The sequence below is a fragment of the Chanos chanos genome, chromosome 6, assembly GCF_902362185.1.
Source record: "Chanos chanos chromosome 6, fChaCha1.1, whole genome shotgun sequence".
Taxonomy (NCBI): domain Eukaryota; kingdom Metazoa; phylum Chordata; class Actinopteri; order Gonorynchiformes; family Chanidae; genus Chanos; species Chanos chanos.
In genome coordinates this window covers 4705254-4773995 of record NC_044500.1, presented here as the reverse complement: position 1 = coordinate 4773995, position 68742 = coordinate 4705254, and the positions used below count along the sequence as shown (strand labels likewise).

General features: G+C 38.7%; 5 protein-coding genes and 2 pseudogenes across 8 annotated transcripts; all 7 read left to right on the top strand.

Moving 5' to 3' along the window:
• Positions 1-7378: 7378 nt before the first annotated feature.
• Positions 7379-11338, top strand: LOC115815815 (E3 ubiquitin-protein ligase TRIM39-like). Its single transcript, XM_030778831.1, has 7 exons — positions 7379-7951; positions 8168-8263; positions 8429-8662; positions 8759-8895; positions 9322-9348; positions 10479-10492; positions 10800-11338. Exons 1-7 carry the CDS (start codon positions 7379-7381, stop codon positions 11336-11338), a joined length of 1620 nt encoding a protein of 539 aa, XP_030634691.1.
• Positions 11339-15130: 3792 nt separating this feature from the next.
• Positions 15131-19441, top strand: LOC115814063 (E3 ubiquitin-protein ligase TRIM41-like; annotated as a pseudogene).
• A 4650-nt stretch (positions 19442-24091) lies between these two features.
• On the top strand, positions 24092-29455 carry LOC115815810 (E3 ubiquitin-protein ligase TRIM39-like). The gene is made up of 6 exons (XM_030778827.1): positions 24092-24679; positions 24825-24920; positions 25090-25323; positions 25420-25567; positions 25681-25683; positions 28893-29455. Exons 1-6 carry the CDS (start codon positions 24092-24094, stop codon positions 29453-29455), a joined length of 1632 nt encoding a protein of 543 aa, XP_030634687.1.
• A 4008-nt stretch (positions 29456-33463) lies between these two features.
• LOC115815813 (E3 ubiquitin-protein ligase TRIM39-like) lies at positions 33464-37426 on the top strand. The gene is made up of 6 exons (XM_030778829.1): positions 33464-34036; positions 34253-34348; positions 34514-34747; positions 34844-34991; positions 36547-36576; positions 36888-37426. Exons 1-6 carry the CDS (start codon positions 33464-33466, stop codon positions 37424-37426), a joined length of 1620 nt encoding a protein of 539 aa, XP_030634689.1.
• Positions 37427-41231: 3805 nt separating this feature from the next.
• LOC115814061 (E3 ubiquitin-protein ligase TRIM39-like) lies at positions 41232-45533 on the top strand (annotated as a pseudogene).
• A 1350-nt stretch (positions 45534-46883) lies between these two features.
• On the top strand, positions 46884-52247 carry LOC115815807 (E3 ubiquitin-protein ligase TRIM39-like). Of its 4 annotated transcripts, none has more exons than XM_030778822.1 (6): positions 46884-47471; positions 47617-47712; positions 47882-48115; positions 48212-48348; positions 49995-50011; positions 51685-52247. In XM_030778822.1, the coding sequence occupies exons 1-6, from the start codon at positions 46884-46886 to the stop codon at positions 52245-52247; spliced, it is 1635 nt and encodes a 544-aa protein (XP_030634682.1). The 4 variants fall into 4 exon arrangements, with proteins under 4 accessions (XP_030634682.1, XP_030634684.1, XP_030634683.1 ...); XM_030778824.1 differs by lacking the exon at positions 49995-50011 and adding an exon at positions 50732-50743 and having other exon boundaries at positions 48212-48350; XM_030778823.1 differs by lacking the exon at positions 49995-50011 and adding an exon at positions 48473-48475 and having other exon boundaries at positions 48212-48359.
• Positions 52248-56278: 4031 nt separating this feature from the next.
• LOC115815814 (zinc-binding protein A33-like) lies at positions 56279-60536 on the top strand. The gene is made up of 5 exons (XM_030778830.1): positions 56279-56848; positions 57068-57177; positions 57342-57561; positions 57658-57805; positions 59977-60536. Exons 1-5 carry the CDS (start codon positions 56279-56281, stop codon positions 60534-60536), a joined length of 1608 nt encoding a protein of 535 aa, XP_030634690.1.
• Positions 60537-68742: the final 8206 nt, after the last annotated feature.

The following is a 68742-nucleotide window of genomic DNA, read 5'->3' as shown; positions in this document are numbered from 1 at the left end:
TGAGAAAATTATGCCATTGGTTAAGATCAGCCAATGAGGGGACGTGTGAGAGGTGAGGGAGGGGGGAAGGAGGAAGTGAGAGAGAGAGAGAGAAAAGTCTAGAAAAAGAACAACTCGGGTTGTAACAGAATGGAGGAGAGTTCAACTGACTAGTAGGAGTATTTCATTGGTTGTAGTAGTTTCCTGAGTATATTAACTAGCTAATACAGTTAGTTACGAATTCCGCCGAGCTTTCATAGTGGGAAGTCAGCACGACGAGACCGTAAGACCGGCGAACGAGCTGTAACGAACACGGAGGGATATACTCTACTCCAGAGATTCAACGATCCACAAGCTGGGGACTGCGACAGTTTGGGTGTTACGGAAAGCCACCAACGGACTGCGCACAGAGGGTGTTTGGGGGAGAGACCACGTCGAAAGTATTTAAGAGACTAAGTTTCAAGTATCGACAAGACGGAGGTAACCGGTTGTGTTTTTTCCTTCATCCTGGGATAATTGCATTGAAAGGACAGTTCCGCCAAGCGCGCCAACGTTCAACAGGCCTGCAACAGTCCTCTTTGATGTACATATGCAAATTAGATCATTTGCCGGCTAGAATTATAGTTAAGCAAAAGTGTTAGTGTGTACTGCACAGAGGGAGTGAACTGTTTGTTCGTCTGTTGTTCTCCCCTTGTTACTTCTTCTATGTAACTGCAACAGAAAAGGAAAGCTGCACAGTACGTTATAAGGGGTACATTTTATTTTGTTTGTTTTGGGGGAAAGGTTGAATAGAGTGTTATCGGTGTGTATGTGATATGCTGTAATATTTACATTTTATTTGATATTTCAGGGAAAAAGGGTGCAGTTGGGGTGTTGGTTTGTTAAATTCACTAGTTCCTAAGAGAGGGAGAAGAAAAAAAAGGGGACGTGGGGGAAGCAAGTTGGAGTTGGAGGTCATCTTATTTGTGAATGTCGTGTGCTTTATGGGACAAGTAAACAAGATTGATAATAAACACTAATGGTGGTCCTTCTTGGAATTTAAGCTACGGGACTTATTAAAGAGATAAGGACTCAGGGCCCAACCTTTGACTACCTGAGGGTATAGGGCGTTACAAATGTGTAAGAGATATAAATATTACACTGTCTTATTCTGTATGAGGGGAGCAAAACAGGATGATTTACACACCACACATTTCACTAATTAGTCAATTCATTATTTAGAAAAAGAGGAAGAAAACACATGTCTGGAATAGAACTACTAACAGGTTTCTGTTAGCCAAAGCAACATATTTAAAGCCAGTGGAGTTATGCTAGGCCTAAAAAAATTCTTTATATACTCACAAACACAAAGGATAAAAATATTATGTATTTATTTCTTAATCGTTTACATGTTATCTTATCCATTGTTTGGGATTCTGGATGTATACTGAATACAATCTTGTTTGTAATAGTATTACTTTTCTGTCATTCCGAAAAGCCCAGATGAGAAAATAAAGAGATATATGTCTGTTGTTATTATTACTTTCTCAGATTTTTAGAAACGAAATGTCATGTCCTTGAATAAAGTTAAAAATAGTGGAATGTTTTCATCACCTTATTCCTATGAAACCAGAAACAGAAGTATTCAATGGTATTCTCCTTTTGACTGAGTCAAAGCCAATGAACTGACATCAGGTTAAACGGTGCTGATTCCTAGACACTGGTGAAACTAGTATTTTTCTCCTGAGTGACAGTATGACTGTACTGGACACAGTCATGACCATCAGTGTACTACCTAGTTCAGTTTTACCTAAATTCATGTAACGTCAATCTGGTTTTTTTTTTGTTGTTGTTATTGTTGTTGTTATTGTTGTTTTGTTTTGTCGAACAATGGAGGTTTTTGTGTGATGAAATTATGGTCAAATTGTCCACCAGGTCTGATTGAAATTCATGACAATATTGGTCAAATGTATATAATTCTATTCAAGCCATTTTAACTGTCACAAATTGGATTAGCGACTGGATGCTTGTGCAGAATCAGCATTTATTTAACAAAGACTGTGGGTCTATTCCAGAAAGTGAGTTTAGTTTGTTAACTCAGAACAAGTAATAGACATCCTAATAGGAGAGCCCTATGGCTTTGTATTGCTTGGAGAATGAATCCATAGGGCTCTTCTATTAGGAGGTTTACTACTTACTCTGAGTTTACTAACTCTGAGTTTTCACTAAACCCTCTTTCTGGAATAGCCCCCAGACCAGAGAACAGAGGCTCAGGAACAAGAACATGAAGAAGAACAAGAATAATGGAGGATTCACACAGAATTCAATATAACTCTTAGACTTATTTAGATCCATCACGGTAAAGTCAGATTAGACAAGACAAAGGCCATGGAAAACCAGTGATATTCATGCCCAGAGAACACCAGGCTAGATTAATAAAAACAAGTGTGTGTGCAACAACTGAATAATTAACTGAATGAACCAGGAAAACAAGCAAGTAATAAAACAAAGGAAATCTGACTCAAAGCAGTCAATAGAGGGGGAGAGTGAGAACCAACAACAAAATTATTAACACAAAAATATTAACCCAAGTTATAAAATTCTGTATCTTTACTCTTAATCTTGTCTGTGTGTTTTCAGAGATTGAGAGCAGAAGGAGACTCCATGCAGGTGAGTGTACAGTATCCAGTACTGAGGATCACTGGATCACTTTTCATCACACTGTCATGTTTTTACTGATCTGCTGATGACAGATGTGGAGTGTAAATGTGTGTGTGAGACAGACATGGAGTCACAAACAGCTCTGTACAGTTCACTCAGAGTCATCAGAGCTGTAGTGTTTTAGTGAAGACAATAACAGACATTAATGTTTCTCCTGGACACACAGTGTATGATTCACACAGAATATGAACCAGTGACCTCAGCTATCATAGACACACACACACACACACACACACAGACTCAAAAACACACAAAACTAAATGAGAATTCTCTAAATTATTGACAGTGGATGTGACTCTGGATCCTGATACAGCAAATCCCCATCTCATCCTGTCTGATGATGGAAAACAAGTGACATGTGGAGACACACGACAGAATCTCCCTGACAATCCAGAGAGGTTTGATCTATTTGTCTTTGTACTGGGAAAGGAGGGGTTCTCCTCAGGGAGATTTTACTATGAGGTGGAGGTCAGGGGGAAAACTAAGTGGACTTTAGGAGTGGTCAGAGAGTCCATTAACAGGAAGGGAGATATAACAGTGAGCCCTGAGGATGGATACTGGACTATACGTCTGAGGAATGGGGATGAGTATAAGGCTTGTGAATCTCCCTCTGTCCTCCTCTCTCTGAGACAGAAACCCCAGAGGGTGGGGCTGTTTGTGGATTATGAGGAGGGTCTGGTCTCCTTTTATGATGCGGAGGCCAGTTCTCATATCTACTCTTTCACTGCTCAGTCTTTCACTGAGAAACTCTATCCACTTTTTAATCCTTGTTTTAATGATGAAGGTAAAAACTCATCTTCACTGGTCATCACTCCTGTCAGATAAATGTCTTTTCATGTGTCATTTTTTTCTGTATTTTTGTGTTGTGTTTCTGTATTGTAGTATTTTTGGAGTATTGTACAAGAACATTCAGAATATGAATGACTGTGTTCACCTGATGTATATATTACATACTGATGTCTCTTATGATTAAGTTATAACTGATGATAATTTACCAATATAAATAATGTTTTTCTTTATTCTTAGTCATTCTTCTACATCTTTGTCAGATGACAGAGGGGAAAAAAAGGAAAACAATCAGTCTCTGTTTCCCCCAAATTCATTTTGTTCATCTTTTTTTTTTTATATTATAAAATTTGGTGAGTCTAGACAAACGTTTAAGATAAACAGAACTCTTTTTCTCACAGTTTTATTCTTGAATCATTGATACACTTGGGTGTTTCATGTAGTAGTAATCTAGCTGACAGGGTTTTGTTGTTTGTTTGCTCTTTTCCTTACTTACTGTGCTGTTACACATTGTGGCACAGTGGGTAGTGCTGTCGCCTGACAGTAAGGACATCTCAGATTTGATTCCTGGCTGGGTGGCCAGGGTCCTTTCTGTGTGGAGTTATCCCTGTGTCTGTGTGGGTTTCCTCCATCCTTGTAATATGTTGGTGCCCTCTTGTGGGTTTTTTTTTTTTTTTGGTTACTGCATAGATCTTCAGCAGCCATGCAGCCATTGAAGGCCCTGGTATAAAAAGCTGATAATATTTAAAATGCTCTTGACTGAAAACAACTGAACTTTGACAGCTTCATGTTTCTTAAATTAAAGGCAGATATTACCATCGAATTGTTTGCATTTTCATTTTTTGTTAGTCAGTGCTGATTTAATACTGATTTTGCTCATTGTATTGTCAGTCTATTCACCATGGAAGAGTCAACCTTGTCTAATACTGAATCAGTGTTTCAGCGCTTAAACACCACACTGTTAAGTAATCTTTGATATAATGTTGAAGGTGTTTTTTTTTTTATTGTATATTGAAGCAATTTTGAATCAGTGGTTGTGCAGTAATTCAGATAATGTTGAAAGCATCCCAACACAGAAAGCAAATGTACTTGAAAAAAATATTGATTAGATTTCCTGTTAATCTTCTTTTCACCCTTCATAATTTTAACGTGTATGAGGAGAGTGGTTTGACGCTTAGAAAATGAAAAAGAGAAAGTTAGATAGATTTCTTAGGTGGTGTAATGTGAGTAAAACAGGATCATTTCACACCATACACTCTGTTGATTAATTAATTAACTAAAAACCAATTAAGAAAGCACATGCCTGGGATAACTATGATTCACACAGAATATGAACCAGCGACCTCAGTTATCATGAACCAAAGCCTGCTACACACACACACACACACACATGCCAGTCTCATCCTGTCTGATGATGGAAAACAAGTGAAACACGGAGACAGACGACACAATCTCCCTGACAACCCAGAGAGGTTTTCAAGATATTTCATTGTCCTGGGAAAGGAGGGGTTCTCCTCAGGGAGATTTTACTATGAGGTGGAGGTCAGGGGGAAGAGTAAGTGGGATTTAGGAATGGCCAGAGAGTCCATTAACAGGAAGGGAGATATAACACTGGGTCCTGAGAATGGATACTGGACTGTGGTTCTGAGAAATGGGGATAAGTACCAGGCTTGTGACTCTCCACGTGTCCTCCTCTCTCTGAGACAGAAGCCCCAGAAGGTGGGGGTGTTTGTGGATTATGTAAAGGGTCTGGTCTCCTTCTATGATGTGGAGGCCAGTTCTCATATCTACTCTTTCACTGGTCAGTCTTTCACTGAGAAACTCTATCCATTCTTTAGCCCTGGTCTTAAACATAAAGGTAAAAATACTAGCCCACTGTGAGTTAAATGTCTTTTCATATGGCTTTGTTCCTGAAATATTGGAAGAGAAAATTCAGAACAGTAAAGTATATGGCTGATCTATATAATAAATATTGATCATGTATTTAAACTTTTCATCATTGTTTATGATTTATGATGTAAGATAGATCATGACTCTTGTTTACTGAGTATTATATGAAATATGCAGTACATTTTTGCTTTTTCTTTTTTTCATTTGTTCAGTTTTATCTGATAAGGATTACAGACTCTCATTGCTCTGAAAACAGTCACTGACACAAACTTTTCTTTTTATTTTAGTTATATTTGAAGTGTCCTCCTAACTTTGCATTGTCAACCATTTTGAGACAATGCTTTAAAAAGAACTGTAGATCCATAGCTCCAACTATCCCAGTCGAATATATGGCACATGTATCTCCCTTCTTTACTGTTACACCTTTGTCATATAAGAAGACAATCCTATTTTCCAAATTAAGAACACACACAGTAAACTCCACCCAGTCAGGTGCTGTTTTAAACCTGCAGAATCAGAAAAAGAAAGTATCACAATCTCTTTCAGAGACAGGAGACACATCAACACAAGGTAAGTATTTTAGTACAAGATTTTAATTTAGAGACAGAGAAGCCTTTTCATTTACAGTATCAGTGTATTCAGGCTTTTATTACAGCACTGAACAAGAACATCTGATTCAGTAAATCAAAGTCCTGATGAGTGTCTAATTACAGAATCAGTTGTTTTACGTCCAGACTGGAATAAAAGCCAGTTAGAGTGAACTGCTTCACAAAGAGAAATAGTTTAAACAGGCTTTGTCTGACAAGTCACTAGAAGTGGGAATATTTTCATTAAATACTCTGACTATGTGTTTTAAATACTACCTGAGCAGTTTTTATTTGGTTAGGTATGAAGATTCCTGTAAACCAAAGACACTTGTCTAACCAGTTTGTTCTGAAATGTTGAGTTTCACATTCATTTTATACTGTCTATGCTATGAGCCCTTTTAATCAGTCATTTTCTTGTCCTACTATTGCATTATGATTCCTGCTTCCTTACAGTTGGGAGAACTTTTCTTACCATGATTTTATGACTTTTTTGACCATCACTTTTATTTAATTTTTGGGCACAGACTCCAGCACAGTGAGTGAAAAAAACATTTGACTGAGTAAATTTGTTGGAGCTTGATGTCATACAGAGAGTCAAACTGAGGATGAGCCAACGACAAAGTCAGCAACTCAGTTTAAAAGGACATCAGAATTACAGAGGTACAGAGGTATTATAACACCTGAGTCTCATAGTTGATTTTCCTAAAAAAAATAGAATAAAATAAGATCTTTGTGCACTGGTAACAGAACAAATTCTTACGCAGTAAAATTTTAAACAGTAGCCCTGTGCTCCTGAACTAACAGGGTCATAGTGACTCTTTTCATAGTCATTTCTAGATTTAAAACTAGTGAGGATTTTCAACAGTAATCTCCTGAAATTTGGATTACCTTAGATCATAAATTAGTTTCTCCCATCACTGTAAATTTCATTCTGGCTTGTATGTTGATTGTCCACAACTTGTTTTATTTTACTTTGTTTTGTTTGGTGTCAAGGCCACAGTCAAAGCTGTGTAGCCATTGTCAGTTAGACCTAAAAAGTGAAAGAATAGTGATGAGGTACTGTAGTTAGTTGTGACTGTAGGCTAATGATTTGAGTCTGTCTTAGGGCTTACAGTGACATCTTTGCACAAAGATTGAAGTATAGGTCAGTGGTCATATAATTCCTATTTAACGTACGATGTTGAGGAGGGAGGGACTTAATTATGTCACTTTGCTGAAGAGAAAGTAAAACTGTAGAACAGAAACCTAAGCTTTAGAAAAGCCTCCTGGGTTGGGGGGGGAGGGGGGGGGCACTGTAAAATTATTTTGTTTATGAAACATATCGGTCTGAGAATACTGTCAATGTTTTATGTAAAAAGCCTTAATTACAGAGCTAATTTTCTTCAGTGCATAGATGAACTGACATCATAAAAACTTTTTGTGATGTTGTTGTGATTATGTACACAGACATGGCTTCCTCCAGCAGTCTCCTGTCTGAAGATCAGATCCTGTGTTCTGTCTGTCTGGATGTGTTCACTGATCCTGTTACCACTCCATGTGGTCACAACTTCTGCATGACCTGTCTCAAAGAATTCTGGGACAACATCCAGCACTGCCAGTGTCCACTCTGTAAGGAGCAGTTTAATATGAGACCTGAACTGAAAATTAATAGAGCATTTAGAGAACTTGTAGATCATTTTAAAAGGAGGGGAGACCTTGTTGCTAAACCTGGAGAAGTGTCCTGTGATGTCTGTACTGGTGAGAAACTGAAGGCTGTGAAGTCCTGTCTGGACTGTGGGTTGAGTTACTGTGAAACTCACCTGGAGCCTCATAAAACTGCTACCAGATTGAAAAAACACAAACTAATGGATCCTGTGGAGAAACTGAAGGACTATATATGTCAGAAACATGACAGACCCCTGGAGCTGTTCTGTAGAGATGACCAGACACGTGTGTGTCAGTTCTGTACTGAAACAGACCACAAGACTCACAACACTGTTCCTCTAGAGGAGGAGAGTGAGGAGAGGAAGGTGACAAATATTACAAGCATAGAGATTTGAATCATTAGATTTTTAGATTGTTAGACAATATTGCATTATACTATAAACATTTTGGCAATTGGACAGCTGTTTTAAATGTCTATTTTTTATCTTTTAGAGGAGGAGACGGTATTTGCCTTAACATGTAATATTTCAAATCAGTGTGAATCAATATTAATGTGTCAGTGTTTCTGTCTCTGTCCACAGTCTCAGCTGGGGAAAACACAGACAGAAGTGCAGCAGATGATCCAGGACAAACAGAAGAAGATTAAAGAGTTGAGACACTCAGTACAGCTCAGCAAAGTCAGTTCTGAACAGTTTACTATAAGTGCACAAAAGTTAAATGTCTTTTCTTAAGAGACATGCTTTACTCAATATGTTAATTCAGTGAGTTATTTTGTTGTTCATTTTAACATCAAAGTATAAATGTAATGATATTTATGAATGTATATTGTTGTGTTCTATTAGACAAACACAGAGCGACTGATAGCAGACAGTGTGGAGGTGTTCAGTTCTCTGATTGGCTGTATTGAGAGAAGTCTGGCTGAGCTGATTGAGCTGATGGAGGAGAAACAGAAAGCAGCAGAGAGGCAGGCTGAAGGTCTCATTAAAGAGCTGGAACAGGAGATCACTGAGCTGAAGAGGAGAGACACTGAACTGGAGCACCTCTCCCACTCTGAAGATCACCTCCACCTCCTACAGGTCAGTGTCCCTCTCTCTGTTCAATGACACTGCTGTACATGACAGGACAAGACTCCCCATGCTGAGAGATTTCTCCTCTCTCCTGCTGGACTGTAGGATTACCCCAAAATGAGCAGACCTCCACACACCACATACTCCACTGACATCAGTATTGACCCTCATCTGCGTGTGGACACTCTGAGGAAAACTCTGGAACAGCTGGAGAAAAAATTCCATGAGGAAAAGAAGAAAGTGTGTGAGAAAGGTCAGTGCTTTATGGTCCATAATCATCACAATGTCTTATTTTAATGTGTAAGAGATATAAATATTACGCTGTCTTATTCTGTATGAGGGGAGCAAAAGGAGTAAAACAGGGTGATTTACACACCACACATTTCACTAATTAGTCAATTTATTATTTAGAAAAAGAGGAAGAAAACACATGTCTGGAATAGAACTACTAACAGGTTTCTGGTAGCCATAGCAACATATTTAAAGCCAGTGGAGTTATGCTAGACCGAAAAAAAATTCTTTATATACTCACAAACACAAAGGATAAAAATATTATGTATTTATTTCTTAATCGTTTACATGTTATCTCATCCATGGTTTGGCATTCTGGATGTGTACTAAATACATCCTTGTTAGTAATACTATTAATTCTCTGTCATTCCAAAAAGCCCAGATGAGAAAATAAAGAGAGATATGTCTGGTTTTTTTTTATTACTATCTCAGATTTTTAGAAATGAAATGTCATGTCCTTGAATAAAGTTAGAAATAATGGAATGTTTTCATCACCTTATTCATATAAAACCAGAAACAGAAATATTCAATGGTATCGCCCTTTTGACTGAGTCAAAGCCAATGTACTGAAATCAGGTTAAATGGTGCTGCTTCTTAGAAAGTGGTGAAACTGGTATTTTTGAGTGGCAGTATGACTGTACTGGACGCAGTCATGACCATCAGTGTACAACCTATTTCAGTTTCACCTAAATTCATGTAACATCAATCTGGTTTTTTTTTGTTGTTGTTATTGTTGTAGTCGTTGTTATTGTTGTTTTGTTTTGTCTAACAATGAAGTTTTTTGTGTGGTGAAATTATGATCAAATTGTCCACCAGGTCTGATTCAAATTCACGACAATATTGGTCAAATGTATATAATTCTACTCAAGCTACTTTAACTGTCACAAATTGGATAAATGACTGGATGTGTGTGGAGAATCAGCATTTATTTAACAAAGACTGTGGGTCTGTTCCAGAAAGCGGGTTTAGTTTGTTAATTCAGAACAAGTAATAGACCACCTAATAGAAGAGCCTTATGGCTTTGTATTGCTGGAGAATGTAGCCATAGGGCTCTTCTATTAGGAGGTTTACTACTTACTCTGAGTTTACTAACTCTGAGTTTTCACTAAACCCTCTTTCTGGAATAGCCCCCAGACCAGAGAACAGAGGCTTAGGAACAAGAACATGAAGAAGAACAAGAACAATGGAGGTTTCACACAGATCATAATATAACTCTTAGACTTATTTAGATCCATCAGGGTAAGGTCAGATTAGACAAGACAAAGACCATGGAAAACCAGTGATATTCATGCCCACAGAACACCAGGCTAGATTAACAAAAACAAGTGTGTGCAACAACTGAATAATTAACTGAATGAACCAGGAAAACAAGGAAGTAACAAAACAAAGGAAATATGACTCAAAACAGTCAATAGAGGGGGAGAGTGAGAACCAACAACAAAATTATTAACACAAAAATATTAACCCAAGTTATAAAATTCTGTATCTTTACTCTAAATCTTGTCTGTGTGTTTTCAGAGATTGAGAGCAGAAGGAGACTGTATGCAGGTGAGTGTACAGTATCCAGTACTGAGGATCACTGGATCACTTTTCATCACACTGTCATGTTTTTACTGATCTGCTCATGAGAGATGTGGAGTGTAAATGTGTGTGTGAGTCAGACATGGAGTCACCAACAGCTCTGTACAGTTCACTCAGAGTCATCAGAGCTGTAGTGTTTTACTAAAGAGAATAACAGACATTAATGTTTCTCCTGGACACACAGTGTATGATTCACACACACACACACACACACACACACACACATACACAAAAACACACAAAACTAAATGAGAATTCTCTACATTGTCTACAGTGGATGTGACCCTGGATCCTGATACAGCCCATCGAAAACTCATCCTGTCTGATGATGGAAAACAAGTCAAAACTGGAGACACACGACAGAATCTCCGTGACAACCCAAAGAGGTTTTGTAGATGTCCCTGTGTCCTGGGAAAGGTGGGGTTCTCCTCAGGGAGATTTTACTATGAGGTGGAGGTCAGGGGGAAGAGTAAGTGGGATTTAGGAGTGGCCAGAGAGTCCATTAACAGGAAGGGAAATATAACACTAAGCCCTGAGGATGGATACTGGACTATATGGCTGAGGAATGGGGATGAGTATAAGGCTCTAGACTCTCCCCGTGTCCTCCTCTCTCTGAGACAGAAGCCCCAGAAGGTGGGGGTGTTTGTGGATTATGAGGAGGGTCTGGTCTCCTTTTATGATGTGGAGGCCAGTTCTCATATCTACTCTTTTACTGCTCAGTCTTTCACTGAGAAACTCTATCCATACTTCAGCCCTGATCTTAATGACAGAGGTAAAAACTCTGCCCCACTGGTCATCACTGCTGCTAGCTAAATGTGTTAAATGTGTCACTTTTGCTGAACTACTGGAAGAGAAAATTCGGAATAATAATTAATGTCCACCACTGATGTCCATATATATAAAACACTGTATATATTAAGCACTGATCATGTGAATACAGTGTGGGAGAGAATTCTCAGCCTGGGCCAGATATGGCTAAAATTCTAACCGGACAGGTCAAAGTCCTCAGAGTCTGATGCAATATACATATATTACATGAACTCAAAGCAGCATACAACAAACAGAGCAGGTCCCAGGAGTGGCTGAAGAAACATTCACAAAGCACCAACTTTTATACAAAATCTTGTCACCTCTAGAATGGGATACACATTAGTCATGCCTTTCACACTCCTTGTCCATTTCGTAATACACCATTATCTCTGTTGTGTCCATCTGAATCTGTCACCAATCCTTAATTCTCTTCTTATTACTAGAATAGAAACAAAAAAGAAAAACTACCATGTAACCTTGAATGCCATCTACATTCTCTGCACAGAGAAGAACTTAAAGTACCTTCTCTTTTCCACCAATCACAGATCTCATCTTTTTTGTAGTAAAGAACTTGAATATTTATTTTATTACAAATGACTGTATAACTATGAACTCTTAATCATACAAATGATTACATTGATTAACTCACGTTAAAATGGCTACATAATTGTTATAGTGATTTTCATAAAACAAAGAAACATTTTTTTTCTCCAACAATAGCTTTTGTGATTGTTAGGTCATGATTCTTGTTTGTAGAGCATTATATAAAAATGTGTAATGCATTTTTTTCATCTTTTTTTTCATTTGTTCAGTTTTATTTGATAGGGATTACAGACTCTCATTGCTCTTTTTTTTTTTTTTTACTTTATTTGAAGTGTAATTCTAATGAGTAAAACTTTGGACTTTGGACTGTTTTGAGACAATGTTTAAAAGATATATTGTAGATCCATAGCTCCAGTTTTCATCTAAAACAACACAGAAAACCTGTAAGAAAATTGGGTGTGTGCTTGACAACTTTTTTTTTTTCCTTTTGTCATGTTTTTTCTTTGTCAAAGTGTCTTCCCGAAAATAAACGAATAAATTAAACAAAATAAACGTCCAAATTCAATCAACATATTAACAGTATTTTTATTTTCTAATGAGTTTTGGTCTTTGCCCTCTCAATCTTGTCCTCTTCAACTGCCGTCATTAACGTCCCCTGCTGGACTGGCCTACATGCTGCAGCTGAACCTGTGGTCTCTACTGATAGCCCGCTGTTCTTCATATTACACCACGTACAATGCTCAACAGGGGGATGAGGGATCCTTTGTTATTAAAATGACCAAAATGCATCCACCTTGTTAACCTGCCATCCCCTATATACTCTGTAGAGTAGTGTCAGTGACCATTAGGCCACCCCCACCCCCACCCCCCCATTAAAAAATTATAAATCACCTACTGAACACTAGACGGGCTGAAAGCATTGTTCAGAATTCTTCAAACTATGGTAATTCATAAAGGAATTAAATTAAAAAAGCATCATTTGCTTATGATATTACAGATCAATTTAAATGTCTACTCCCAAATATTATATTAATGAGGAATATCTCTTGATTAATTGTAAAATGTAAATTTCAATGTATATAAATATATGTTCATATTTTTTTCCCTTTTAAAACTGAAATTCAGTCTTACTTCCAATAACACCAGATGTGGTGAGAGTGTAATAGTGATATTTTCATTTCAAACAGGAATTCTCTGGTTATTACAAACTCTGTTTTAAATATGTATCATTATAATGTTTGACTGGTTCATACCAGGCCCTGTTCCTCATTTATAAGAGTCCTGACAGTGGATATGTGCAGCAGACACACCCACAGTCTGGACTGTCTCCCTTCTCTTATACACAGACACACCCACAGTCTGGACTGTCTCCCTTCTCTTATACACAACAGACACACCCACAGTCTGGACTGTCTCTCTTCTCTTAAACACAGACACACCCACAGTCTGGACTGTCTCTCTTCTCTTAAACACAACAGACACACCCACAGTCTGGACTGTCTACCTTCTCTTAAACGCAACAGACACACCCACAGTCTGGACTGTCTCTCTTCTCTTATACACAACAGACACACCCACAGTCTGGACTGTCTCCCTTCTCTTATACACAACAGACACACCCACAGTCTGGACTGTCTCCCTTCTCTTATACACAACAGACACACCCACAGTCTGGACTGTCTCCCTTCTCTTATACACAACAGACACACCCACAGTCTGGACTGTCTCCCTTCTCTTATACACAACAGACACACCCACAGTCTGGACTGTCTCCCTTCTCTTATACACAACAGACACACCCACAGTCTGGACTGTCTCCCTTCTCTTAAACACAACAGACACACCCACAGTCTGGACTGTCTCCCTTCTCTTAAACACAACAGACACACCCACAGTCTGGACTGTCTCCCTTCTCTTATACACAACAGACACACCCACAGTCTGGACTGTCTCCCTTCTCTTATACACAACAGACACACCCACAGTCTGGACTGTCTCCCTTCTCTTAAACACAGCAGGTATTTTCTCACATGGTCATATCCCTGCAAAAAACAACATAATCAGTCATATTCATCATTATTCTTTTGAAATAAAGCAGTGGAAGAAAATTTTCCACAGGTCTGGCCTCAGGATCGAGTCACTTCAAGTATTTTAGGTAACTGCAGTTCAGTCTTGATCAAGACACTTCTGATATGTTAGTGCCCTTTTGTGTTGTTTTTGGGTACTGACAACATCTTTGGCAACCACTTTAGGGTCCTATGAAGAACTGATAATATTTTAAATGCTTTTGACTGAAAGTAGTCAAACCTCTACAGTTCATCCATCCATCCATCCATCCATCCATCCATCCAGAAATGTGTTGTGTTGTGTTTATATTGTTTTGTGTTGTTTAATAAAACAATTAGAGAAACCATCTGGAATGACCTAGATGTCCCTTGTCCTCATTTTTTTACCTGCTTAATCCAGGTATCATTTTTTGTTACTGCAGTACCCATCTCTGGGACCCATAACACCCACAACTTGTTAATTCTACTTTGTTTTGTTTAGAGTCTAGGCCACAGTTAAAGCTGTGCAGTCATTATCAGTTAGACCTAAAAAGTGAAAGGATAGTGACAATGTTATGTAGTGACTGTGACAATCTGAATCTGTTTTTGGGCTTACAGTGACATCTTGTGCACAAAGATTGAATTACAGGTCAGTGGTGACATAAATCCTATTACTGTACAGTACTGAGGAGGGAGGGGCTTATTGATAACACTCTGTTGAAGAGAAAGTAAAACTGTTGAACAGAAACTTTTTCCCATTTCTTCCCAGTGAATTTATTTAGAAAGGTCGTCTCTTTTACAGTGATCAACGTGGACGACCACTTATTTATTCAGAGACAACACAGGGGAAAACCAAAACAGAGAGTAAGTTTTGTCTGTGTGTGTGTGTGTGTGTGTGTGTCTGTGTGTGTGTGTGTGTGTGTGTGCGTGTGTGTGTGTGTGTGTGTGTGTGTGTGAGGTTTGAGAGAGCAAGCGAGAAAGAGAGACAGAAAGAAAGAGAAAAGAAAAGATAGAACAAGAGAAAATGCATGTGTGAGATGAGTGTGAAATTAATTTCTTTTATGGAGCATGTTTCTGTTGATCTGAGAAGGTTGCTAAAAAGTTTTATGTACGTGGTCTTTGTAAATACAGAGCTGATTTCCCAAAGTCCAAAGATTATCTGATTTCATAAACTTTTTATGATGTCCTTGTATTTGTTTAGACAGACATGACTTCCTCCAGCAGTCTCCTGTCTGAAGATCAGTTCCTGTGTTCTGTCTGTCTGGATGTGTTCACTGACCCTGTCTCTACTCCATGTGGTCACAACTTCTGTGTGACCTGTCTCAATAAACACTGGGACAGCACCCAGCACTGCCAGTGTCCACTCTGTAAGGAGCAGTTTAATATAAGACCTGAGCTCAAAATTAATACAATACTTAGAGAAGTTGTAGATCATTTTAAGAAAAAGGGAGACCTTGTCAAACCTGGAGAAGTGTCCTGTGATGTCTGTACTGCTCAGAAACTGAAGGCTGTGAAGTCCTGTCTGGACTGTGGGTTGAGTTACTGTGAAACTCACCTGGAGCCTCATAAAAATTAAAGCAAAACTAAAAAAACACAAACTGATGGATCCTGTGGAGAACCTGGAGGACTATATATGCCAGAAACATGAGAGACCCCTGGAGCTGTTCTGCAGAGATGACCAGACATGTGTGTGTCAGTTCTGTACTGAGGGAGACCACAAGACTCACAACACTGTTCCCCTAGAGGAGGAGAATGAGGAGAGAAAGGTGACAAACATGATAAACGCTGAGATTTGAACGATTAGATTTTCATATTCTTAGACAATATTACATTATACACTATGAACATTTTGCACTTACACAGCTGTTTAAATGTTTATTTTACTTTGTGGAGGAGACGGTATTTCTTTTAACATATGTACTGTTTCAGTCAATGTGAACAGTACACATCTATATTAGCTTGTGAAATTTTTGAGTGTTTCTCTCTCTGTCCGCAGTCTCAGCTGGGGAAAACACAGACAGAAGTGCAGCACATGATCCAGGACAAACTGAAGAAGATTAAAGAGATCAAACACTCAGTAGAGCTCAGCAAAGTTGGTTCAGAACAATTTATTTAAGTGTAAAAAGTCAAAGGTTGTTTTTTTTAGTGACATACTTTACCCAGGATGTTAATTCAGTGAGTTATTTTGTTGTTCATTTGTACATTTAAGTAAAAATATAGTAATAGTTATGAATGTATATTGTTGTGTTCTATTAGACAAACACGGAGAGACAGATAGCAGACAGTGTGAAGGTGTTCAGTTCTCTGATTGGCTGTATTGAGAGAAGTCGGGCTGAGCTGATTGGGCTGATGAAGGAGAAACAGAAAGCAGCAGAGAGGCAGGCTGAAGGTCTCATTAAAGAGCTGGAGCAGGAGATCACTGAGCTGAAGAGGAGAGGCACTGAGCTGGAGCAGCTCTCCCACTTTGAAGATCACCTCCACCTCCTACAGGTCAGTGTCCCTCTCTCTGTTCAGTGACAATGCAGCACATGACAGGACAAGACTCCCCATGCTGAGAGATTTCTCCTCTCTCCTGCTGGACTGTAGGTTTACCCAACACTGTGCAGCCGTCCACACACCACACACTCCACTGACATCAGTATTGACCCTCATCTGCGTGTGGACACTCTGAGGAAAACTCTGGAACAGCTGGAGAAAAAATTCCGTGAGGAAGTCGGGCGAGAGTGTGAGAAAGGTCAGTGCTTTATAGTCCATAATCATCTTTTGATCTTTAATGTGTGTGAGATATAAACATTATGCTGTTTTATTTTAATCTGCACATGGAGAGTGGTGTGATAGCTAATGAAAAAGAAAAAGTCCCATAGATCTCTTAGATGGTCTAACAGGAGTAAAACAGGGTCATTTCACACCACACACTCCAATCATTAATAATTATTTATCATATTTACAAATATAAACATATTAAAAGCCAGTGGAGTTAATGCTAGAAAAAAACCCTTCAAATACTTTCAAAGAAAAAGGATAAAAAATATTATCTACTTATTTCTTGATTGTTTAAATATTATTTTATACACTGCTTAGGATTCTGTATGTATACTTAATACAACTTTGTTTGTAATACTATTAATTCTGTGTCATTCAGACCTTTACAGATAAGGTTTCGTCTGAGATATTTGAAAATGAAACATCTTGTCCCTGAATAATGAAAGCAATAATTGAATGTCTTCATCATCTCATTCAAATGAAATCAGAAATGGGAGTGTTTAGTGCTGTCACCCTTTGACTAACGTGAAAGCAATATACTGACATCAGGTTAAACAGAGCTGATTCTTAGAAAGTGGTGAAACTAGTATTTTACTGTGAGTGACAATATGACTGTGCAGTGAACAGTTATGATCATCACTGAATCATCAGTTTCAGTTTACACTAAATGCATTTAACAACTGTCTTCTCTTTGTCTAAAGTGTTTATGTCATGAAATTTTAACCCAATTGTCTATCTGTGCTGATTTAAATTCACCGCAATATTACTGAAATGTATACTATTCTACTCAGGTTATTTTAAACTGTCACAAATTGAATAAGAGACTGGATGTGTGTGCAGAACCAGCGTTTATTTAACAAAGGTCAGGCCAAAGAACAGAGACCCAGGAACAAGTACAGGAGCAAGGGAGTATTCAGACAGAATTCAAGATGACTCTTATTTAGATCCATTAAGGCAAGGTCAGGTTAGACAAGACAAAGACCATGGAAAACCAGCGACATTTATCCAAAGAACACAAGGGAGTGACTAAATAAAGATCTGACTCAAAATGGCCAGTAGAGGTGGAGAGTCAGAACCAGGGTGTGACACTAAACTTCTTTATCAGGCTGTCTGCTCTTTGTCCAAAGTAACAGACTAACAACAAAAATATTAATCAAAGTCATGAAATGCTATGTCTTTACTCTTAATCTTGTCTGTGTGTTTTCAGAGATTGAGAGCAGAAGGAGACTACATGCAGGTGAGTGTACAGTATCCAGTACTGAGGATCACTGGATCACTTTTGATCACACTGTCATGTTTTTACTGATCTGCTCATGACAGATGTGGAGTGTAAATGTGTGTGTGAGTCAGACATGGAGTCACCAACAGCTCTGTACAGTTCACTCAGAGTCATCTGAGCTGTAGTGTTTTACTGAAGAGAATAACAGACATTAATGTTTCTCCTGGACACACAGTGTATGATTCACACAGAATATGAACCAGTGACCTCAGTTATCATAGACACACACACACACACAGACTCAAAAACACACAAAACTAAATGAGAATTCTCTACATTGTCTACAGTGGATGTGACTCTGGATCCTGATACAGCACATCCCAAACTCATCCTGTCTGATGATGGAAAACAAGTGGAACATGGAAACACACGACAGAATTTCCCTGACAACCCAGAGAGGTTTGATAGATGTCCCTGTGTCCTGGGGAAAGAGGGGTTCTCCTCAGGGAGATTTTACTATGAGGTGGAGGTCAGGGGGAAGACTAAGTGGACTTTAGGAGTGGCCAGAGAGTCAATTAACAGGAAGGGAAAGATTACATTAAGCCCTGAGGATGGATACTGGACCATATGGCTGAGGAATGGGGATGAGTATGAGGCTCTAGACTCTCCCTTTGCCATTTTGTTTGTTTGTTTACTCTTTTGTCTATTTACTGTGCTGTATATTGGTGAATTGGAAATTCAACTCTGTGTGTGTGTGTGTGTGTGTGTGTGTGTGTATGTGTGTGTGTGTTACACATTTCCTACTCCAGAACATGTTAAAGCAAACCTGTATCTGTATATTCTAGACACTTCAAATATGTTGGTGCCCTCTTGTGATGGTTTGGGAGAACTGCATACATCTTCAGCATTTAAGGCCCTGGCAGAAAACGCTGATAATATTTCAAATCTTTTCGACAGAAACAGTTAAACTGTGATATGTTTGTGTTTCTTAAATTAAAGACAGATATTGTCATTGAATTGTTTGCATTTTCGTTTTTGTTTGCACCTCCTCTTGCTTCTCAGACAGTAAAGTGTTTTTGAAACAATGTTGATTAGTTATCAGGCAAAAGTATTGTATCAACGTCTGACGGATCTCAAGTGCTCATTTAGCATTGATCTTGTTTGTTATATTGGAGATTTATTTATTTAACATGGAAAACCAAACAATGTCCAACACTGAATCAGTGTCATTTCAACACTTAAGTATTACAGTCACTCACGGCTGTTGAAATAACTGTGAATCAGTAGTTGTGCCATAACTGATATCATTTGAAAGCAAGCCAGCACAGACAGCAAATGTAGAAGACAACACTGATTAGATTTGACTTTGATCTTCTGTTCACTCCATTTAGTGGGGCCCAGTTCCCTCATGCTTGTGTTCCCCTGTTGTGCCTCTACTGTTCCTGCACGAATTCACGAGACCTGCTGCTGCAACGGCAAGACAGCCATCTTCCCACCCGTACCAGACAACTGGACACCAGTAAACGATGTGAATAGGGGGTGAAAGGCAAATCCAGTCAATAGTGTTTCAGCTACATCGTGCTGTCAGTGTTGGGAACCTTATATCACTGAATCAAGGCTGTTTTAATACACAATACAAAACAAATCTCAGCATTAGAACAATGATTATTCAGCCCTGGGTGAGTGCAGTATTTAAGTGTTGAATCAGAGCTGACATCAGTGTTGGACATGGTTTATTCTATCATGTTGAATAGATGGTAAATACAGGGAGTGAGATCAGTGCTAGATCCACACTGGACATCGATCAAATATAAATAATGATTCAATGGTTTTGCCTGATGTTTAATCAGTGTTCACTGCGTGAAAAGTGGTGTATTCGGAAATATCCGGACAAAGTAAACTTCCGCTAAACCTGCTGTTTTCCGGAGGTATTCGGATGCCCGCAGAACTTTGTCATACGGACCTGAAAACTCCCGCAAATGTCCGAATACAGCTGTTAGACGGCAGTTTTCAGGCATCCGCGTGACCACAGTCATTAGCTGATGGCTTGGCCTTTCAAATGCTAATAACAGTCAGTGGTCTAGGTGGGACTGGGTATAGAAGCCTGCCCCCCTTCCTCACTGTAACTTTCTATCAGTTAGCCTATATGTAATATTTAGCTGATATTTTGATAACCACACAAACTTCTTAGGTGTTGCATGGTGTATAATATAGCAGTGTTAGGCCCATGTAGCCTTTAATGTCATTGCTCTGTCGTGCAGCTAAATTACAATGGACTCTTCAAATGGAGCATACAAAAACACACTGACAACATAATTTAAAAAAAGTCTAAATGAGAGGTTCATTAATTACATATTTGATGGTTATGCAACTGTCCCTTACTTGGGGTCAAAGGTACAGGGTGACCAGATGCAAACAGACCAAATGGGGGACAAGTAGTAAGGGGACATGGGATATGGGACATGTTACTAATGCTGAGAAATGATGTAAAACTTAGATATAATGTCAGTCTAACTGAATAAGAAACACTTGTATACACTTGTATTGATAAACATCCAACATGCATTGGCCATTACAGGCCCATCAAAGGCAACTGTACTTAAGCAAAGCAGCAGGCATCATACAGCTCAAGTCTTTCAAGTTAAAGCCCTGACCAAATCCAACTATAAGAATAAATAAGGCTCAAAATAAAATATTACATAAAATAAAACAATTTCAATGCAAATCTTTATATCAAGCCAAAATCTCTATTGGATGAGTAGCATGGTCAGAAGGGATAAAAGAACTTTTTCCTTTCTTTTTGACCATGACATCGGCTGACAGCGTTTATCTTCTTATCAGTAAAGTTTTACTAAGTTTGGTTTTTGTGACGTAGCAAAGAAATTCGTCGGCCCCACAGCTGCACAGTTTGATTGACGGCGGCCACAGACTCTTGATGACCGCCCTCAATGCTCTCCTCTCAGCCATTTGGTGAAAGCAAGGCTTTTAAAAAAAACTCGCCTATGTTGCATTTTTACTGCTTTTGACATAGCGTTATTAAATAGATTAGAAACTATGCTCATGTGCGGGCGGGTAAAATAATGGATCCATGTATTTTTTATTTCTGACAGTTAAAAACCAGACGACCAGCGAAAATGCGGGACATTATCTCAGTATGAGGGATGCGGGACAAAGGATACAGGACTTTAAAAAAAAAAAGTTTACAGGGCATAGGAGTTTTTGTTGTTGATTCTCGCTTGTTTGTTCGGAATGTTTCTCCTCAGTACGAGGACGCGCCCCGTTTTCAAACCACCCACTTAGAATCTAAGGTTGAGTCCTGTCCAATCAGTTTTCTGTGCGTGCATGGCGTAGGGTGACAGTAACCAATAGCATTGTGTGCAACTGCAGCGCGAAATTTGCTTTGGGAAAGGGGTTACCTGTAGTAAGGTAAGGAGAAGCGAGTCACTGAAGGATTACAGAAGTTGTGCTCCGTATTCTGTCGATCGTGTGCATTTTGAAGATGGCTTGCAAAAGAACACTTAAGTTTTCGAACGGACAGCGGAGTGGAGAGGCTACTCGTGCGCCGGGAATATCCAATTTTTCCAACGCCGAGTCCGAACGAAAACAAACAACTGGTGTCCCCGTTAAATGCATTTTTAAGAAGATGTCTGAACAGCAGTAAACGTTCATGGAGAATGTTATTCGGCGGTTGGACAGGATGGAGTCCCATCAAAGAGGCGCAAGAGGAGTCTGCCCGAGAGAAGAAGACGAGCGGGGAATAACTCTGTTTCGGTAAGTTTATTTCTGTAGCCTTCTGGCTTTCGTCTGTGACTGCCGCCCATTCTGATAAGTTCACATTTCTTTATCTGCTTTATCCCTTAATGTGGTTGAATTTAACTCTTGTATTAATTTTGCTTCTACAGGAAGCTGTGCGGAGAATGCATAATGCTGAAAACAACACGCACAGATATGATCCACGGACAAGGTAGGACAGCGTGTTTTGTTGGTAGACTATATCGTCGCGATTGTTTCATAGCAGTGCTTGGAATTCTAAACGAACTTTTAATCAATCTTCCTTTCTTCTCCGCTTTTTTTCTCTTTAGCATCCTGAAAGACCGATTGAGACTATTCGAAAGAGTTACCGGGTGAATCCAGAGAACAAAGAGGAGGGCAGGATCGCCACTCGAACGAGGCAAAGGAGGAGAAGAGTAAGTCAAAATATCATTTCCCTAGTAGTTCTTTGACTTTTTCTCCATTTGCTATTTTCAGTGATCTAATTTCTATTTTCACTGTGTTTTGCATCTGCTCAAGGCCAGAGCTAGTGTTCTTTAAACTGAGGAAGAGGCTGCCATATGGAGGACCGCATCAGTAGACATAATTTCTGAAGGGGACGCCGCCATCTTGGATGGAAGGCCAGCGTGGGTCCTCCCGCCTAGCACAGAGCTGTCTGCACTGTGTGGGGTGCTACAGAATAGAGACCACGGAAGCTGGGTTGTTCTTGGGAATGCTCAACATTTAGAGTTTCATTTATGCTCCCAAAAGCATTTGTATTATATACAATGATATTACAGTATATTCTGTTCTAATGTATTCTATTCTGTTATATATTGTACATTGATATATATATATATATATATATATATATATATATATATAATTGTAATTGTAAATTTATATGCCTTATATTATACTGTATTTGCTTTATTTATAATAAAATGTGTGTAATTCATTTTTGTTTGCCAGACTATCTATACAATCTACCTATGAACATAAAACAACACCACCACCAATAATAATAATATTAATAATAATAATAATAATAATAATTATTATTATATAAACCATATGAATTCATGTCTGGGGGCCCACAATGGACCAATGGGGAAGGGTTTTAGAGGAGGGGCAAGACATTGCTCCACCAATCCAAAGAAAGACTTTTGACCAATTGCAGGATACCTGGTGGCCCAAGGTGTAAAGTGCAAATGTTCCCTTCCAAGCACCCCCAAGGGATTATTCACCATGGCAACTAAGGGCTCTAGGCAGACCCCAAAACACGGTACATATTCAGGAGTATTCCATGCCGCGTAACAGAGCTGCAAACTGCCGGATACAGCCGATAATCTGTGGAGTATCCGGGGATATACAGGAGTATTCCAGGCCGAATACACCTCTTTACACGCAGTGGTTGTTTCTACTAGATTTAGCCATCACTAAGGTAGAGCATCAAACCTTTATTAATATCTTCTCAATGTAGAAAACCTCCCTTTACATTAATATTGATAAGTGGTCTTTAGACATGTATCCTTTCAATGCTGAAACCTTTACCAGACATCAAAGTAGACCCAATATTGCCTTCGCAATGTGGAAACACTCACCAAATATCATTTTAGAATAAATATTAATCAACATCACATTTGCCATGTAGAAAAGCGAAGCAATTATCATTCTTGCTCCAGTGTTTGCTTTTCAACAATGACCATAAATCAGCGCTTTTGACCATACATCAAAGTCAAATCAATACCACCTTGCTACCTAGAATGTCTTTCTTGTATGATTGAACATGAGTGAGTAAAAGCTATGTTATCAATAGATACTCTTAATGTTTACTCACTAATGATTACTGACACTTTGTGTGAGTGAAGAGGGACACCCTGAGTGTGAGTACGGAATTACAGTTGAGTGACGTCATAAACCAACCAATCACAAAGTTCTCATGGCCACAGACTTATGTAAGCTGCAGGAGTGAGGAGGGAGGAGCTTAAAGCTTAGCTTCTCGCTGTGCTGAAGTGAAAGTTAAACTGGAGATCAGGAACTTGTTCCTACTCAGCATTAACTCCAGAAGAATCCTCTGCTCCACAGTGATCAACATGGATTATTACCACTGATTTGTTCAGGAGAGAGAGAATTCAGATACAGAGGAATAAGGGGGAAAAAGAGTGAGTAAATATACATCTGTGTGTGTGTGTGTGTGTGTGTGTGTGTGTACGTGAGAGAGACAGAGAGAAAGAGAGAGAGAGAGAGGCTTTTGTTTTGGAGATAAAATAGTTACATAGATCAAATACATATTTCATTTGATAGTTTGTAAATATTTATCAAAAGCCTTTAAAAAACAGTTTTGCTTAGATGGTTATTGTGAGTACAGAGTGAACATGGATCACCTGATATCAGGAACAATTTTAATGATGACATTTTTTTGTTTAGACAGACATGGCTTCCTCCAGCAGTCTCCTGTCTGAAGATGAGTTCCTGTGTTCTGTCTGTCTGGATGTGTTCACTGACCCTGTCTCTACTCCATGTGGTCACAACTTCTGTATGACCTGTCTCAATAAACACTGGGACAGCACTCCACACTGCCTGTGTCCACTCTGTAAGGAGCAGTTTAATATAAGACCTGAGCTTCGCGTTAACACTTTCATATCTGGACTGGCGGCTGAGTTCAGGAAAACAGTTCAGCTGAAAGTTAGTGACCCTAAAGAAGAACTTGCTATCAAACCTGGAGAAGTGCCCTGTGATGTCTGTACTGGTCAGAAACTGAAGGCTGTGATGTCCTGTCTGGACTGTGGGTTGAGTTACTGTGAAACTCACCTGGAGCCTCATAAAATTAAAGCAAAAATGAAAAAACACAAACTGATAAATCCTGTGGAGAACCTGGAGGACTATATATGTCAGAAACATGACAGACCCCTGGAGCTGTTCTGTAGAGATGACCAGACACGTGTGTGTCAGTTCTGTACTGAGGGAGACCACAAGACTCACAACACTGTTCCCCTAGAGGAGGAGAGTGAGCAGAGGAAGGTGAGAGACATTACAAACACTGAAATTTGGATGACTGGATTTTTCAGTTGTTATATATTGCATTACACTATAAACATTACAATGTGAATAATACACATCTATATTAATCTGTGAACTGTGTGAGTGTTTCTCTCTCTGTCTACAGTCTCAGCTGGGGAAAACACAGACAGAAGTTCAGCAGATGATCCAGGACAAACTGAAGAAGATTAAAGAGATCAGACATTCAGTAGAGCTCAGCAAAGTTGGTTCAGAACAATTTATTTAAGTGTAAAAAGTCAAAGGTTTTTGTTTTTTTTTAAGTGACATACTTTACCCAGGATGTTAATTTAGTGAGTTATTTAGTTGTTCATTTGAATGTGTAAGTACAAATACAATGATAGTTATGAATGTATATTGTTGTGTTCTATTAGACAAACACAGAGAGACTGATAGCAGACAGTGTGGAGGTGTTCAGCTCTCTGATTGGCTGTATTGAGAGAAGTCAGACTGAGCTGATTGAGCTGATGAAGGAGAAACAGAAAGCAGCAGAGAGGCAGGCTGACGGTCTCATTAAAGAGCTGGAGCAGGAGATCACTGAGCTGAAGAGGAGAGACACTGAACTGGAGCAGCTCTCCCACTCTGAAGATCACCTCCACCTCCTACAGGTCAGTGTCCCTCTCTCTGCTCAATGACAATGCAGCACATGACAGGACAAGACTCCCCATGCTGAGAGATTTCTCCTCTCTCCTGCTGGACTGTAGGTTTACCCAACACTGTGCAGCCCTCCACACACCACACACTCCACTGACATCAGTATTGACCCTCATCTGTGTGTGGACACTCTGAGGAAAACTCTGGAACAGCTGGAGAAAAAATTGTATGAGGAAAAGAAGAAAGTGTGTGAGAAAGGTCAGTGCTTTATGCTCCATAATCTTCACAATGACTTATTTTAATCACAGTCTTATTTTAATGTGTTTGAGATATACATATTTACACAGTATTCTTTTAATGTTTATTAGGAGAATGTGTGAAATTCTCAGATTAAAAAGAGAAAATGCCTAGATCTCATGTGTGGTCTAATACTAGTAAAATCAGATCAGTTCCTTCAATATTCCGTTTTACTTTTACTTTGAAAAGTTTTAAAAATTCATAAAAATTGGACCCAAATCAAATTTAGCTCTGACACAGTGGGAGATCCGTACTCAAAGAGATCTGCAGAATGCAACCGGGAAACATTTGTTAAATATTTATGAAGAAATATGATAAAAGAGAATTTTTTAAAATTGTTTAACTTTATAATGTACACAACAGACAAATGAACAGATATCTGAATCCTCTTTTGGATGCTGGTCTGATCAGGGGTAGGCAACCTTAACGATATAAAGAGTAATTTTGGGCCAGAATGAAAAAAAAAAGTCTGGGTGCAGCCACAAGATATTTGAGCCCCTTAAATGCAGGCTCCACAGCCTATTACTCTAAATGAGCCATCAGCATTACTGATAGGTCTAATGAGCGTCATTCACATGTTTCACCACAAGGTGGCTGCAGTAGGCTATTTATCATTATATGATACTTTAACTTTGCATTTCCATTACAATAATGCAATGTTTTGCCGCATTTATGAAATTATAGAACTACTGCGATAAAGAGCACAGTTGACACTTTTATTATTTTAACTGGGGGCTGCTATTTCCAATAAAACACCAAACTGATGGATTGTGCAGGGGAGAAACAATCCACATGACATGTTTACTCAGAAATGGAGTAGCTATAAATAGCCATGCAGGCCTAGTCCGAGTGCTCCCTGTGTTTGCGCAAATGAAATGAATAGCCCAAATGTCATTAAATGAAAAGTAGCCTACTTCGAAAATAAATAAAACACAGCTTGCTTTAAAAATACAAAAGTTTAAAAAAGCAAAATAAAAAAGGCCAGTTTCAAACAATTAAACTCTGAACAAATTCCAGTTCAATCCTGTTTTTCTTTTTTCCTAAGCCATGTACTCGACAGCAATCAACCCTCTGGGCCTGATGAGCAAAATTATAACCTAATAAAGGATTCTGTTCTCACCAGTTTATTGGGATTTCTGCATCTGAACATCACTGCAGATCTTCTGGATATCAGGGCTGTATTTGGTCTCTGCTGGCATCTCTTTGAGTATATTGAAGGTCTCTGTCAATTTCCCCCCATGAGGAGGAAAACTGATCACTAAACTTCTGCCCCAGAATTTGATTGGTGAACCCAGAGAGACATATGTCTCTGTGTGTTTCAGGTGAAGTTTTTCACACATGGAGGACTACAGTCATCTGTGTTTCAGTTTTCACTGTGATATTTGTCACTGTGGTCGTGTCACTGGTTCTCTGCATTCACAGACAGAATGTTAACTTTCAAGGTAATTCCACAGCTGAATTATTGTCTCTAAAAAACTAGCTGCATGTATAAGATCATTTAATATTGATGAAGGTTTTGTCTACTGTTAATGACACTTTATCTTGTCCAAGAGTTTAATGCTCCCTTTGTCTCATTTCAGAATGTGAAAAGAATAGATTACTGGAAGGTGAGTGTCCTCTTCATTTGACGTATTAGACAATTTAAACTCAATTTCTCACATCAACATTTGTCCTAATTAATATTTAGCATGAATCATCCTTTTTTCCTGTACATGAGTTTAATATTGCATTTGTCTTATTTCAGAAAAGAACACAGTACATGAAGGTGAGAGTCCTGTTCATTGTCATATTACACCATTTAAAATCAACATGTTAGTAACTTTTTTAGAATCATGTGAAATAAGACAGCACTGAAACAGTCAGTCTTGATTATATAGGAAAAACCTGAGGAAGAGAGAAACTCAATCAGGACAGAAATGTTTTAATATTCTACTGAATACTGAGGATCTGAACACAATACAATTAAGATGAATAAAAGTGAAACAAACTCATTGATTTTGTCCGGTTGATGCTAATTATACTAAATTGTCCAGTTAGTCATCAGGTGAAACCTGGAGTCAGAGAATAGAGCACAGACATTAACATAGGCTCGGATATATCTTACAGTTTTGTACTTATTAAATTAAAGAGAAATTTATAATATATCCAAAAGAAAAATGGATATACCTCAGTACTCTACAGGACTGTACTGAATATATAATTAATTCTACTCTGAATGCTATTCATTTTATTTACAGCTGCTGAGAGGAAAGGGGCAGAGATGAAGAGAGGTAGGTCCTGCTTTTATTTCTCTCATTTTATCTGAATATCTTCATGTCCTTTAGTGATATGAGCAGAAATTGAGTGTTTTCAGCATTTTACTCAAGTAAAATCTAAAATGGGTGGTCTCATTGTCCATCCTGACATCTGTTGACCAGCAATCAGGCTGAAGGCAATGTTGCACATCTGACATCTGATTAGACAGTGCTGATTCTTAGAAAGTGGTGAAACTGGTATTTTTCTCCAAAATGACAGTATGACTATACAGTGGACAATTTATGATTATCACCCTACAACCACTTTCAGTCTACACTAAATGCCTTTAACAACAATCTGCTATTAGACTAGAAGTGGAGGTTTTTGTGTCATGAAATTGTAATCAAATTTTCCATTAATGTTGACTGAAATTCAAAACTATGTATACCATTCCACTCATACCACCTTAACTAGCATGAACTGGGTAAGAAACTGGAAGCATGTACAGGACCAGTGTTTATTTAACAAAGGTCAGGCCAGAGAACAGAGGCACAGGAGGACAAACAAGAACAAGTTCACACAGTATTCAATATAACTCTAAATAAGACTTATTTTGATCCATCAGGGTAAGGTCAGGTTAGACAAGATAAAGACCATGGAAAACCAATGGTATTTATAAAAAATGAAAACCAGGCTAGATTAACAAAAACAGGTCTGCACAGTGATTGATTCTTCGTTCAGTCAGTTAATTATTCAATATGCTCTTTGGGAATATTAATTCAGTCATATTTTTAATATCTGTCCTGCAATCTTCAGAGAGGTTCATTGGAGTCATGACAAAGTTCATAGCCTAAGTCATGAAATGTTGTGTCTTTTCTCTAAATCTTATCTGTGTGTTTTCAGAAATTGAGAGCAGGAGACTACATGCAGGTGAGTGTACAGTAACACTGTTGTGTTTTTATGCATCTGCTGATGAGAGATGTGGAGTGTAAATGTGTGTGTGACCTCAGTTATCATGAACCAAAGACTGCTACACACACACACAATTAAGTGAAAATTCTCTACTTGCGTGCAGTGGATGTGACTCTGGATCCTGATACAGCACATCCTGAGCTCATCCTCTCTGATGATGGAAAACAAGTGAAACATGCAGACAGACGACAGAATCTCCCTGACAACCCAGAGAGGTTTGATATATGTGTGAATGCCCTGGGAAAGGAGGGGTTCTCCTCAGGGAGATTTTACTATGAGGTGGAGGTCAAGGGGAAGACTAAGTGGACTTTAGGAGTGGTCAGAGAGTCTATTAACAGGAAGGGACAGATTACACTAAGCCCTGAGGATGGACACTGGGCCATATATCTGAGGAATGGGGATGAATATAAGGCGCTAGACTCTCCCCGTGTCCTCCTCTCTCTGAGACAGAAGCCCCAGAAGGTGGGAGTGTTTGTGGATTATGAGGAGGGTCTGGTCTCCTTTCATGATGTGGAGGCCAGTTCTCATATCTACTCTTTCACTAGTCAGTCTTTCACTGAGAAACTCTATCCATACTTCAGCCCTTGTATTAATGATGGAGGTGAAAACTCTGCTCCACTGCTCATCACTCCTGTCAGATAGTCTTTTCATCAGTCATTTTTTTTTTTTTTTTGTGTTGTTGTGTTGTTTTTCTCTATTGTAATATTTTGGAGTATTGTACAAGAAAATGTACAACTGATGCTAATTTACCAATATAAATAATGTTTTTCTTTATTCTTAGTCATTTTGTACATCTTTGCCAGATAACAGAGAAAAAAATGAAAAAAAAAATCTCCCCAAAATTAATTTTTCCCCAAATTCATTTTGTGACTTATGTTCATCTTTTTTTTGATATTGTAAAATTTAGTACGATGAGTCTAGACAAACGTTTAAGATTAACAAAACTCTTTCTCTCACAGTTTTATTCTTGAATCATTGATACACTTGGATGTTTCATGCAGTAGTAATCTAGCTGACAGGGTTTTGTTGTTTGTTTGCTCTTTTCCTTACTTACTGTGCTGTGTTACACGTTTCTTACTCCAGAACATGTTAATGCAAACCTGTATCACTCATTCAGCAACAGATATGGATCAGAATTCACACATTGAGGTTATAATACATCAAGCATAAATGAACACAGGAGAACACACATCAAAATAAGGAGCAACAGAGGAGATAGTCTCAGGATCAAGTCACTTCGGATATTTAGGTAATGCAGGTTCAATTTGGGACGGCATGGTATCACAGTGGGTAGTGCTGTTGCATCACAGTAAGAAGGTCTCGGGTTCATTTCCCAGCTGGGCGGCCAGGGTCCTTTCTGTGTGGAGTTATGCCCGTTGCTGTGTGGGTTTCCTCCGTCCTTGTAATATGTTGGTGCCCTCTTGTGGGTTTTTTTTTTTTTTTTGCTTACTGCATAGATCTGTAGCAGCCATGCAGCCATTGAAGGCCCTGGTATGAAGAGCTGATAATATTTGAAATGATCTTGACTGAAAACAACTGAACTTTGACAGCTTAATCTTGCTTAAATTAAAGGCAGATATTACCATTGAATTGTTTGCATTTTCATTTCTTGTTAGTCGTACTTGAAAAAAATATTGATGAATCTTCTTTTCACCCTTCATAATTTTGATGTTTATGAGGAGAGTGGTTTGATGCTTACAAAATGAAAAAGAGAAAGTTAGATAGATTTCTTAGGTGGTGTAATATGAGTAAAACAGGATCATTTCACACCAGACACTCTGTTGATTAATTAATTAACTAAAAACCAATTAAGAAAACACATACCTGGGCTTCCTATGATTCACACAGAATATGAACCAGCGAGCTCAGTTATCATGAACCAAAGCCTGCTTCACACACACACACACACACACACACACACACATATACACACATCATCCTGTCTGATGAAGGAAAACAAGTGAAACATGGAGACACACGACAGAATCTCCCTGACAACCCAGAGAGGTTTTCAAGATATTTAATTGTCCTGGGAAAGGAGGGGTTCTCCACAGGGAGATTTTACTACGAGGTGGAGGTCAGGAAGAAGACTGATTGAGAATTGGGAGTGGCCAGAGAGTCCATTAACAAGAAGGGAGATATACGGATACTGGTCTATAAGTCTGAGAAATGGGGATGAGTATGAGGCTCTAGACTCTCCCTCTGTCCTCCTCTCTCTGAGACAGAAGCCCCAGAAGGTTGGGGTATTTGTGGATTATGAGGAGGGTCTGGTCTCCTTTTTTATGATGTGGAGGCCAGTTCTCATATCTACTCTTTCACTGGTCAGTCTTTCACTGAGAAACTCTATCCATTCTTTAGCCCTGGTCTTAAACATAAAGGTAAAAATACTAGCCCACTGTGAGTTAAATGTCTTTTCATGTGTCTTTGTTCCTGAAATATTGGAAGAGAAAATTCAGAACAGTAATGTATATGGTTGATCTATATAATAAATTCACAGTATGAAATATGCAGTACATTTTTGCTTTTTTTTTTTCATTTGTTCAGTTTTATCTGATAAGGATTACAGATTCTCCTTGCTCTGAAAACAGTCACTGACACAAACCTTTTTTTTTATTTTAGTTATATTTGAAGTGTCCTCCTAACTTTACATTGTCAACCATTTTGAGACAATGCTTTAAAAAGAACTGTAGATCCATAGCTATCCAGAACTATCCCAGTCGAATATATGGCACATGTATCTTCATGCTTTACTGTTACACCTTTGTCATATAAGAAGACAATCCTGTTTTCCAAATGAAGAACACACACAGTAAACTCCACCCAGTCAGGTGCTGTTTTAAACCTTCAGCAACAGAAAAAGAAAGTATCACAATCTCTTTCAGAGACAGGATGCACATCATTCAGAGAAATATAAACTATCAGCACAAGGTAAGTATTTTAGTACAAGATTTTAATTTAGAGACAGAGAAACCTTTTCATTTACAGTGCCAGTGTATTCAGGCTTGTATTACAGCACTGAACAAGAACATCTGATTCAGTAAATCAAAGTCCTGATGAGTGTCTAATTACAGAATCAGTTGTTTTACATCACGGCTGGAAAAAAGTCTGTTACAGAAAACTGCTTCACAAAGAGAAATAGTTTAAACAGTTTCTGTCTGACAGGTCACCGGAAGTGGGAATATTTTCATGAAATACTCTATGTGTTTTAAATACTACCTGAGCAGTTTTTATTTGGTTAGCTTTGAAGATTTGTTGGGCAGCCGTGGTCTAAAGGGTAGAGAACCGGGCTTGTGACTGGAGGGTTGCCTGTTCAATTCCCAGGCCCAGCATCCACGGCTGTGTGCTCTTGAGCAAGGCACTTAACCAATGCTCCCTGGGCGCTCACCAAGGAAGGCTGCCCACTGCTCCTGCGTCTGGTGTGTGTTCACTACTGGTGTGTTGGATGGGTTAAATGCAGAGGACAAATTCACTGCTCGCTGTTCACAGTGTGTGTGTGCAATCACTGAAACTTAACTTAAGTTTCCTGTAAACCAAAGACACTTGTCTAACCAGTTTGTTCTGAAATGTTGAGTTTCACATTTATTTTATATTGTCTATGCTATGAGCCCTTTTAATCAGTCATTTTCTTGTCCTACTATTGCATTATGATTCCTGCTTCCTTACAGTTGGGAGAACTTTTCTTACCATAATTTTATGACTTTTTTGAAAATCACTTTTATTTAATCTTTGGGCACAGACTCCAGCACAGTGAGTGAAAAAAAACATTTGACTGAGTAAATTTGTTGGAGCTTGATGTCATACAGAGAGTCAAACTGAGGATGAGCCAACGACAAAGTCAGCAACTCAGTTTAAAACGATATCAGAATCACAGAGGTACGGAGGTATTATAACACCTGAGTCTCATAGTTGATTTTCCTGAAAAAAATAAATAAATAAGATCTTTCATGCATTAGCAACAGGAGAAATTCTTACACAGTAAAATTTTAAACAGTAGCCCTGTGCTCCTGAACTAACAGGGTCATAGTGACTCTTTTCATAGTCATTTCTAGATTTAAAACTAGTGAGGATTTTCAACAATAATCTCCTGAAATTTGGATTACCTCAGATCATAAATTAGTTTCTCCCATGACTGTAAAGTTCATTCTGGCTTGTATGTTGATTGTCCACAACTTGTTTTATTTTACTTTGTTTTGTTTGGAGTCAAGGCCACAGTCAAAGCTGTGTAGCCATTGTCAGTTAGACCTAAAAAGTGAAAGAATAGTGATGAGGTACTGTAGTTAGTTGTGACTGTAGGCTAATGATTTGAGTCTGTCTTAGGGCTTACAGTGACATCTTTGCACAAAGATTGAAGTATAGGTCAGTGGTGACATAATTCCTATTTAACGTACGATGTTGAGGAGGGAGGGACTTAATTATGTCACTTTGCTGAAGAGAAAGTAAAACTGTAGAACAGAAACCTAAGCTTTAGAAAAGCCTCCTGGGTTGGGGGGTGGGGGGGGGGGGGCACTGTAAAATTATTTTGTTTATGAAACATATCGGTCTGAGAATACTGTCAATGTTTTATGTAAAAAGCCTTAATTACAGAGCTAATTTTCTTCAGTGCATAGATGAACTGACATCATAAAAACTTTTTGTGATGTTGTTGTGATTATGTACACAGACATGGCTTCCTCCAGCAGTCTCCTGTCTGAAGATCAGATCCTGTGTTCTGTCTGTCTGGATGTGTTCACTGACCCTGTTACCACTCCATGTGGTCACAACTTCTGCATGACCTGTCTCAAAGAATTCTGGGACAACATCCAGCACTGCCAGTGTCCACTCTGTAAGGAGCAGTTTAATATGAGACCTGAACTGAAAATTAATAGAGCATTTAGAGAACTTGTAGATCATTTTAAAAGGAGGGGAGACCTTGTTGCTAAACCTGGAGAAGTGTCCTGTGATGTCTGTACTGGTGAGAAACTGAAGGCTGTGAAGTCCTGTCTGGACTGTGGGTTGAGTTACTGTGAAACTCACCTGGAGCCTCATAAAACTGCTACCAGATTGAAAAAACACAAACTAATGGATCCTGTGGAGAAACTGAAGGACTATATATGTCAGAAACATGACAGACCCCTGGAGCTGTTCTGTAGAGATGACCAGACACGTGTGTGTCAGTTCTGTACTGAAACAGACCACAAGACTCACAACACTGTTCCTCTAGAGGAGGAGAGTGAGGAGAGGAAGGTGACAAATATTACAAGCATAGAGATTTGAATCATTAGATTTTTAGATTGTTAGACAATATTGCATTATACTATAAACATTTTGGCAATTGGACAGCTGTTTTAAATGTCTATTTTTTATCTTTTAGAGGAGGAGACGGTATTTGCCTTAACATGTAATATTTCAAATCAGTGTGAATCAATATTAATGTGTCAGTGTTTCTGTCTCTGTCCACAGTCTCAGCTGGGGAAAACACAGACAGAAGTGCAGCAGATGATCCAGGACAAACAGAAGAAGATTAAAGAGTTGAGACACTCAGTACAGCTCAGCAAAGTCAGTTCTGAACAGTTTACTATAAGTGCACAAAAGTTAAATGTCTTTTCTTAAGAGACATGCTTTACTCAATATGTTAATTCAGTGAGTTATTTTGTTGTTCATTTTAACATCAAAGTATAAATGTAATGATATTTATGAATGTATATTGTTGTGTTCTATTAGACAAACACAGAGCGACTGATAGCAGACAGTGTGGAGGTGTTCAGTTCTCTGATTGGCTGTATTGAGAGAAGTCTGGCTGAGCTGATTGAGCTGATGGAGGAGAAACAGAAAGCAGCAGAGAGGCAGGCTGAAGGTCTCATTAAAGAGCTGGAACAGGAGATCACTGAGCTGAAGAGGAGAGACACTGAACTGGAGCAGCTCTCCCACTCTGAAGATCACCTCCACCTCCTACAGGTCAGTGTCCCTCTCTCTGTTCAATGACACTGCTGTACATGACAGGACAAGACTCCCCATGCTGAGAGATTTCTCCTCTCTCCTGCTGGACTGTAGGATTACCCCAAAATGAGCAGACCTCCACACACCACATACTCCACTGACATCAGTATTGACCCTCATCTGCGTGTGGACACTCTGAGGAAAACTCTGGAACAGCTGGAGAAAAAATTCCATGAGGAAAAGAAGAAAGTGTGTGAGAAAGGTCAGTGCTTTATGGTCCATAATCATCACAATGTCTTATTTTAATGTGTAAGAGATATAAATATTACGCTGTCTTATTCTGTATGAGGGGAGCAAAAGGAGTAAAACAGGGTGATTTACACACCACACATTTCACTAATTAGTCAATTTATTATTTAGAAAAAGAGGAAGAAAACACATGTCTGGAATAGAACTACTAACAGGTTTCTGGTAGCCATAGCAACATATTTAAAGCCAGTGGAGTTATGCTAGACCGAAAAAAATTCTTTATATACTCACAAACACAAAGGATAAAAATATTATGTATTTATTTCTTAATCGTTTACATGTTATCTCATCCATGGTTTGGCATTCTGGATGTGTACTAAATACATCCTTGTTAGTAATACTATTAATTCTCTGTCATTCCAAAAAGCCCAGATGAGAAAATAAAGAGAGATATGTCTGGTTTTTTTTTATTACTATCTCAGATTTTTAGAAATGAAATGTCATGTCCTTGAATAAAGTTAGAAATAATGGAATGTTTTCATCACCTTATTCATATAAAACCAGAAACAGAAATATTCAATGGTATCGCCCTTTTGACTGAGTCAAAGCCAATGTACTGAAATCAGGTTAAATGGTGCTGCTTCTTAGAAAGTGGTGAAACTGGTATTTTTGAGTGGCAGTATGACTGTACTGGACGCAGTCATGACCATCAGTGTACAACCTATTTCAGTTTCACCTAAATTCATGTAACATCAATCTGGTTTTTTTTTGTTGTTGTTATTGTTGTAGTCGTTGTTATTGTTGTTTTGTTTTGTCTAACAATGAAGTTTTTTGTGTGGTGAAATTATGATCAAATTGTCCACCAGGTCTGATTCAAATTCACGACAATATTGGTCAAATGTATATAATTCTACTCAAGCTACTTTAACTGTCACAAATTGGATAAATGACTGGATGTGTGTGGAGAATCAGCATTTATTTAACAAAGACTGTGGGTCTGTTCCAGAAAGCGGGTTTAGTTTGTTAATTCAGAACAAGTAATAGACCACCTAATAGAAGAGCCTTATGGCTTTGTATTGCTGGAGAATGTAGCCATAGGGCTCTTCTATTAGGAGGTTTACTACTTACTCTGAGTTTACTAACTCTGAGTTTTCACTAAACCCTCTTTCTGGAATAGCCCCCAGACCAGAGAACAGAGGCTTAGGAACAAGAACATGAAGAAGAACAAGAACAATGGAGGTTTCACACAGATCATAATATAACTCTTAGACTTATTTAGATCCATCAGGGTAAGGTCAGATTAGACAAGACAAAGACCATGGAAAACCAGTGATATTCATGCCCACAGAACACCAGGCTAGATTAACAAAAACAAGTGTGTGCAACAACTGAATAATTAACTGAATGAACCAGGAAAACAAGGAAGTAACAAAACAAAGGAAATATGACTCAAAACAGTCAATAGAGGGGGAGAGTGAGAACCAACAACAAAATTATTAACACAAAAATATTAACCCAAGTTATAAAATTCTGTATCTTTACTCTAAATCTTGTCTGTGTGTTTTCAGAGATTGAGAGCAGAAGGAGACTGTATGCAGGTGAGTGTACAGTATCCAGTACTGAGGATCACTGGATCACTTTTCATCACACTGTCATGTTTTTACTGATCTGCTCATGAGAGATGTGGAGTGTAAATGTGTGTGTGAGTCAGACATGGAGTCACCAACAGCTCTGTACAGTTCACTCAGAGTCATCAGAGCTGTAGTGTTTTACTAAAGAGAATAACAGACATTAATGTTTCTCCTGGACACACAGTGTATGATTCACACACACACACACACACACACACACACACACACATACACAAAAACACACAAAACTAAATGAGAATTCTCTACATTGTCTACAGTGGATGTGACCCTGGATCCTGATACAGCCCATCGAAAACTCATCCTGTCTGATGATGGAAAACAAGTCAAAACTGGAGACACACGACAGAATCTCCGTGACAACCCAAAGAGGTTTTGTAGATGTCCCTGTGTCCTGGGAAAGGTGGGGTTCTCCTCAGGGAGATTTTACTATGAGGTGGAGGTCAGGGGGAAGAGTAAGTGGGATTTAGGAGTGGCCAGAGAGTCCATTAACAGGAAGGGAAATATAACACTAAGCCCTGAGGATGGATACTGGACTATATGGCTGAGGAATGGGGATGAGTATAAGGCTCTAGACTCTCCCCGTGTCCTCCTCTCTCTGAGACAGAAGCCCCAGAAGGTGGGGGTGTTTGTGGATTATGAGGAGGGTCTGGTCTCCTTTTATGATGTGGAGGCCAGTTCTCATATCTACTCTTTTACTGCTCAGTCTTTCACTGAGAAACTCTATCCATACTTCAGCCCTGATCTTAATGACAGAGGTAAAAACTCTGCCCCACTGGTCATCACTGCTGCTAGCTAAATGTGTTAAATGTGTCACTTTTGCTGAACTACTGGAAGAGAAAATTCGGAATAATAAGTAATGTCCACCACTGATGTCCATATATATAAAACATTGTATATATTAAGCACTGATCATGTGAATACAGTGTGGGAGAGAATTCTCAGCCTGGGCCAGATATGGCTAAAATTCTAACCGGACAGGTCAAAGTCCTCAGAGTCTGATGCAATATACATATATTACATGAACTCAAAGCAGCATACAACAAACAGAGCAGGTCCCAGGAGTGGCTGAAGAAACATTCACAAAGCACCAACTTTTATACAAAATCTTGTCACCTCTAGAATGGGATACACATTAGTCATGCCTTTCACACTCCTTGTCCATTTCGTAATACACCATTATCTCTGTTGTGTCCATCTGAATCTGTCACCAATCCTTAATTCTCTTCTTATTACTAGAATAGAAACAAAAAAGAAAAACTACCATGTAACCTTGAATGCCATCTACATTCTCTGCACAGAGAAGAACTTAAAGTACCTTCTCTTTTCCACCAATCACAGATCTCATCTTTTTTGTAGTAAAGAACTTGAATATTTATTTTATTACAAATGACTGTATAACTATGAACTCTTAATCATACAAATGATTACATTGATTAACTCACGTTAAAATGGCTACATAATTGTTATAGTGATTTTCATAAAACAAAGAAACATTTTTTTTCTCCAACAATAGCTTTTGTGATTGTTAGGTCATGATTCTTGTTTGTAGAGCATTATATAAAAATGTGTAATGCATTTTTTTCATCTTTTTTTTCATTTGTTCAGTTTTATTTGATAGGGATTACAGACTCTCATTGCTCTTTTTTTTTTTTTTTACTTTATTTGAAGTGTAATTCTAATGAGTAAAACTTTGGACTTTGGACTGTTTTGAGACAATGTTTAAAAGATATATTGTAGATCCATAGCTCCAGTTTTCATCTAAAACAACACAGAAAACCTGTAAGAAAATTGGGTGTGTGCTTGACAACTTTTTTTTTTTCCTTTTGTCATGTTTTTTCTTTGTCAAAGTGTCTTCCCGAAAATAAACGAATAAATTAAACAAAATAAACGTCCAAATTCAGCTGAAATTCAATCAACATATTAACAGTATTTTTATTTTCTAATGAGTTTTGGTCTTTGCCCTCTCAATCTTGTCCTCTTCAACTGCCGTCATTAACGTCCCCTGCTGGACTGGCCTACATGCTGCAGCTGAACCTGTGGTCTCTACTGATAGCCCGCTGTTCTTCATATTACACCACGTACAATGCTCAACAGGGGGATGAGGGATCCTTTGTTATTAAAATGACCAAAATGCATCCACCTTGTTAACCTGCCATCCCCTATATACTCTGTAGAGTAGTGTCAGTGACCATTAGGCCACCCCCACCCCCACCCCCCCATTAAAAAATTATAAATCACCTACTGAACACTAGACGGGCTGAAAGCATTGTTCAGAATTCTTCAAACTATGGTAATTCATAAAGGAATTAAATTAAAAAAGCATCATTTGCTTATGATATTACAGATCAATTTAAATGTCTACTCCCAAATATTATATTAATGAGGAATATCTCTTGATTAATTGTAAAATGTAAATTTCAATGTATATAAATATATGTTCATATTTTTTTCCCTTTTAAAACTGAAATTCAGTCTTACTTCCAATAACACCAGATGTGGTGAGAGTGTAATAGTGATATTTTCATTTCAAACAGGAATTCTCTGGTTATTACAAACTCTGTTTTAAATATGTATCATTATAATGTTTGACTGGTTCATACCAGGCCCTGTTCCTCATTTATAAGAGTCCTGACAGTGGATATGTGCAGCAGACACACCCACAGTCTGGACTGTCTCCCTTCTCTTATACACAGACACACCCACAGTCTGGACTGTCTCCCTTCTCTTATACACAACAGACACACCCACAGTCTGGACTGTCTCTCTTCTCTTAAACACAGACACACCCACAGTCTGGACTGTCTCTCTTCTCTTAAACACAACAGACACACCCACAGTCTGGACTGTCTACCTTCTCTTAAACGCAACAGACACACCCACAGTCTGGACTGTCTCTCTTCTCTTATACACAACAGACACACCCACAGTCTGGACTGTCTCCCTTCTCTTATACACAACAGACACACCCACAGTCTGGACTGTCTCCCTTCTCTTATACACAACAGACACACCCACAGTCTGGACTGTCTCCCTTCTCTTATACACAACAGACACACCCACAGTCTGGACTGTCTCCCTTCTCTTATACACAACAGACACACCCACAGTCTGGACTGTCTCCCTTCTCTTATACACAACAGACACACCCACAGTCTGGACTGTCTCCCTTCTCTTAAACACAACAGACACACCCACAGTCTGGACTGTCTCCCTTCTCTTAAACACAACAGACACACCCACAGTCTGGACTGTCTCCCTTCTCTTATACACAACAGACACACCCACAGTCTGGACTGTCTCCCTTCTCTTATACACAACAGACACACACACAGTCTGGACTGTCTCCCTTCTCTTAAACACAGCAGGTATTTTCTCACATGGTCATATCCCTGCAAAAAACAACATAATCAGTCATATTCATCATTATTCTTTTGAAATAAAGCAGTGGAAGAAAATTTTCCACAGGTCTGGCCTCAGGATCGAGTCACTTCAAGTATTTTAGGTAACTGCAGTTCAGTCTTGATCAAGACACTTCTGATATGTTAGTGCCCTTTTGTGTTGTTTTTGGGTACTGACAACATCTTTGGCAACCACTTTAGGGTCCTATGAAGAACTGATAATATTTTAAATGCTTTTGACTGAAAGTAGTCAAACCTCTACAGTTCATCCATCCATCCATCCATCCATCCATCCATCCAGAAATGTGTTGTGTTGTGTTTATATTGTTTTGTGTTGTTTAATAAAACAATTAGAGAAACCATCTGGAATGACCTAGATGTCCCTTGTCCTCATTTTTTTACCTGCTTAATCCAGGTATCATTTTTTGTTACTGCAGTACCCATCTCTGGGACCCATAACACCCACAACTTGTTAATTCTACTTTGTTTTGTTTAGAGTCTAGGCCACAGTTAAAGCTGTGCAGTCATTATCAGTTAGACCTAAAAAGTGAAAGGATAGTGACAATGTTATGTAGTGACTGTGACAATCTGAATCTGTTTTTGGGCTTACAGTGACATCTTGTGCACAAAGATTGAATTACAGGTCAGTGGTGACATAAATCCTATTACTGTACAGTACTGAGGAGGGAGGGGCTTATTGATAACACTCTGTTGAAGAGAAAGTAAAACTGTTGAACAGAAACTTTTTCCCATTTCTTCCCAGTGAATTTATTTAGAAAGGTCGTCTCTTTTACAGTGATCAACGTGGACGACCACTTATTTATTCAGAGACAACACAGGGGAAAACCAAAACAGAGAGTAAGTTTTGTCTGTGTGTGTGTGTGTGTGTGTGTGTCTGTGTGTGTGTGTGTGTGTGTGTGCGTGTGTGTGTGTGTGTGTGTGTGTGTGTGTGAGGTTTGAGAGAGCAAGCGAGAAAGAGAGACAGAAAGAAAGAGAAAAGAAAAGATAGAACAAGAGAAAATGCATGTGTGAGATGAGTGTGAAATTAATTTCTTTTATGGAGCATGTTTCTGTTGATCTGAGAAGGTTGCTAAAAAGTTTTATGTACGTGGTCTTTGTAAATACAGAGCTGATTTCCCAAAGTCCAAAGATTATCTGATTTCATAAACTTTTTATGATGTCCTTGTATTTGTTTAGACAGACATGACTTCCTCCAGCAGTCTCCTGTCTGAAGATCAGTTCCTGTGTTCTGTCTGTCTGGATGTGTTCACTGACCCTGTCTCTACTCCATGTGGTCACAACTTCTGTGTGACCTGTCTCAATAAACACTGGGACAGCACCCAGCACTGCCAGTGTCCACTCTGTAAGGAGCAGTTTAATATAAGACCTGAGCTCAAAATTAATACAATACTTAGAGAAGTTGTAGATCATTTTAAGAAAAAGGGAGACCTTGTCAAACCTGGAGAAGTGTCCTGTGATGTCTGTACTGCTCAGAAACTGAAGGCTGTGAAGTCCTGTCTGGACTGTGGGTTGAGTTACTGTGAAACTCACCTGGAGCCTCATAAAAATTAAAGCAAAACTAAAAAAACACAAACTGATGGATCCTGTGGAGAACCTGGAGGACTATATATGCCAGAAACATGAGAGACCCCTGGAGCTGTTCTGCAGAGATGACCAGACATGTGTGTGTCAGTTCTGTACTGAGGGAGACCACAAGACTCACAACACTGTTCCCCTAGAGGAGGAGAATGAGGAGAGAAAGGTGACAAACATGATAAACGCTGAGATTTGAACGATTAGATTTTCATATTCTTAGACAATATTACATTATACACTATGAACATTTTGCACTTACACAGCTGTTTAAATGTTTATTTTACTTTGTGGAGGAGACGGTATTTCTTTTAACATATGTACTGTTTCAGTCAATGTGAACAGTACACATCTATATTAGCTTGTGAAATTTTTGAGTGTTTCTCTCTCTGTCCACAGTCTCAGCTGGGGAAAACACAGACAGAAGTGCAGCACATGATCCAGGACAAACTGAAGAAGATTAAAGAGATCAAACACTCAGTAGAGCTCAGCAAAGTTGGTTCAGAACAATTTATTTAAGTGTAAAAAGTCAAAGGTTGTTTTTTTTAGTGACATACTTTACCCAGGATGTTAATTCAGTGAGTTATTTTGTTGTTCATTTGTACATTTAAGTAAAAATATAGTAATAGTTATGAATGTATATTGTTGTGTTCTATTAGACAAACACGGAGAGACAGATAGCAGACAGTGTGAAGGTGTTCAGTTCTCTGATTGGCTGTATTGAGAGAAGTCGGGCTGAGCTGATTGGGCTGATGAAGGAGAAACAGAAAGCAGCAGAGAGGCAGGCTGAAGGTCTCATTAAAGAGCTGGAGCAGGAGATCACTGAGCTGAAGAGGAGAGACACTGAGCTGGAGCAGCTCTCCCACTTTGAAGATCACCTCCACCTCCTACAGGTCAGTGTCCCTCTCTCTGTTCAGTGACAATGCAGCACATGACAGGACAAGACTCCCCATGCTGAGAGATTTCTCCTCTCTCCTGCTGGACTGTAGGTTTACCCAACACTGTGCAGCCCTCCACACACCACACACTCCACTGACATCAGTATTGACCCTCATCTGTGTGTGGACACTCTGAGGAAAACTCTGGAACAGCTGGAGAAAAAATTCCGTGAGGAAGTCGGGCGAGAGTGTGAGAAAGGTCAGTGCTTTATGGTCCATCATCATCTTTTGATCTTTAATGTGTGTGACACATAAACATTATGCTGTTTTATTTTAATCTGCACATGGAGAGTGGTGTGATACTCAGCTAATGAAAAAGAAAAAGTCCCATAGATCTCTTAGATGGTCTAACAGGAGTAAAACAGGGTCATTTCACACCACACACTCCAATCATTAATAATTATTTATCATATTTACAAATATAAACATATTAAAAGCCAGTGGAGTTAATGCTAGAAAAAAACCCTTCAAATACTTTCAAAGAAAAAGGATAAAAAATATTATCTACTTATTTCTTGATTGTTTAAATATTATTTTATACACTGCTTAGGATTCTGTATGTATACTTAATACAACTTTGTTTGTAATACTATTAATTCTGTGTCATTCAGACCTTTACAGATAAGGTTTCGTCTGAGATATTTGAAAATGAAACATCTTGTCCCTGAATAATGAAAGCAATAATTGAATGTCTTCATCATCTCATTCAAATGAAATCAGAAATGGGAGTGTTTAGTGCTGTCACCCTTTGACTAACGTGAATGCAATATACTGACATCAGGTTAAACAGAGCTGATTCTTAGAAAGTGGTGAAACTAGTATTTTACTGTGAGTGACAATATGACTGTGCAGTGAACAGTTATGATCATCACTGAATCATCAGTTTCAGTTTACACTAAATGCATTTAACAACTGTCTTCTCTTTGTCTAAAGTGTTTATGTCATGAAATTTTAACCCAATTGTCTATCTGTGCTGATTTAAATTCACCGCAATATTACTGAAATGTATACTATTCTACTCAGGTTATTTTAAACTGTCACAAATTGAATAAGAGACTGGATGTGTGTGCAGAACCAGCGTTTATTTAACAAAGGTCAGGCCAAAGAACAGAGACCCAGGAACAAGTACAGGAGCAAGGGAGTATTCAGACAGAATTCAAGATGACTCTTATTTAGATCCATTAAGGCAAGGTCAGGTTAGACAAGACAAAGACCATGGAAAACTAGCGATATTTATCCAAAGAACACAAGGGAGTGACTAAATAAAGATCTGACTCAAAATGGCCAGTAGAGGTGGAGAGTCAGAACCAGGGTGTGACACTAAACTTCTTTATCAGGCTGCTCTTTGTCCAAAAGTAACAGACTAACAACAAAAATATTAATCAAAGTCATGAAATGCTGTGTCTTTACTCGTAATCTTGTCTGTGTGTTTTCAGAGATTGAGAGCAGAAGGAGACTACATGCAGGTGAGTGTACAGTATCCAGTACTGAGGATCACTGGATCACTTTTGATCACACTGTCATGTTTTTACTGATCTGCTCATGACAGATGTGGAGTGTAAATGTGTGTGTGAGTCAGACATGGAGTCACCAACAGCTCTGTACAGTTCACTCAGAGTCATCTGAGCTGTAGTGTTTTACTGAAGAGAATAACAGACATTAATGTTTCTCCTGGACACACAGTGTATGATTCACACAGAATATGAACCAGTGACCTCAGTTATCATAGACACACACACACACACAGACTCAAAAACACACAAAACTAAATGAGAATTCTCTACATTGTCTACAGTGGATGTGACTCTGGATCCTGATACAGCACATCCCAAACTCATCCTGTCTGATGATGGAAAACAAGTGGAACATGGAAACACACGACAGAATTTCCCTGACAACCCAGAGAGGTTTGATAGATGTCCCTGTGTCCTGGGGAAAGAGGGGTTCTCCTCAGGGAGATTTTACTATGAGGTGGAGGTCAGGGGGAAGACTAAGTGGACTTTAGGAGTGGCCAGAGAGTCAATTAACAGGAAGGGAAAGATTACATTAAGCCCTGAGGATGGATACTGGACCATATGGCTGAGGAATGGGGATGAGTATGAGGCTCTAGACTCTCCCTTTGCCATTTTGTTTGTTTGTTTACTCTTTTGTCTATTTACTGTGCTGTATATTGGTGAATTGGAAATTCAACTCTGTGTGTGTGTGTGTGTGTGTATGTGTGTGTGTGTTACACATTTCCTACTCCAGAACATGTTAAAGCAAACCTGTATCTGTATATTCTAGACACTTCAAATATGTTGGTGCCCTCTTGTGATGGTTTGGGAGAACTGCATACATCTTCAGCATTTAAGGCCCTGGCAGAAAACGCTGATAATATTTCAAATCTTTTCGACAGAAACAGTTAAACTGTGACATGTTTGTGTTTCTTAAATTAAAGACAGATATTGTCATTGAATTGTTTGCATTTTCGTTTTTGTTTGCACCTCCTCTTGCTTCTCAGACAGTAAAGTGTTTTTGAAACAATGTTGATTAGTTATCAGGCAAAAGTATTGTATCAACGTCTGACGGATCTCAAGTGCTCATTTAGCATTGATCTTGTTTGTTATATTGGAGATTTATTTATTTAACATGGAAAACCAAACAATGTCCAACACTGAATCAGTGTCATTTCAACACTTAAGTATTACAGTCACTCACGGCTGTTGAAATAATTGTGAATCAGTAGTTGTGCCATAACTGATATCATTTGAAAGCAAGCCAGCACAGACAGCAAATGTAGAAGACAACACTGATTAGATTTGACTTTGATCTTCTGTTCACTCCATTTAGTGGGGCCCAGTTCCCTCATGCTTGTGTTCCCCTGTTGTGCCTCTACTGTTCCTGCACGAATTCACGAGACCTGCTGCTGCAACGGCAAGACAGCCATCTTCCCACCCGTACCAGACAACTGGACACCAGTAAACGATGTGAATAGGGGGTGAAAGGCAAATCCAGTCAATAGTGTTTCAGCTACATCGTGCTGTCAGTGTTGGGAACCTTATATCACTGAATCAAGGCTGTTTTAATACACAATACAAAACAAATCTCAGCATTAGAACAATGATTATTCAGCCCTGGGTGAGTGCAGTATTTAAGTGTTGAATCAGAGCTGACATCAGTGTTGGACATGGTTTATTCTATCATGTTGAATAGATGGTAAATACAGGGAGTGAGATCAGTGCTAGATCCACACTGGACATCGATCAAATATAAATAATGATTCAATGGTTTTGCCTGATGTTTAATCAGTGTTGTTTCTACTAGATTTAGCCATCACTAAGGTAGAGCATCAAACCTTTATTAATATCTTCTCAATGTAGAAAACCTCCCTTTACATTAATATTGATAAGTGGTCTTTAGACATGTATCCTTTCAATGCTGAAACCTTTACCAGACATCAAAGTAGACCCAATATTGCCTTCGCAATGTGGAAACACTCACCAAATATCATTTTAGAATAAATATTAATCAACATCACATTTGCCATGTAGAAAAGCGAAGCAATTATCATTCTTGCTCCAGTGTTTGCTTTTCAACAATGACCATAAATCAGCGCTTTTGACCATACATCAAAGTCAAATCAATACCACCTTGCTACCTAGAATGTCTTTCTTGTATGATTGAACATGAGTGAGTAAAAGCTATGTTATCAATAGATACTCTTAATGTTTACTCACTAATGATTACTGACACTTTGTGTGAGTGAAGAGGGACACCCTGAGTGTGAGTACGGAATTACAGTTGAGTGACGTCATAAACCAACCAATCACAAAGTTCTCATGGCCACAGACTTATGTAAGCTGCAGGAGTGAGGAGGGAGGAGCTTAAAGCTTAGCTTCTCGCTGTGCTGAAGTGAAAGTTAAACTGGAGATCAGGAACTTGTTCCTACTCAGCATTAACTCCAGAAGAATCTTCTGCTCCACAGTGATCAACATGGATTATTACCACTGATTTGTTCAGGAGAGAGAGAATTCAGATACAGAGGAATAAGGGGGAAAAAGAGTGAGTAAATATACATCTGTGTGTGTGTGTGTGTGTGTGTGTGTGTGTGTGTGTGTGTGTACGTGAGAGAGACAGAGAAAAAGAGAGAGAGAGAGAGGCTTTTGTTTTGGAGATAAAATAGTTACATAGATCAAATACATATTTCATTTGATAGTTTGTAAATATTTATCAAAAGCCTTTAAAAAACAGTTTTGCTTAGATGGTTATTGTGAGTACAGAGTGAACATGGATCACCTGATATCAGGAACAATTTTAATGATGACATTTTTTTGTTTAGACAGACATGGCTTCCTCCAGCAGTCTCCTGTCTGAAGATGAGTTCCTGTGTTCTGTCTGTCTGGATGTGTTCACTGACCCTGTCTCTACTCCATGTGGTCACAACTTCTGTATGACCTGTCTCAATAAACACTGGGACAGCACTCCACACTGCCTGTGTCCACTCTGTAAGGAGCAGTTTAATATAAGACCTGAGCTTCGCGTTAACACTTTCATATCTGGACTGGCGGCTGAGTTCAGGAAAACAGTTCAGCTGAAAGTTAGTGACCCTAAAGAAGAACTTGCTATCAAACCTGGAGAAGTGCCCTGTGATGTCTGTACTGGTCAGAAACTGAAGGCTGTGATGTCCTGTCTGGACTGTGGGTTGAGTTACTGTGAAACTCACCTGGAGCCTCATAAAATTAAAGCAAAAATGAAAAAACACAAACTGATAAATCCTGTGGAGAACCTGGAGGACTATATATGTCAGAAACATGACAGACCCCTGGAGCTGTTCTGTAGAGATGACCAGACACGTGTGTGTCAGTTCTGTACTGAGGGAGACCACAAGACTCACAACACTGTTCCCCTAGAGGAGGAGAGTGAGCAGAGGAAGGTGAGAGACATTACAAACACTGAAATTTGGATGACTGGATTTTTCAGTTGTTATATATTGCATTACACTATAAACATTACAATGTGAATAATACACATCTATATTAATCTGTGAACTGTGTGAGTGTTTCTCTCTCTGTCCACAGTCTCAGCTGGGGAAAACACAGACAGAAGTTCAGCAGATGATCCAGGACAAACTGAAGAAGATTAAAGAGATCAGACATTCAGTAGAGCTCAGCAAAGTTGGTTCAGAACAATTTATTTAAGTGTAAAAAGTCAAAGGTTTTTGTTTTTTTTTAAGTGACATACTTTACCCAGGATGTTAATTTAGTGAGTTATTTAGTTGTTCATTTGAATGTGTAAGTACAAATACAATGATAGTTATGAATGTATATTGTTGTGTTCTATTAGACAAACACAGAGAGACTGATAGCAGACAGTGTGGAGGTGTTCAGCTCTCTGATTGGCTGTATTGAGAGAAGTCAGACTGAGCTGATTGAGCTGATGAAGGAGAAACAGAAAGCAGCAGAGAGGCAGGCTGACGGTCTCATTAAAGAGCTGGAGCAGGAGATCACTGAGCTGAAGAGGAGAGACACTGAACTGGAGCAGCTCTCCCACTCTGAAGATCACCTCCACCTCCTACAGGTCAGTGTCCCTCTCTCTGCTCAATGACAATGCAGCACATGACAGGACAAGACTCCCCATGCTGAGAGATTTCTCCTCTCTCCTGCTGGACTGTAGGTTTACCCAACACTGTGCAGCCCTCCACACACCACACACTCCACTGACATCAGTATTGACCCTCATCTGTGTGTGGACACTCTGAGGAAAACTCTGGAACAGCTGGAGAAAAAATTGTATGAGGAAAAGAAGAAAGTGTGTGAGAAAGGTCAGTGCTTTATGCTCCATAATCTTCACAATGACTTATTTTAATCACAGTCTTATTTTAATGTGTTTGAGATATACATATTTACACAGTATTCTTTTAATGTTTATTAGGAGAATGTGTGAAATTCTCAGATTAAAAAGAGAAAATGCCTAGATCTCATGTGTGGTCTAATACTAGTAAAATCGGATCAGTTCCTTCAATATTCCGTTTTACTTTTACTTTGAAAAGTTTTAAAAATTCATAAAAATTGGACCCAAATCAAATTTAGCTCTGACACAGTGGGAGATCCGTACTCAAAGAGATCTGCAGAATGCAACCGGGAAACATTTGTTAAATATTTATGAAGAAATATGATAAAAGAGAATTTTTTAAAATTGTTTAACTTTATAATGTACACAACAGACAAATGAACAGATATCTGAATCCTCTTTTGGATGCTGGTCTGATCAGGGGTAGGCAACCTTAACGATATAAAGAGTAATTTTGGGCCAGAATGAAAAAAAAAAGTCTGGGTGCAGCCACAAGATATTTGAGCCCCTTAAATGCAGGCTCCACAGCCTATTACTCTAAATGAGCCATCAGCATTACTGATAGGTCTAATGAGCGTCATTCACATGTTTCACCACAAGGTGGCTGCAGTAGGCTATTTATCATTATATGATACTTTAACTTTGCATTTCCATTACAATAATGCAATGTTTTGCCGCATTTATGAAATTATAGAACTACTGCGATAAAGAGCACAGTTGACACTTTTATTATTTTAACTGGGGGCTGCTATTTCCAATAAAACACCAAACTGATGGATTGTGCAGGGGAGAAACAATCCACATGACATGTTTACTCAGAAATGGAGTAGCTATAAATAGCCATGCAGGCCTAGTCCGAGTGCTCCCTGTGTTTGCGCAAATGAAATGAATAGCCCAAATGTCATTAAATGAAAAGTAGCCTACTTCGAAAATAAATAAAACACAGCTTGCTTTAAAAATACAAAAGTTTAAAAAAGCAAAATAAAAAAGGCCAGTTTCAAACAATTAAACTCTGAACAAATTCCAGTTCAATCCTGTTTTTCTTTTTTCCTAAGCCATGTACTCGACAGCAATCAACCCTCTGGGCCTGATGAGCAAAATTATAACCTAATAAAGGATTCTGTTCTCACCAGTTTATTGGGATTTCTGCATCTGAACATCACTGCAGATCTTCTGGATATCAGGGCTGTATTTGGTCTCTGCTGGCATCTCTTTGAGTATATTGAAGGTCTCTGTCAATTTCCCCCCATGAGGAGGAAAACTGATCACTAAACTTCTGCCCCAGAATTTGATTGGTGAACCCAGAGAGACATATGTCTCTGTGTGTTTCAGGTGAAGTTTTTCACACATGGAGGACTACAGTCATCTGTGTTTCAGTTTTCACTGTGATATTTGTCACTGTGGTCGTGTCACTGGTTCTCTGCATTCACAGACAGAATGTTAACTTTCAAGGTAATTCCACAGCTGAATTATTGTCTCTAAAAAACTAGCTGCATGTATAAGATCATTTAATATTGATGAAGGTTTTGTCTACTGTTAATGACACTTTATCTTGTCCAAGAGTTTAATGCTCCCTTTGTCTCATTTCAGAATGTGAAAAGAATAGATTACTGGAAGGTGAGTGTCCTCTTCATTTGACGTATTAGACAATTTAAACTCAATTTCTCACATCAACATTTGTCCTAATTAATATTTAGCATGAATCATCCTTTTTTCCTGTACATGAGTTTAATATTGCATTTGTCTTATTTCAGAAAAGAACACAGTACATGAAGGTGAGAGTCCTGTTCATTGTCATATTACACCATTTAAAATCAACATGTTAGTAACTTTTTTAGAATCATGTGAAATAAGACAGCACTGAAACAGTCAGTCTTGATTATATAGGAAAAACCTGAGGAAGAGAGAAACTCAATCAGGACAGAAATGTTTTAATATTCTACTGAATACTGAGGATCTGAACACAATACAATTAAGATGAATAAAAGTGAAACAAACTCATTGATTTTGTCCGGTTGATGCTAATTATACTAAATTGTCCAGTTAGTCATCAGGTGAAACCTGGAGTCAGAGAATAGAGCACAGACATTAACATAGGCTCGGATATATCTTACAGTTTTGTACTTATTAAATTAAAGAGAAATTTATAATATATCCAAAAGAAAAATGGATATACCTCAGTACTCTACAGGACTGTACTGAATATATAATTAATTCTACTCTGAATGCTATTCATTTTATTTACAGCTGCTGAGAGGAAAGGGGCAGAGATGAAGAGAGGTAGGTCCTGCTTTTATTTCTCTCATTTTATCTGAATATCTTCATGTCCTTTAGTGATATGAGCAGAAATTGAGTGTTTTCAGCATTTTACTCAAGTAAAATCTAAAATGGGTGGTCTCATTGTCCATCCTGACATCTGTTGACCAGCAATCAGGCTGAAGGCAATGTTGCACATCTGACATCTGATTAGACAGTGCTGATTCTTAGAAAGTGGTGAAACTGGTATTTTTCTCCAAAATGACAGTATGACTATACAGTGGACAATTTATGATTATCACCCTACAACCACTTTCAGTCTACACTAAATGCCTTTAACAACAATCTGCTATTAGACTAGAAGTGGAGGTTTTTGTGTCATGAAATTGTAATCAAATTTTCCATTAATGTTGACTGAAATTCAAAACTATGTATACCATTCCACTCATACCACCTTAACTAGCATGAACTGGGTAAGAAACTGGAAGCATGTACAGGACCAGTGTTTATTTAACAAAGGTCAGGCCAGAGAACAGAGGCACAGGAGGACAAACAAGAACAAGTTCACACAGTATTCAATATAACTCTAAATAAGACTTATTTTGATCCATCAGGGTAAGGTCAGGTTAGACAAGATAAAGACCATGGAAAACCAATGGTATTTATAAAAAATGAAAACCAGGCTAGATTAACAAAAACAGGTCTGCACAGTGATTGATTCTTCGTTCAGTCAGTTAATTATTCAATATGCTCTTTGGGAATATTAATTCAGTCATATTTTTAATATCTGTCCTGCAATCTTCAGAGAGGTTCATTGGAGTCATGACAAAGTTCATAGCCTAAGTCATGAAATGTTGTGTCTTTTCTCTAAATCTTATCTGTGTGTTTTCAGAAATTGAGAGCAGGAGACTACATGCAGGTGAGTGTACAGTAACACTGTTGTGTTTTTATGCATCTGCTGATGAGAGATGTGGAGTGTAAATGTGTGTGTGACCTCAGTTATCATGAACCAAAGACTGCTACACACACACACAATTAAGTGAAAATTCTCTACTTGCGTGCAGTGGATGTGACTCTGGATCCTGATACAGCACATCCTGAGCTCATCCTCTCTGATGATGGAAAACAAGTGAAACATGCAGACAGACGACAGAATCTCCCTGACAACCCAGAGAGGTTTGATATATGTGTGAATGCCCTGGGAAAGGAGGGGTTCTCCTCAGGGAGATTTTACTATGAGGTGGAGGTCAAGGGGAAGACTAAGTGGACTTTAGGAGTGGTCAGAGAGTCTATTAACAGGAAGGGACAGATTACACTAAGCCCTGAGGATGGATACTGGGCCATATACCTGAGGAATGGGGATGAATATAAGGCGCTAGACTCTCCCCGTGTCCTCCTCTCTCTGAGACAGAAGCCCCAGAAGGTGGGAGTGTTTGTGGATTATGAGGAGGGTCTGGTCTCCTTTCATGATGTGGAGGCCAGTTCTCATATCTACTCTTTCACTAGTCAGTCTTTCACTGAGAAACTCTATCCATACTTCAGCCCTTGTATTAATGATGGAGGTGAAAACTCTGCTCCACTGCTCATCACTCCTGTCAGATAGTCTTTTCATCAGTCATTTTTTTTTTTTTTTTTGTGTTGTTGTGTTGTTTTTCTCTATTGTAATATTTTGGAGTATTGTACAAGAAAATGTACAACTGATGCTAATTTACCAATATAAATAATGTTTTTCTTTATTCTTAGTCATTTTGTACATCTTTGCCAGATAACAGAGAAAAAAATGAAAAAAAAATCTCCCCAAAATTAATTTTTCCCCAAATTCATTTTGTGACTTATGTTCATCTTTTTTTTGATATTGTAAAATTTAGTACGATGAGTCTAGACAAACGTTTAAGATTAACAAAACTCTTTCTCTCACAGTTTTATTCTTGAATCATTGATACACTTGGATGTTTCATGCAGTAGTAATCTAGCTGACAGGGTTTTGTTGTTTGTTTGCTCTTTTCCTTACTTACTGTGCTGTGTTACACGTTTCTTACTCCAGAACATGTTAATGCAAACCTGTATCACTCATTCAGCAACAGATATGGATCAGAATTCACACATTGAGGTTATAATACATCAAGCATAAATGAACACAGGAGAACACACATCAAAATAAGGAGCAACAGAGGAGATAGTCTCAGGATCTAGTCACTTCGGATATTTAGGTAATGCAGGTTCAATTTGGGACGGCATGGAATCACAGTGGGTAGTGCTGTTGCTTCACAGTAAGAAGGTCTCGGGTTCATTTCCCAGCTGGGCGGCCAGGGTCCTTTCTGTGTGGAGTTATGCCCTTTGCTGTGTGGGTTTCCTCCGTCCTTGTAATATGTTGGTGCCCTCTTGTGGGTTTTTTTTTTTTTTTTTTTGCTTACTGCATAGATCTGTAGCAGCCATGCAGCCATTGAAGGCCCTGGCATGAAGAGCTGATAATATTTGAAATGATCTTGACTGAAAACAGCTGAACTTTGACAGCTTAATCTTGCTTAAATTAAAGGCAGATATTACCATTGAATTGTTTGCATTTTCATTTCTTGTTAGTCGTACTTGAAAAAAATATTGATGAATCTTCTTTTCACCCTTCATAATTTTGATGTTTATGAGGAGAGTGGTTTGATGCTTAGAAAATGAAAAAGAGAAAGTTAGATAGATTTCTGAGATGATGTAATATGAGTAAAACAGGATCATTTCACACCAGACACTCTGTTGATTAATTAATTAACTAAAAACCAATTAAGAAAACACATACCTGGGCTTCCTATGATTCACACAGAATATGAACCAGCGAGCTCAGTTATCATGAACCAAAGCCTGCTTCACACACACACACACACACACACACACACACACACACACATATACACACATCATCCTGTCTGATGAAGGAAAACAAGTGAAATATGGAGACACACGACAGAATCTCCCTGACAACCCAGAGAGGTTTTCAAGATATTTAATTGTCCTGGGAAAGGAGGGGTTCTCCACAGGGAGATTTTACTACGAGGTGGAGGTCAGGAAGAAGACTGATTGAGAATTGGGAGTGGCCAGAGAGTCCATTAACAAGAAGGGAGATATACGGATACTGGTCTATAAGTCTGAGAAATGGGGATGAGTATGAGGCTCTAGACTCTCCCTCTGTCCTCCTCTCTCTGAGACAGAAGCCCCAGAAGGTTGGGGTATTTGTGGATTATGAGGAGGGTCTGGTCTCCTTTTTTATGATGTGGAGGCCAGTTCTCATATCTACTCTTTCACTGGTCAGTCTTTCACTGAGAAACTCTATCCATTCTTTAGCCCTGGTCTTAAACATAAAGGTAAAAATACTAGCCCACTGTGAGTTAAATGTCTTTTCATGTGTCTTTGTTCCTGAAATATTGGAAGAGAAAATTCAGAACAGTAATGTATATGGTTGATCTATATAATAAATTCACAGTATGAAATATGCAGTACATTTTTGCTTTTTTTTTCATTTGTTCAGTTTTATCTGATAAGGATTACAGATTCTCCTTGCTCTGAAAACAGTCACTGACACAAACCTTTTTTTTTATTTTAGTTATATTTGAAGTGTCCTCCTAACTTTACATTGTCAACCATTTTGAGACAATGCTTTAAAAAGAACTGTAGATCCATAGCTATCCAGAACTATCCCAGTCGAATATATGGCACATGTATCTTCCTGCTTTACTGTTACACCTTTGTCATATAAGAAGACAATCCTGTTTTCCAAATGAAGAACACACACAGTAAACTCCACCCAGTCAGGTGCTGTTTTAAACCTTCAGCAACAGAAAAAGAAAGTATCACAATCTCTTTCAGAGACAGGATGCACATCATTCAGAGAAATATAAACTATCAACACAAGGTAAGTATTTTAGTACAAGATTTTAATTTAGAGACAGAGAAGCCTTTTCATTTACAGTATCAGTGTATTCAGGCTTTTATTACAGCACTGAACAAGAACATCTGATTCAGTAAATCAAAGTCCTGATGAGTGTCTAATTACAGAATCAGTTGTTTTACATCACGGCTGGAAAAAAGTCTGTTACAGAAATCTGCTTCACAAAGAGAAATAGTTTAAACAGTTTCTGTCTGACAGGTCACCGGAAGTGGGAATATTTTCATTAAATACTCTGACTATGTGTTTTAAATACTACCTGAGCAGTTTTTATTTGGTTAGCTTTGAAGCTTTATTGGGCAGCTGTGGTCTAAAGGGTAGAGAACCGGGCCTGTGACTGGAGGGTTGCCGGTTCGATTTCCAGGCCCAGCATCCACGGCTGTGTGCCCTTGAGCAAGGCACCTAACCCTAATGCTCCCCAGGCGCAAGGAATGCTACCCACTGCTCCCGTGTCTGGTGTGTGTTCACTACTGGTGTGTTGGATGGGTTAAATGCAGAGACAAATTCACTGCTCACTGTTCACAGTGTGTGTGTGCGCAATCACGGAAACTTAACTTAAGTTTCCTGTAAACCGAACACACTTGTCTAACCAGTTTGTTCTGAAATGTTGAGTTACACATTTATTTTATATTGTCTATGCTATGAGCCCTTTTAATCAGTCATTTTCTTGTCCTACTATTGCATTATGATTCCTGCTTCCTTACAGTTGGGAGAACTTTATTTTATGACTTTTTTGAAAATCACTTTTATTTAATCTTTGGGCACAGACTCCAGCACAGTGAGTGAAAAAAACATTTGACTGAGTAAATTTGTTGGAGCTTGATGTCATACAGAGAGTCAAACTGAGGATGAGCCAATGACAAAGTCAGCAAATCAGTTTAAAAGGACACCAGAATTATGCTTGTACAGAGGTATTATAACACCTGAGTCTCATAGCTGATTTTCCTAAAAAAAAAAAAAAAATAAATAAATAAATAAATAAATAAACAATAAGATCTTTGTGCACTGGTAGCAGAAGAAATTCTTACACAGTAAAATTTTAAACAGTAGCCCTGTGCTCCTGAACTAACAGGGTCATAGTGACTCTTTTCATAGTCATTTCTAGATTTAAAACTAGTGAGGATTTTCAACAGTAATCTCCTGAAATTTGGATTACCTTAGATCATAAATTAGTTTCTCCCATCACTGTAAATTTCATTCTGGCTTGTATGTTGATTGTCCACAACTTGTTTTATTTTACTTTGTTTTGTTTGGAGTCAAGGCCACAGTCAAAGCTGTGTAGCCATTGTCAGTTAGACCTAAAAAGTGAAAAGATAGTGATGATGTAATGTAGTGACCAGTGACTGTAATGATGTATGAGTCTGTCTTAGGGCTTACAGTGACATCTTTGCACAAAGACTGTATTATAGGTCAGTGGTCATATAATTCCTATTTAACCTACAGTGTTGAGGAGGGAGGGACTTAATATTGTCACCTTGCTGAAGAGAAAGTAAAACTGTAGAACAGAAACCTAAGCGTTAGAAAAGCCTCCTGGGTTGGGGGGTGGGGGGGGGGGGCACTGTAAAATTAATTTGTTTTATGAAACATATGGATCTGAGAATACTGTCAATGTTTTATGTAAAAAGCTTCAATTACAGAGCTAATTTTCTTCAGTGCACAGATGACCTGACATCATAAAAACTTTTTGTGATGTCCTTGTGATTATGTACGCAGACATGGCTTCCTCTAGCAGTCTCCTCTCTGAAGATCAGTTCCTGTGTCCTGTCTGTCTGGATGTGTTCACTGATCCTGTCTCCACTCCATGTGGTCACAACTTCTGTATGACCTGTCTCAATAAACACTGGGACAGCACTCCACACTGCCTGTGTCCACTCTGTAAGGAGCAGTTTAATATGAGACCCGAGCTCAAAATTAATAGAGCATTTAGAGAAGTTGTAGATCATTTTAAAAGGAGGGGAGATCCAGTCAAACCTGGAGAAGTGTCCTGTGATACCTGTACTGGTGGGAAACTGAAGGCTGTGATGTCCTGTCTGGACTGTGGGTTGAGTTACTGTCAGACTCACCTGGAGCCCCATAAAACTGCAGCAAAACTGAAAAAACACAGACTGATAAATCCTGTGGAGAACCTGGAGGACTATATATGTCAGAAACATGAGAGACCCCTGGAGCTGTTCTGTAGAGATGACCAGACACGTGTGTGTCAGTTCTGTACTGAGGGAGACCACAAGACTCATAACACTGTTCCTCTAGAGGAGGAGAATGAGCAGAGGAAGGTGACAAATATTACAGACATAGAGATTTGAATGATTAGATTTTTAGGTTGTTAGATAATATTACATCATACAGCATACACGTTTGGACACCTGTGAAGCTGTTTTAAATGCCTATTTTACTCAGTGGAGCAGACAGTGTTTGTTTTAAACATGTAATATTTCTGTCAATATGAACAGTAAACATTTGTGAAATTTGTAAGTGTTTCTCTTTGTCCACAGTCTCAGCTGGGGAAAACACAGACAGAAGTGCAGCAGATGATCCAGGACAAACTGAAGAAGATTAAAGAGATCAGACACTCAGTACAGCTTAGCAAAGTCAGTTCTGAACAGTTTACTATAAGTGAAAAAAGTTAAATGTCTTTTCTTAAGAGACATGCTTTACTCAATATGTTAATTCAGTGAGTTATTTTGTTGTTCATTTTAACATCAAAGTATAAATGTAATGATAGTTATGAATGTATATTGTTGTGTTCTATTAGACAAACACAGAGAGACAGATAGCAGACAGTGTGGAGGTGTTCAGGTCTCTGATTGGCTGTATTGAGAGAAGTCGGGCTGAGCTGATTGAGCTGATGGAGGAGAAACAGAAAGCAGCAGAGAGACAGGCTGAAGGTCTCATTAAAGAGCTGGAGCAGGAGATCACTGAGCTGAAGAGGAGAGACACTGAGCTGGAGCAGCTCTCCCACTGTGAAGATCACCTCCACCTCCTACAGGTCAGTGTCCCTCTCTCTGTTCAATGACAATGCAACACATGACAGGACAAGACTCCCCATGCTGAGAGATTTCTCCTCTCTCCTGCTGGACTGTAGGTTTACCCAACACTGTGCAGCCCTCCACACACCACACACTCCACTGACATCAATATTCACCCCCGTCTGTGTGTGGACACTCTGAGGAAAACTCTGGAACAGCTGGAGAAAAAATTCCGAGAGGAAGTCGGGAGAGAGTGTGAGAAAGGTCAGTGCTTTATAGTCCATAATCATCACAATGTCTTATTTTAATGTGTAACAGATGTAAATATTACGCTGTCTTTGTAACGACCTCGTCTCCTCCCGCACCGACTCCAGCCATTCAGCGATCGGCGTCGTCGGTTTACTAATCATCGGCCTGTCCCTTCATCACCTGTGTTCATTTTTATTTTCCCTGATTCCCCACTCTTTATTAACGTCACTGTTTCTCTCCTTCGTTGCGAAGTCTACATTCACCCGATGTGTATTCTGAGTGCTCTGAAACCTGTGTGGACATTCCTAGTATTATTCTGTGTTGCTTTCTTGTTTGTTTTCCACCCTGTGTTGGAATTTGTGTTTATTTGTACTCGCCTGGTTTTCATTAAAATACTAACATCTCTGCACTTGCGTCCGGCTTCCTGGTGATATCGTGACAGTCTTATTCTGTATGAGGGGAGTAAAAGGAGTAAAACAGGGAGAGTTTTCACACCACACATTTCACTAATTAGTCAATTTATCATTTAGAAATAAAGGAAGAAAACACATGCCTGGAATAGAACTACTAACATGTTTCTGTTAGCCATAGCAACATATTTAAAGCCAGAGGAGTTATGCTAGACCTAAAAAAATTCTTTATATACTCACAAACACAAAGGATAAAAATATTATGCATTTATTTCTTAATTGTTTACATGTTATCTTATCCATCGTTTGGGATTCTGGATGTTTACTGAATACAACCTTGTTTGTAATACTATTAATTCTCTGTCATTCCAAAAAGCCCAGATTAGAAAATAAAGAGAATTTTTGTCTGTTTTTTTTATTACTTTCTCAGATTTTTAGAAATGAAATGTCATGTCCTTGAATAAAGTTAGAAGTAATGGAATGTTTTCATCACCTTATTCATATAAAACCAGAAACAGAAGTATTCAATGGTATCACCCTTTTGACTGAGTCGAAGCCAATGTACTGATTCTTAGAAAGTGGTGAAACTGGTATTTTTGAGTGGCAGTATGACTGTACTGGACACAGTCATGACCATCAGTGTACTACCTATTTCAGTTTTACCTAAATTCATGTAACGTCAATCTGTTTTTTTTTGTTGTTATTGTTGTTGTTATTGTTGTTTTGTTTTGTCTAACAATGGAGTTTTTTGTGTCATGAAATTATGGTCAAATTGTCCACCAGGTCTGATTGAAATTCACGACAATATTGGTCAAATGTATATAATTCTACTCAAGCCATTTTAACTGTCACAAATTGGATTAGCGACTGGATGTGTGTTAAGAATCAGTATTTATTTAACAAAAACTGTGGGGCTATTCCAGAAAGCGGGTTTAGTTTGTTAACTCAGAACAAGTAATAGACCTCCTAATAGAAGAGCCTTATGGCTTTGTATTGACTGGAGAATTAATCCATAGGGTTCTTCTATTAGGAGGTTTACTACTTACTCTGAGTTTACTAACTCTGAGTTTTCACTAAACCCTCTTTCTGGAGTAGCCCCCAGACCAGAGAACAGAGGCTCAGGAACAAGAACCTGAAGAAGAACAAGAACAAGGGAGATTTCACACAGAATTCAATGTAACTCTTAGACTTACTTAGATCCATCAGGGTAAGTTCAGATTAGACAAGACAAAGGCCATGGAAAACCAGTGATATTCATGCCCAAAGAAAAGCAGGCTAAATTAACAAAAACAAGTGTGCAACAACTGACTAATTAACTGAATGAACCAGGAAAACAAGGAAGTAACAAAACAAAGGAAATCTGACTCAAAACAGTCAATAGAGGGGGAGAGTGAGAACCAACAACAAAATTATTAACACAAAAATAATAACCCAAGTTATAAAATGCTGTATCTTTACTCTAAATCTTGTCTGTGTGTTTTCAGAGATTGAGAGCAGAAGGAGACTACATGCAGGTGAGTGTACAGTATCCAGTACTGAGGATCACTGGATCACTTTTGATCACACTGTCATGTTTTTACTGATCTGCTGATGAGAGTGTAAATGTGTGTGTGAGTCAGACATGGAGTCACCAACAGCTCTGTACAGTTCCCTCAGAGTCATCAGAGCTGTAGTGTTTTACTGAAGAGAATAACAGACATTAATGTTTCTCCTGGGCACACAGTGTATGACACACACACACACACAAACAAACAAAAACACACAAAACTAAATGAGAATTCTCTACATTGTCTGCAGTGGATGTGACTCTGGATCCTGATACAGCCCATCCCAAACTCATCCTGTCTGATGATGGAAAACAAGTGACATGTGGAAACACACGACAGAATCTCCCTGACAACCCAGAGAGGTTTGATAGATGTGGGAATGTACTGGGAAAGGAGGGGTTCTCCTCAGGGAGATTTTACTATGAGGTGGAGGTCAGGGGGAAGACTGACTGGGATTTAGGAGTGGCCAGAGAGTCCATTAACAGGAAGGGAAAGATTACACTAAGCCCTGAGGATGGATACTGGACTATATGGCTGAGGAATGGGGATGAATATGAGGCTCTTGCTGATCCTGATGTGCTCCTCTTTCTGAGACAGAAGCCCCAGAGGGTGGGGGTGTTTGTGGATTATGAGGAGGGTCTGGTCTCCTTCTATGATGTAGAGGCCAGTACTCATATCTACTCTTTCACTGGTCAGTCTTTCACTGAGAAACTCTATCCATACTTCAGCCCCCATCTTAATCATAAAGGTAAAAACTCAGCTCCACTGATCATCACTCCTGTCAGATAAATGTCTTCTCTTATGTCATTTTTGCTGAACTATTGGAAAAGAAAATTCAGAACAAAATATACACGTCTGATCTACATATTTGATACTGATCATGTGAATAAATGTGTTATGACTGTTAGACCATGACTCTTGCTTGTAGAGTATTATATTTTTTTTTTTTTTTTTTTTCCTTCGTTCAGTTTTTTCTGAGAAGCATTACAGACTCTCGTGACTCTGAAAACTGAGTCTTTTTTTATTTTTATTTTGTTTGAGGTGTCTTTGTTATGCGTAAAACTTCGCATTGCCATCTGTTTTGAGACAAGGCTTACAGAAGATATTTTAGATTCTCAGCTCCAGTTCCAAGTCGAAAACAACACACAAAAAAAACCTGAGAAAGTGCAATGTGTGCTGGATAATTTTTTTTCTACTTTTGTTCTTTTTTTCCTTGCCAGAATGACTTACTTAAAATAAATGAATAACTTCAACAAAATAAACATCCAAATTCAGCTGAAATTCAGTCGACATGCTGACAGTACTTTTATTTTCTAATGAGTTTTAATCTTTGTTGTGTTACTCTGCTCTTCTGCTACTACCATCATTCACGCCCCCTACTGATCTGGCCTACACACTGCAGCTGAACCTGTAGTCTGTACTGATATCCCACTGTTCTCCATATCACACCATGTACAATGCTCAGCAGTGTATTCTGTCAGTACCAGTATGGCTAAAATCATATCAGTGCATTGGTTATTACTTTAATAGATAAATAATAATAATAATAACAGATAAATGAATAATAGTGCATTACCTCAGAATGAACTACTCACACTCAGAGTCACATGAAGCTGTAGTTTGTACTGCTGACAGAACTGACAGATACATCATACTGACCAGCTGAAACACATTATTTAAATACCACCTGTTAATGACACATCAGTATTACTGTTATGGTGCTGTGATTATTGTTTGTATGATGTATCTGATGACATCACTAACTGTTCATATCAATCTGAGACTCATCTCCTGTTGCTTCTGACCTTCACTGGTTCATGACCAAACTGAGGGTGAATATTAAAGTGTTAAAGCTCCAGCCTCACTGCTCCCAGTCTCTCCCAGTCACAGCCTGGAGGTTTTCTCTGGTTTTATCTCAGAGCTTCCTGACTGCTGCTCCTCTTCAGCCTGGTATTTCCCTCATCCACTCTTTTCCTCATATCAGGACACCCTGTCAGACAGTATCCCTTACCTAAACACCGCTATCAAGCTACACACAATAATACAGCCATTACACAAGTTTTGGTTTAAATATCAACACAGTTTACATAACATCCATTATAACCACCTCATTAAGGCTCAGATGGATCACAGCAATTATGATAATAATACTGTATGTCTGTTATTAGTTTGAGGTTCTGTTGCCTTCTTCCATCACACTAAATTATGATATCACATATAAAATAAACAAAATAGCATAATGGGGCCTCAAAAAAAAGGAAAAAAGAAAAGATTATTTTTCTGTTAGTAATTTAGTTAGTAAATTAGTTAGTACTGCCCCTACTGGACTGTCCTGCACACTGCAACTGAAGCTGTAATCTGTACGGGTCCCTTTCCTTATCAGACCACATACAATGCTCAGCTGTGTATTCTACCAAGGCCAATATGGCTAAATTGTCTGTGTGATTTTTTTTGTAATTGCTGAAATTCTTAAGTAAATAATAAATATTTCTGCATGACATCTGTTTAACACTAGAAGCGCCGCGCCGGTTTGACCTACTAATACCTAGAAGCGCCGAGTGCCGGTCATTTGACCGCTGTGACTACCTACTAGGAGCGCCGCACAGATTTTACCTACTTAAAAGGTCCAATTCTCAGAATGTAACATTCATGGCAAAACATAAATATATCTTGATTAATTGTAATATATGTACATCAATGCACATGGAGTCAGTTAAATGTCCTTTGTCCATTTAAAATCCTGCCTTACTGTTGCTAAATTAACAGCAGATCAGATGTGGACAGTGAGTGTAACAGTGATATTTTCATTTAAAACAGAGATTCTCTGGGCATTATGAACTTTCTTATAAATATGTATCATTATGTTTGACTGGTTCATACCAGGACCTGTTCCTCACTTGTAAAAGTCCTGACAGTGGATATGTGTAGCAGACACACCCAGAATCTGGATCGAATCCATTCTCTTGTACAAAGGTATTATCATACATTTAAATATCCCTGTAAAACACAACATAATCAGTCATATTCATCATCATGCCTGTGAGCTTACGGCCATCATGCGGTCACAATTCCACAAATATCATTAATAAACAAGGAGGGACCCGAGAACCCAACAGCCCTTTAACAATATTGGCACACACCTCTCAATGGCCTGTAAAAAAGGGGAGCAGCTTTTTCACGACTGCACTTGAAACAGTTCACAGTTGGTTCGGCCCAGGGTATATGTAACAATAGGGCTGCACTGCACAGCACAGTAAAGAGAACAGAGTCTAAAGAGTCCAGAGAGTCTAAATGTAAAACAGAAATTAAAGGCAAAACATACTAAGGCAAAAACAGCAGTGGAAAGTCTTCCACAACAGTCAAGTCTTGTCAGTCTTCATTGGGCCACCAGCATTCACCACAATGGCACAAAGAGCAACAACCCAGACAGCACAAGCTTAGTAATTGGGGAACTGGTTACTAATTTATACAAGAGGGAAAATGACTGATTGGTTCTCTTAAAGACCAAAAGGATACACAGGAGTCCATACTGGACAACTGTCTGAACGAGGGGACATTGCTGCCTGGATTTAAAGTGGCAACTACATGATGAGAAAGACAGGTATAGTGTTTACTTCAGAACTGAGTAGACTGACCTGCAGTGTTAAAGTTACAGGGGAAATTGTAAAATTTTCATTTAAAACAATTGACCACAGATGCAAATCTGCATGAGGACACAGGGAGGAATTATACTACTTAGACTGGAAGAGATCTAACAACAGACACAGAAGCTGTGTTCAACAGTGCAGTGGAAATACAGTATGTAATTTCACCATTACTTTCATAAATGATTTCATTCACTTCTGTGACCCACTGGATAAATGTGATTTTGAAACGTAGTTCATCAATTTCTCAGGTGATTTCTTTTAATGTTTTCTATTTAGCGGTGTCACTGAAATTAATTGATGCCACGACTGGCTATTATTGGCCGTGACTGTTAATGCTCCGCCTTGATAAACAAAGTCGGTGAGCATGCACTGTTTAATTCTAGGGGAAAACAGACAGTTCAGGATACAAAGAAGACAAATTAGAATATCGGAGATTAAAAACATTATTGATTCCCCTTTTGATATTCAAAGAAACAAATTTGTTCAAAGGAACAAATTCAAATGATTTGGTAGAGAAAAGATGGATTTGGGGGTTTTTTTCATACAATGTCAGAGTAAAATTTTTATCATGTGTTGGCGCATATATGTTTTACTATTGTTCCTATATGTGTATAGGTGTGTGTGTGTGTGGGGGGGGGGGGGGGGGGGTGGTATGAGTGTATGTTTCTCTATATGTGATTATCTATCTCAGAATGAATTGGTCACACTCAGAATCACATGATGCTGTAGTTTGTACTGCTGACAGAACTGACAGATACATCATACTGACCAGCTGAAACACATTATTTGAATACCATCTGTTAATGTCACATCAGTATTACTGCTATGGTGTTGTGTTTATTGTTTGTATGATCTGATGACGTTACGAACTGTTTATGTTGATCCGAGATTCATCTTCTGATGATTCTGATCTTGGACTTGTCATCGGTGATGTAACTTTGGGTCATCAAGTGACTGGAATCTTTCCACTATCTGACACTGTCTCCCTGATGACCAAACTGAGGGTGAATATTAAAGTGTTAAAGCTCCAGCTTCACTGTTCATTCTCTCCCAGTCACAGCCTGGAGGTTTTCTCTGTTGTGTCTCAGAGCCTCCTGACTGCTGCTCCTCTTCAGCCTGGTATTTCCCTCATCCACTCTTTTCCTCATATCAGGACACCCTGTCAGGCAGTATCCCTTACCTAAACACCGCTATCAAGTTACACATAATAATGCAGTCATTACACAAGTTATGGTTTAAATCCTAACACAGTTTACATAACATCCATTATAACCAACTCATATAAAGTAAACAAAATAGCATAACGGGGCCTAAAAAAAGGAAAAGAAGACAGGAAAAAAGTGAAAGTGCTCTGGTGTTGCCAAGAGTCTGTAGAGGTGTGAACACAGAGAGTGAAGCTGAACAAGCTGGAGTGTTTTTTTTTTCTCAGACAGTGAAATTTTCAACAGTTTGATTTAAAAACAAAGTGGAATCCCCCTCAATCTGGACATGCATTAGAACATCTGACCATTACATGCACTAAGAAATAAAAAGGATCTCAATTCACTGTCTCTCATAAATTAGGGACATACGAAATTCTCACACAGTAGCTCTGTAAAAATTGTATCTCTGCCCTCAAGAACTAAGACACTCAAAGTGGCAGATGTTGGAGCCAAGTGAGATGTACAACATTCATCCAGTCATGATATCCGGAGCATCTCAGGTAGCTTTTCTTATTATTGTTAAATGAATCTGATTTGAAAGGGGACTTTTGATACACACTTGATTTAGCTGAAACACCTGTTTTGTGCTGGCCTGACAAACTCTTGAGACTGTCTCTGTACTTACAGTGACATCTAGTGTATGAGGTTGGAATTACAGGTCTGTGCAGTCAAAAGTAACCGCCTGTGTTACTGAAGGAGGAGGAGCATGTTTAACACACTGCTGAAGTGAAAGTGAAAGGACAGGGACATTTCTCTATTCGGCATAAATTCAGCTTTAACTTTGTCTTTGGTGAAATTATAAACGGTGAGCACAGAAGATCTCTGTTGAGAACAGCTGAAATGTGAACAGTTCTTACCTGTATTACACAAATACAGACCTTTCCCGTCTCTGTCACATGACTATCTGTATGGCTTCGAATGCCTGTGGTAGGTATTTTTACAGGGTTGATTCATGGGGTGAGATCGAATGTGAGATCGAAAATGATGTTTGTTTAACAAGTGCAATGACTAGCTTTCAAAGATCTTCCTAGAATTGCTTTTAGATCTACAGACCTAATAATCTTACACAGTAATCTTGTTTCTTAGAGCATTTTCATTCTGAACCAGTGGACTGATTTATTTGTTTTCTTTTTGTAGTTTAGTGAATCGTCTCGTTCAGGAATGAGGAAGTTTTGGGTGAATCTTCTGTTTCTTCATTTTGCTGCATTATCCAGATCAGGTAGGACACATCTCTACTGGAATATTTAAACAAAATGTCTGTGTGTGTGTGTGTGTGTGTGTGTGTGTGTGTGTGTGTGTGAGATAATTTACATTATAGATGTGTATGTCTGTTTCTGATTCTAGATCAGTTTAAGGTTGTTGGTCCAGCTGCACCTCTTGTTGCTGTACCTGGTGAAGACCTGGTTCTGCCCTGTTCTCTCAATCCCAGCATCAGTGCTGTGGACATGACAGTGGAGTGGATTAGACTCCATGGATCAGACACTCTAGTGCATCTGTACACAGACCATGAAGACAGAAATGAGAACCAGATTCAGTCCTATAGAGGGAGGACAGCACTGTTTAAAGAGGAACTGCAGAAAGGCAACACCTCATTAAAACTCTTCGATGTGAGAGTCTCTGATGAAGGAAAATACAAATGTTTTATTGAGTCAAAAAGTCATTATGATGACATAACTGTTGAAGTCATAGTTGAAGGTGAGATTCACGTTCATTTTAAAATGTAATCACTGCTTACTCCTCATTTCAGACTATTTTGTAATAACTGAGAGTTAACATTGTCTTGGTTGATTATTAATAGCTGTTGGAACCTATCCAGTCATCTCTATGGAGGGCTATGATCATTCAGGAAGACTGAGTCTACTGTGTGAAACTAAAGGTTGGAACCCTGAGGTGCCTAAAGTTCTTTGGCTGGACAGTGAAGGAGACATTGTCCCCGCTGACAATACAGAGACAGACAAAGACACAGAGGGTTTCTATGTGAAACAACGTGTTATTGTACAGGACAGTAACACCAACAGATTCTTCTGTAGAGTCAGACTGAGAGACCACATGAAGGAGGCAGAGATTTTCATCCCAAGTAAGTATCTCTGCACTGAAAATAATCACTCATAAAACCCGTCACTGTCACCAAGCGGACAATGTTTCATTCTCTTCATTATTATATGGGGTCATTTTAGCCCAAGGTTTAGTTTTGTAACATTAGTAACATTTGGTAACATTTTGTTGAGTAACATCTTGTGATTCACACCAAATCATTATCAGTGATACCTGGGGTCTCACATTGAGTCTTTCATTATTACACACATGTACCAAAGTGAAGTGACTTAGACAGTTATCCCAGCCTTGAATCCATGGATCAGTTCCTCCAGTACACAGTCACCTTGATGCTCTTTCCTCAGCATCAGTTGACCTTTTCACCTCCAGAGTCTTCCTCTGTCTACCCATAATTCCCAGCGTGCTGTGCACTGACTCTGCAGTATACATAAATGGGTGCTCGCCTAACACTAATGCATCTCCTTCCATTGGAACCACAAAAGGTTTAACAAAAAAACACACTACGCCACCAGGTCCTTGTGGTTCTTCACTGTGTGTGGTTCTTCATGCTCTCAGCCTCCCCAAGCTTTATCACAAGTGACCGTCCCGTGGGGCAGAAAAAACATTTTAAAAAAATGACTCGTTTGTATATCTGACAGTGAGGTAGTCTCTTGACTTTGAGTTGTCTCTAGTCTTAAAGTAAATGATAATGACAAGCCTAAAGTGCCCAGCTGGTGCTGAGTTTGTTCTTGTTCTCCTCTTCCAACTCCTAACAGGTAGTTTCCCCCTCATCCAGTGCAGCTGACGGACTCTAAAACTCAACCACAGCCCTGTAGTGATGCAGTTATTGTCTGAGTGAGATTATCCTTCAACAGGAATCACTCACAGTCAGACATGACCAACTATTAATTTTTCAGTCGTTCAGTGCAAAAAGTCTAAAAACAGTTTCATAAATTATTAAATCACGTTCTGCTCATTACAAACTTTGTTTTTAATCCATGAAAATGCACACAGTGTGCTATTTGCTATTTTTCAATGCATGGTAAAATGGTATCTGTATAGTATCTGTAACTGCAGGAGACTGAAGGTAACTGACTGGTAAGGTCATGTGATCCATAATGTTTCCCAATACTCTAAATATTTGATTAATCATAACATACATGCTATTATAAATCATAAATATACACACTGTTATTAATCATGAATATACACACTGTATCTCTTCGTAATGTACAGCTACACTCATATGTTTATATTACCCGGTGACTGTTTCTACTGTGGTAATATTAGTTTATGTGGATTTCATAAATCTAAACTCAGTGCTTTCATAGTTTCAAATCCAGTGCTATTCACGTTAAACTCTGTAATACTGTAATGCTATATGTCAGCCTTATACTGTACCTCTGTGTTCTGTTCTGTGGAGACTGTCCAAACTCTTTTGTGTCTGGTCTCTGTTGGCATTGTGTGTTTTGAAGGTTTCTGTCAATTCCGTACTATAATGTGGAAAACTGACCACTAAATGTATATTCCAGAATTTGATTGATGATCCCAGAGGGATCTGTTTGAGAGTTGTCTTCAGGAGAGATTATTTTCAAAGGGAGCGACTGCCAGTGTTTCTTCCTTGTTTTCTTCCTTACTTCCCTCATAGAAATATATGAATGTAGTGCTCTCATCTCTGACTGACCAGCTGTTCTCAGTGAGTCAGTTTTGTCTCTCCTCTATCCCAAGTCATTAGACTGAACACAGTGATCATCACTGGTCAACGCAGCATTTACTCACTGTGTCCAGCTCCTTGTCTGGATCCTCCTCACTCAGCCTGGAGCTGCTCCTCTTACTGTGTGGACTGACACTGTCCACCCTGACAGTTTACTGCTCTTCTACTCACAGTCACAGTGTGTGTCACATGGATGTTGTGTCATGTGTGTTTCCTCCTGACTCTTCCTGTGTTGAGTCAGGACTGATCCCTGTTCACTGTGACAGATGCTCTGTCTGCAGACATTTATCTGAACAGAGTTTACTGCTGCACTTCCCACATTCACAGGCAGCTTTTAGTCATGTGGGGATTTGAGGATGTCAGCACAGTGAAACCAATTCCATATCTCCCATATGTTT

Coding starts and splice junctions, on each gene's coding strand:
- LOC115815815 (XM_030778831.1), top strand. CDS start 7,379: ATGTACACAGACATGGCTTCCTCCAGCAGTCTCCTGTCTGAAGATCAG. Junction 7,952..8,167: donor AGGAGAGTGAGGAGAGGAAG/GTGACAAATATT, acceptor CTCTGTCCACAG/TCTCAGCTGGGGAAAACACA. Junction 8,264..8,428: donor ACTCAGTACAGCTCAGCAAA/GTCAGTTCTGAA, acceptor GTGTTCTATTAG/ACAAACACAGAGCGACTGAT.
- LOC115815810 (XM_030778827.1), top strand. CDS start 24,092: ATGGCTTCCTCCAGCAGTCTCCTGTCTGAAGATGAGTTCCTGTGTTCT. Junction 24,921..25,089: donor ATTCAGTAGAGCTCAGCAAA/GTTGGTTCAGAA, acceptor GTGTTCTATTAG/ACAAACACAGAGAGACTGAT. Junction 25,324..25,419: donor ATCACCTCCACCTCCTACAG/GTCAGTGTCCCT, acceptor GCTGGACTGTAG/GTTTACCCAACACTGTGCAG.
- LOC115815813 (XM_030778829.1), top strand. CDS start 33,464: ATGTACACAGACATGGCTTCCTCCAGCAGTCTCCTGTCTGAAGATCAG. Junction 34,349..34,513: donor ACTCAGTACAGCTCAGCAAA/GTCAGTTCTGAA, acceptor GTGTTCTATTAG/ACAAACACAGAGCGACTGAT. Junction 36,577..36,887: donor CAGAAGGAGACTGTATGCAG/GTGAGTGTACAG, acceptor CATTGTCTACAG/TGGATGTGACCCTGGATCCT.
- LOC115815807 (XM_030778822.1), top strand. CDS start 46,884: ATGGCTTCCTCCAGCAGTCTCCTGTCTGAAGATGAGTTCCTGTGTTCT. Junction 47,472..47,616: donor AGGAGAGTGAGCAGAGGAAG/GTGAGAGACATT, acceptor CTCTGTCCACAG/TCTCAGCTGGGGAAAACACA. Junction 48,116..48,211: donor ATCACCTCCACCTCCTACAG/GTCAGTGTCCCT, acceptor GCTGGACTGTAG/GTTTACCCAACACTGTGCAG.
- LOC115815814 (XM_030778830.1), top strand. CDS start 56,279: ATGTACGCAGACATGGCTTCCTCTAGCAGTCTCCTCTCTGAAGATCAG. Junction 57,178..57,341: donor AGCAAAGTCAGTTCTGAACA/GTTTACTATAAG, acceptor AAACACAGAGAG/ACAGATAGCAGACAGTGTGG. Junction 57,562..57,657: donor ATCACCTCCACCTCCTACAG/GTCAGTGTCCCT, acceptor GCTGGACTGTAG/GTTTACCCAACACTGTGCAG.